Below are 72,089 nucleotides of genomic sequence, written 5' to 3' on the forward strand. Positions count from 1 at the left end.
ATTCTCGTAATGTTACGACTTTATTCTCACAATTTCCAATGTTTTTTGTCGTAGTTTGGCTCTAAAACTCCGTCTCTGGTTTTTCTCAGAGCAGAAAAAACACCGTCCTCACATGGACCTGTCAATGTTTGAATAAATATATATTCATGTGTTTTTGTCCAGGTTTACCGTAACAACGTTTGAATATTAATGTGTTTTTATCCAGGTTTACCTGAACGTTTAAATACCTTTATATCTGTTTTTTTTATCCAGGTTTACCGTAACAATGCTTGAATATTAATGTATTTTTCTGCAGATTTACCGCAGCGCCTTCAGCGTTTTCATGGCAGCGTTCCGGACTTACAAACCTCTGCTTTCTGACATCAAGAAGGAATATGAAACGGCCCTGGGTCAGTGAGTTAGTCTGGAATTAATACGTTTCTCTGGAAACATCTGGAATGAATACGTTTCTCTGGAAACGTCTGGAATTAATACGTTTCTCTGGAAACATCTGGAATTAATACGTTTCTCTGGAAACATCTGGAATTAATACGTTTCTCTGGAAACATCTGGAATTAATACGTTTCTCTGGAAACATCTGGAATTAATACGTTTCTCTGGAAACGTCTGGAATTAATACGTTTCTCTGGAAACGTCTGGAATTAATACGTTTCTCTGGAAACGTCTGGAATTAATACGTTTCTCTGGAATTAATACGTTTCTCTGGAAACATCTGGAATTAATACGTTTCTCTGGAAACATCTGGAATTAATAATAATAATAATAATTCATTTTATTTGGAGGCGCCTTTCACGACACCCAAGGTCACCTTACAGAATAAAAACACAAGAAATACAATTAAAAATACAATAAACATCCATACAAGCAACAAGACAAATAATAAACAGTAGACAAACAACTGATGGGAAGTGGTGCGTGATGTCCGGTTATAGTGAATGGGCAAGTTTGAACAGGTGGGTTTTGAGTTGTGTTTTGAATGTGGTGATGGAGTCTATTTGTTTTATGTGTGGGGGGAGGGAGTTCCAGAGTCTGGGTGCCGAGCAGCTGAAAGCTCGGGCACCCATGGTGCTAAGGTGTGAGGTGGGAGTGTAAAGGAGTCCAGCAGAGGTTGAGCGGAGGGTGCGGGAGGGGGTGTAATCTTGCAGTAGGTCACAGAGGTAAGTGGGGGCTAGGTTGTGAAGGGCTTTGTGGGTGAGGAGGAGGTTTTTGTAAATGATACGGTATTGGACTGGGAGCCAGTGGAGTTGGATGAGGACGGGGGTGATGTGATCAGATGACTTGGTGCGGGTGATGATTCGGGCGGCCGAGTTCTGTATGAGTTGCAGTTTGTCGGTGAGTTTGGTTGGGAGGCCAGTGAGGAGGGCGTTGCAGTAATCAATACGGGATGTGATGAATGAGTGGACCAGGATTTCGGTGCTGGATTGGGACAGTGCTGGACGGAGTCTGGAGATGTTGCGGAGGTGGAAGAAGGCAGTCCGGGTGATGTTATGGATGTGAGGTGCAAATGAAAGTGTGCTGTCCAAAATGACGCCGAGGCTCTTGACGTGGGGGGAAAAGGGTACCGGAAAGCCGTCGATGATGATGGGAAGGGCGGGAGAGGGTTGTGACTTGGTGAGGGTGGATTTGGAGCCGATGAGAAGAGCCTCAGTTTTATTGCCGTTCAGCTTTAAAAAGTTATTGCTCATCCAGGTATTAATGTCGTGTAGGCAGGTGGTGAGGGAAGCGGGAGGAATGGCAGCGGTGGGGTTGGAGGAGATATATATCTGGGTGTCATCGGCGTAAGTATGAAAATGGACCCTATGGTGACGGAGAATTGAACCTAGGGGTAGGAGGTAGATGGTGAAGAGAAGTGGACCCAGTACTGACCCCTGGGGGACACCCATTGTGACACCCGTGCACCCAGATTTATGGTTCCGTAGTTGGACAAACTGTTGACGGTCAGTGAGGTATGATGAAAGCCAGGAGAGGGCAACACCAGTGATCCCAATGCCAGCCAGGCGGTCCAGGAGTATTGGGTGAGAAATGGTGTCGAAAGCTGCGCTGAGGTCCAGGAGGATGAGGATGGTGAGTAGGCCGGAGTCAGCTGCACGGAGGAGGTCGTTGGTGATTTTAACCATGGCTGTTTCAGTGCTGTGATTGGGACGGAAACCGGATTGGAAGGGTTCGTGGAGTTTATTTGAATTGAGGTGGGACTGTAATTGTGCTGCAACCACCCTTTCCAGAGTTTTGGAGATGAAGGGAAGGTTGGAGATGGGCCTGTAGTGATTGAGGTCGGATGGGTCTGCACCGGGTTTTTTTAAGGTGGGTGTGATGGCAGCTAGTTTGAGGATTGGGGGAACAGTTCCAGTGGTGAGGGAAGAGTTAATTATTTCAGTAATCATGGGGGAAATGGATGGCAGACATGCTTTGACAAGCAGGGTGGGGAGGGGATCAAGCTGACAGGTGGTGGTTTTGGCTTTACGAATGAGTTCTGAGATGGTGTGTTCTGATACCGGAGTGAAATTGGTGAGAGAGCTGGAGAGAGGTTGGTTGGTGGTAGTTATCCAGGGTGGGTCATTTGTGGGAGTGCGTGTTGAGGCCAGTTGATGGTGAATGATGTTTATTTTGGAGCTGAAGAAGTCCAGGAAGGCGGTGCACTGGTCAGTGGAGATGTCTGGAGGGAGGGTTTTTGGAGGCTGAAGTAAGTGGTTGACAGTTGAGAAAAGGACTCTATTGTTTCCTGTGGCAGAGTTAATGAGGTTGGAGTAATATGATGATTTGGCAGTATTAAGTGCATTTTTGTAGTGGTGGAGGTGGTCGGAGTACATTTGGTTGTGCACAGTGAGTCTGGTCTTTTTGTAGAGTCGCTCCAGTCGACGGCCTGTGGTTTTGAGCTGGTGGAGGTCGGGGGTGAACCAGGGGGCGGAGTGGGTAAATGAAACTGAGCGGGTTTTCAGTGGAGCCAGGGCAGTGAGAGAGGAGGAGAGACAGTTGTTGTAGTGGTTTACCAGGTCAGCAGGGGAGGAGGATGAGGGGGGATTGGGGAAGGAGCTGATAAGGGTAGAGAGATCTGTGGGGTTGATGTGTTTGATGTTCCTGAAGGAGATGATCCGTTGTTCTTTGATTTTGTGCAGTTGGGTATGGATGTCATAAAGTATGGCTTTGTGGTCCGAGATGGGGAAGTCCATGATAGTGAGGTTGGCGGGAGTTATGTCTGTGCAGCAGATTAAATCGAGAATGTGACCTTTGTTATGTGTTGGTTGGTTGACGTGTTGTGTGATACCAAGGCAGTTCAGGAGTGATGTGAAGTCTTTTGCCAGGGTGCAGGATGGGTCGTCAATATGAATGTTGAAGTCGCCATGGAGGATAACAGTGGGGGACATTGTGCATACAGATGTTAACAGTGATGAAAATTCAGTAAGGAAAACAGCGGAGGGTTTTGGTGGTCTGTAGATGGTGACAATGATGATGGGTTTGGGTCCAGAGAGTTTTACGGCTAGGGATTCAAAGGAGGAGTGTTGGGGGACAGTGAGAGCAGTGACTTTTGTGTTTTTACGGTAGATGAGAGCCAGGCCCCCCCCCCTCCCAGTGGCGCGGGGTTTACAAAAAAAGGAAAAGCCAGGTGGGGTGGTTGCATTTAACTGGGTGAAATCATTCGGCTGTTGCCACGTTTCTGTGAGGCAGAGAATGTCCAGAGTTTTGTCGGTGATGAGATCAGAGATGAGAAGGGCCTTATTGGTTAGTGATCTGATATTGAGAAGACAGAGTTTGAGACAGGTGAGTGGTGTATATGCAGCTGCTTTGGTCAGGGGAGAGAGTACACTATGGGGAGGGGGGCGTGGCTCTTTGAAAGTCACATGGAAACGGAGGGGTCTGACAGTTATAATGGTATCAATTGGGCAACCGACAGCAGGGGGTGTAATGACAGTAGGGGCCTGTAGGAGGAGCGATTCACAGACGGCAAGGGATGTAGTGACAGCAGGGGCCTGTAGGGGGAGTGATTCACCGAGGGAGGGAGGCACTGCTGGCACGGGGGAGTGGGCGTGGCATGTAAGTAGTCATGCATGGGTGTCCTGTATGTAATCAATGGTGTGTACAGTGCGCTGTATGTTTGTTGTAAGCATGCGGCTGCCAAGCTTGCTCGGGTGAAGTCCGTCGTGCCGGTAGAATGAAGGGCGGTTCCAAAATAAATTAAAATTGTCAATGGAATGAAAGCCATGGATACCGCAGACAGCCTGGAGCCAGAAGTGGAGGTGAAGGAGGCGACTGAAGTTCTGTTCGCCGCGGCCGAGGGTGGGCAGAGGGCCGCTGATAAATTAATACGTTTCTCTGGAAACATCTGGAATTAATACGTTTCTCTGGAAACATCTGGAATTAATACGTTTCTCTGGAAACGTCTGGAATTAATACGTTTCTCTGGAAACATCTGGAATTAATACGTTTCTCTGGAAACGTCTGGAATTAATACGTTTCTCTGGAAACATCTGGAATTAATACGTTTCTCTGGAAACATCTGGAATTAATACGTTTCTCTGGAAACGTCTGGAATTAATACGTTTCTCTGGAAACATCTGGAATTAATACGTTTCTCTGGAAACATCTGGAATTAATATGTTTCTCTGGAAACGTCTGGAGTTAATACGTTTCTCTGGAAACATCTGGAATTAATACATTTCTCTGGAAACCTCTGGAATTAATACATTTCTCTGGAAACGTATTAATTAATACATTTCTCTGGAAACCTCTGGAATTAATACTTTTCTCTGGAAACCTCTGGAATTAATACTTTTCTCTGGAAACGTATTAATTAATACATTTCTCTGGAAACGTCTGGAGTTAATACGTTTCTCTGGAAAAATCTGGAATTAATACGTTTCTCTGGAAACATCTGGAATTAATATGTTTCTCTGGAAACCTCTGGAGTTAGTACGTTTCTCTGGAATTAATACGTTTCTCTGGAAACATCTGGAATTAATACGTTTCTCTGGAAACGTCTGGAATTAATACGTTTCTCTGGAATTAATACGTTTCTCTGGAAACATCTGGAATTAATACATTTCTCTGGAAACATCTGGAATTAATACGTTTCTCTGGAAACATCTGGAATTAATACGTTTCTCTGGAAACATCTGGAATTAATAAGTTTCTCTGGAAACAACTGGAATTAATACGTTTCTCTGGAAACATCTGGAATTAATACGTTTCTCTGGAAACATCTGGAATTAATACGTTTCTCTGGAAACGTATTAATTAATACATTTCTCTGGAAACCTCTGGAATTAATACATTTCTCTGGAAACGTATTAATTAATACATTTCTCTGGAAACCTCTGGAATTAATACATTTCTCTGGAAACATCTGGAATTAATACTTTTCTCTGGAAACCTCTGGAATTAATACTTTTCTCTGGAAACGTATTAATTAATACATTTCTCTGGAAACGTCTGGAGTTAATACGTTTCTCTGGAAACATCTGGAATTAATACGTTTCTCTGGAAACATCTGGAATTAATATGTTTCTCTGGAAACCTCTGGAGTTAGTACGTTTCTCTGGAATTAATACGTTTCTCTGGAAACATCTGGAATTAATACGTTTCTCTGGAAACGTCTGGAATTAATACGTTTCTCTGGAATTAATACGTTTCTCTGGAAACATCTGGAATTAATACGTTTCTCTGGAAACATCTGGAATTAATACGTTTCTCTGGAAACATCTGGAATTAATACGTTTCTCTGGAAACGTCTGGAATTAATACGTTTCTCTGGAAACATCTGGAATTAATAAGTTTCTCTGGAAACCTCTGGAATTAATACATTTCTCTGGAAACATCTGGAATTAATACTTTTCTCTGGAAACGTATTAATTAATACATTTCTCTGGAAACGTCTGGAGTTAATACGTTTCTCTGGAAACATCTGGAATTAATACGTTTCTCTGGAAACCTCTGGAATTAATAAGTTTCTCTGGAAACCTCTGGAGTTAGTACGTTTCTCTGGAATTAATACGTTTCTCTGGAAACATCTGGAATTAATACGTTTCTCTGGAAACGTCTGGAATTAATACGTTTCTCTGGAATTAATACGTTTCTCTGGAAACATCTGGAATTAATATGTTTCTCTGGAAACATCTGGAATTAATACGTTTCTCTGGAAACATCTGGAATTAATACGTTTCTCTGGAAACGTCTGGAATTAATACGTTTCTCTGGAAACATCTGGAATTAATACGTTTCTCTGGAAACATCTGGAATTAATAAGTTTCTCTGGAAACATCTGGAATTAATATGTTTCTCTGGAAACATCTGGAATTAATAAGTTTCTCTGGAAACATCTGGAATTAATACATTTCTCTGGAATTAATACGTTTCTCTGGAAACGTCTGGAATTAATACGTTTCTCTGGAAACATCTGGAATTAATACGTTTCTCTGGAAACATCTGAAATTAATATGTTTCTCTGGAAACATCTGGAATTAATAAGTTTCTCTGGAAACATCTGGAATTAATAAGTTTCTCTGGAAACATCTGAAATTAATATGTTTCTCTGGAAACATCTGGAATTAATACGTTTCTCTGGAAACAACTGGAATTAATATGTTTCTCTGGAAACATCTGGAATTAATAAGTTTCTCTGGAAACAACTGGAATTAATACGTTTCTCTGGAAACGTATTAATTAATACGTTTCTCTGGAAACATCTGGAATTAATACGTTTCTCTGGAAACATCTGGAATTAATAAGTTTCTCTGGAAACAACTGGAATTAATAAGTTTCTCTGGAAACATCTGGAATTAATACGTTTCTCTGGAAACATCTGGAATTAACACGTTTCTCTGGAAACGTCTGGAATTAATACGTTTCTCTGGAAACATCTGGAATTAATACGTTTCTCTGGAAACATCTGGAGTTTATGTTTCTCTGGAAACGTCTGGAATTAATACGTTTCTCTGTAGGATTTTTACTGCCAAAATTATAAATTATAATATAATAATTCATTCAAATGGGAATTAAATATATCATTCATTGATTAAATGTGTCATTAATTGATTAAAATTAGAATTAAATATGTCATTAATTAATTAAAATATGATTCATTTTAAGTAAAAAAAAATATTTAATTATTTCAGTATTAAATTAATTATTTCAGCATTTAATTAATTAATTAATGACACATTTAATTAATGACATATTTCATTCCAATTTTAATTAATTGGAGAACTTTTAGTGCCAAAATTAAATAAATAAATACATAATTAATTAATTCAAATGGGAATGAAATATATCATTCATTAATTAAATGTGTCATTAATTGATTAAAATTAGAATTAAATATGTCATTCATTAATTAAAATATGATTCATTTTAAGTAAAACAATATATTTAATTATTTCAGTATTAAATTAATTATTTCAGCATTTAATTAATTAATGACACATTTAATTAATGACATATTTCATTCCGATTGTAATTAATTAATGACACATTTAATTAATTAATGACATATTTCGTTCATATTTTAATTAATTAATGACACATTTAATTAATTAAATAATTAATTATATATTTATTTATTTAATTTTGGCACAAACAATCCTGCATACTGTTTTAGTTTGTTCCTAATCAATAATCTGAAGTCAGATAAATGTTTGTTTCCTGAAATGTGTTTTCATCATTTCATCAACTTCTCCCAGTTTTACTTCCTGATCGATCTAGTTATTGATCTGTTATTGATCTAGTTATTGATCTGTTATTGATCTGTTATTGATCTGTTATTGATCTGTTATTGATCTGTTATTGATCTGTTATTGATCTGTTATTGATCTGTTATTGATCTGTTATTGATCTGTTCGTTATTCAGTCCTGCAGTTTTACAGTTTCATCCTGTAGTTTCATGAAGTTTGGAGGAAGATTTGTGTCTTAATTATTCAATCGAAAAATATATTTTCAATTAAAAGTTTTTTTTTATTGAAGTGATTTTTTTTATTGAATATTTCTTTTCCTTTTTGAAGCAACTTCTTTTTTGATTAAATGATAAAGACACAAATTTCCAACTTTAATCAAAATATTTGCTTCAAACTAAAAAAACGTAAAATCAAAGAAAACTTTTCCTTTTTCTCTTTTTTTTAAATAAAAAATAAAAATAAAAAAAAGAAAACATTTCCAATCAAAGAAAATCAGTGTTTAATGCAGTTTTTTGAGTCTCAAATATTTTTTACACTTTTGATTGAAGGGAATTTTTCTTTAATTGAAAATGTATTTTTTGATTGAATAATTGATTGTTTCTCCAACGGTCCAGAACTGCAGCAGGACCAGATCCAGGACCAGATCCGGGACCTGGAGCCTTTTTGAGAAAAAGTTGAAATTTTGAGAAAAAAGTTTAAATTTTGAGAAAAAAGTCGAGAAAAACGTTGAAATGTTGAGAAAAAAGTTGAAATTTTGAGAAAAAAGTCGTGAAAAAAGTTGATATTTTGATGAAAAAGTTTAAATTTTGAGAAAAAGGTGAAATTTAGAGAAAAAAGTAGAAATTTTGATGAAAAAGTAGAAATTTTGATGAAAAAGTAGAAATTTTGATGAAAAAAGTTGAAATTGATGAAAATTGATGAAAAAGATGAAATTTTGAGAAAAAAGTCGAGAAAAAAGTTGAAATTTTGAGGAAAAAGTTAAATTTAGAGAAAAAAGTTGAGAGAAAAGTTGAAATTTAGAGAAAAAAGTTGAAATTTGGATGAAAAAGTTGAAATGTTGAGAAAAAAGTCGAGAAAAAAGTTGAAATTTTGATGAAAAAAGTTGGAAAAAAAGTTGAAATTTTGAGAAAAGGGTGAAATTTTGAGAAAAAAAGTCAAAATGCACGAAAAAACGCAGGCTCGCACGCAAAAATGTTTCTTTAATTGAAAATGTATTTTTTGATTGAATAATGAATTGTTTCTCCAACGGTCCAGAACTCCAGCAGGACCAGATCCGGGACCAGATCCGGGACCTGGAGCCGCTCCGGTCCCGTCTGAGATTACTGACGGAGGAAAGAGAAGAAGAACAGAATCAGACGGAGGTTTTAAGGAGAGAAAAGCAGCAGCTGCAGAAGGAAGTGAAGGAAGTGAAGGAAAGAGAGGAGAATCTGCAGACTCTGGTAATTTATACACTAATTAAATACATATACTGGTACTTTATACACTAATAAATACACATACTGGTACTTTATACACTAATAAATACAGATAATGGTAATTTATACACTAATAAATACACATACTGCTATTCATTATTCTGATTTTGTGCAACACGACTTCATTAAAACGCTGCATCACTTTGGGTTCTAAGGGTACCAGGGGTCTCCAGGTGGTGCAGATATTCAGTTCAGTGATGGAGGATTATTATTATCTTATTTCTCTCCAGGTGGTGCAGATATTCAGTTTAGTGATGGAGGATTATTATTATCTTATTTCTCTCCAGGTGGTGCAGATATTCAGTTCAGTGATGGAGGATTATTATTATCTTTATTTCTCTCCAGGTGGTGCAGATATTCAGTTCAGTGATGGAGGATTATTATTATCTTATTTCTTCTCCAGGTGGATCATCTGCAGGTGGAGTTAACGAACCAGTACCTGCAGTTCAGGGAGGAGAGAGACGCTCGTAAGCTGTTGATCCAGAAACTCAGTGACCTGGAGGGAAACTCTGGAAACTCTGGAAACTCTGGGAACTCTGGACCTGAAAACACAGGTATTAACGGGTGAGAAACTCCTGCAGATGAAAACACAGGTATTAACGTTAGAGAAACTCCTGCAGATGAAAACACAGGTATTAACGGGGGAGAAACTCCTGCAGATGAAAACACAGGTATTAACGGGGGAGAAACTCCTGCAGATGAAAACACAGGTATTAACGGGTGAGAAACTCCTGCAGATGAAAACACAGGTATTAACGGGGGAGAAACTCCTGCAGATGAAAACACAGGTATTAACGGGGGAGAAACTCCTGCAGATGAAAACACAGGTATTAACGGGGGAGAAACTCCTGCAGATGAAAACACAGGTATTAACGGGGGAGAAACTCCTGCAGATGAAAACACAGGTATTAACGGGGGAGAAACTCCTGCAGATGAAAACACAGGGATTAACGGGGGAGAAACTCCTGCAGATGAAAACACAGGTATTAACGGGGGAGAAACTCCTGCAGATGAAAACACAGGTATTAACGTTAGAGAAACTCCTGCAGATGAAAACACAGGTATTAACGTTAGAGAAACTCCTGCAGATGAAAACACAGGTATTAACGGGGGAGAAACTCCTGCAGATGAAAACACAGGTATTAACGGGTGAGAAACTCCTGCAGATGAAAACACAGGTATTAACGGGGGAGAAACTCCTGCAGATGAAAACACAGGGATTAACGGGGGAGAAACTCCTGCAGATGAAAACACAGGTATTAACGGGTGAGAAACTCCTGCAGATGAAAACACAGGTATTAACGTTAGAGAAACTCCTGCAGATGAAAACACAGGTATTAACGGGGGAGAAACTCCTGCAGATGAAAACACAGGTATTAACGGGGGAGAAACTCCTGCAGATGAAAACACAGGTATTAACGGGTGAGAAACTCCTGCAGATGAAAACACAGGTATTAACGGGGGAGAAACTCCTGCAGATGAAAACACAGGTATTAACGGGGGAGAAACTCCTGCAGATGAAAACACAGGTATTAACGGGGGAGAAACTCCTGCAGATGAAAACACAGGTATTAACGGGGGAGAAACTCCTGCAGATGAAAACACAGGTATTAACGGGGGAGAAACTCCTGCAGATGAAAACACAGGGATTAACGGGGGAGAAACTCCTGCAGATGAAAACACAGGTATTAACGGGGGAGAAACTCCTGCAGATGAAAACACAGGTATTAACGTTAGAGAAACTCCTGCAGATGAAAACACAGGTATTAACGGGGGAGAAACTCCTGCAGATGAAAACACAGGTATTAACGTTAGAGAAACTCCTGCAGATGAAAACACAGGTATTAACGTTAGAGAAACTCCTGCAGATGAAAACACAGGAATTAACGGGTGAGAAACTCCTGCAGATGAAAACACAGGCATTAACGTTAGAGAAACTCCTGCAGATGAAAACACAGGTATTAACGGGGGAGAAACTCCTGCAGATGAAAACACAGGTATTAACGGGGGAGAAACTCCTGCAGATGAAAACACAGGTATTAACGGGTGAGAAACTCCTGCAGATGAAAACACAGGTATTAACGGGGGAGAAACTCCTGCAGATGAAAACACAGGTATTAACGTTAGAGAAACTCCTGCAGATGAAAACACAGGTATTAACGGGGGAGAAACTCCTGCAGATGAAAACACAGGTATTAACGGGTGAGAAACTCCTGCAGATGAAAACACAGGTATTAACGTTAGAGAAACTCCTGCAGATGAAAACACAGGTATTAACGGGGGAGAAACTCCTGCAGATGAAAACACAGGTATTAACGTTAGAGAAACTCCTGCAGATGAAAACACAGGTATTAGCGGGTGAGAAACTCCTGCAGATGAAAACACAGGTATTAACGGGGGAGAAACTCCTGCAGATGAAAACACAGGTATTAACGTTAGAGAAACTCCTGCAGATGAAAACACAGGTATTAACGGGTGAGAAACTCCTGCAGATGAAAACACAGGTATTAACGGGTGAGAAACTCCTGCAGATGAAAACACAGGTATTAACGGGGGAGAAACTCCTGAAAACACAGGTATTAACGGGGGAGAATGTTATGGCTAGTGAGTGTGACCCAAGCGCACAGCAACGAGGAGACGTAAGCTTGGTGAAGCCCGTGGGCTTATTTATTTAAGAGGCCAAAAGCAGTGATGAGGAAGTTGGAGTGGGGTGTGGGCTCCGCAGGTGACCGCAGCTCAGCGTAGAAATCCAGAGAACTGAGGAGAAGAGAAGAACGGGGTCAGTGGTGAAAAAACCACAGCAGGAGAAAAACAAAAGGTTGTAACTGCATGAAGCTAACAGCTTAGCAATAGCTGTGAGGCTAAATAGTTCTGCTACAACTTTAGAGAGCTAAACTGTAGGCTGGCCTGTAGTACTTTACCATACGTGTAGACAGGTGAAGCTCTGGCGAGGAATGAAGTGCAGACTGGGTCTTTATACTGGCAGTGGTTGATTGTAGATTGGCAGGCTGGTGTGAAGATTGGTGAGGGACATCAGGTGTGCTGGGCTGAGCCATGGAGCAATCAGTGAGGGGGGAGGGGTGGATGTGAAGGTGAAGAGGAGCGAGCCGTAACAGGACCCCCCCTCCGAGGGGCGCCACCTGGCGACCGTCCGGGAGCGTCGGGGTTAGCCCGGTAGAAGTCCCGCAGGAGAGAGGGATCCATGATGAGCTTCCTGGAGATCCAGCAGCGTTCTTCTGGGCCGTAACCCACCCAATCCGCCAGGTACTGGAACCCACAACCCCACCGCCGCACCTTCAGCAGCCCTCTAACAGTCCACTGGGGATGACCGTCGACCATCTGAGGAGGCGGAGGGGCAGGGGCGGCGGGCATGAGAGGGCTTGAGGAGACAGGCTTGACCTTGGACACATGAAACACGGGATGCACATGCTTCATGGAGACCGGAAGCTTGAGACGCACAGCCGCTGGACTCAGGACGTGGTCAATCTCGAAGGGACCGACATACCGCGGAGCCAGCTTCCTGGAGGATACCTGGAGCGGTAGATCGGCAGAGGAGAGGTAGACCTGTTGTCCGGCCTGGTACACCGGTGCCGGAGTGCGGCGACGGTTGGCCCCACGGCAGGAGCGCTTATTGGAGCGTACCAAGGCAGCGCGAACCTCCTTCCACACCCGCCGACATCGCCGGAAGTTGGCCTGGACAGAGGGGACAGAGGCCTCAGACTCCTGGAGAGAGAAGAGTGGGGGTTGGTAACCCAGTGATGCCTCAAACGGAGACGTCCCAGTGGCGGAGCAGGTCAGGGTGTTGATTGAGTATTCCACCCAGGGTAGATCCTTGCTCCAGGAGGTGGGATGGAGAGCAGAGACGCAGCGAAGGGCAGACTCCAGACTCTGGTTGGTCCGTTCCGCCTGGCCATTGGTCTGTGGGTGGTACCCTGAGGAGAGGCTTACAGTGGCGCCGATCTCCCTACAGAAGGCTCGCCAGACCTGGGACGTGAATTGGGGCCCCCGGTCAGAAACAATGTCACTGGGAAGTCCATGGAGCCGGAATACATGCTGGGTGAGGAGTTCAGCCGTCTCAGCCGAGGACGGGAGCTTAGGAAGTGCTACCAGGTGAACAGCCTTGGAAAACCGGTCCACTACGGTGAGAATGACGGTGTTTCCATGGGAAGGGGGAAACCCGGACACGAAGTCCAAGGAGATGTGAGACCAAGGACGACTGGGCACAGGAAGAGGACGTAGAAGTCCAGCTGGTGGCTGATGTGACGCCTTGGCTCTGGAGCAGGTGGCACAGGCAGCGACAAACTCCCGGACGTCAGCTCTCATGGACGGCCACCAAAACCGCCGGCTCAGGAAGGAGAGGGTCCGTTGGAATCCGGGATGGCAAGCAAACTTGCTGGTATGGCCCCACAGCAGCACTTGAGACCGCACCGACTGGGGAACGAAGAGGCGGCGAGGAGGACAGTCGTCCGGCCCGGGTTCAGCATGTTGGGCCCGTTTGACCTCTGCCTCGATGTTCATCGTGACCACCCCTATGACACGAGAAGCAGGGATAATGGGCTCAGGCTCGGACGAGGACTTCTCAGGTGCGTGGAGTCGGGACAAAGCATCAGCCTTAGTGTTACTGGAGCCAGGTCTGTAGGTAAGGATATAGTTGAACCTATCCAGGAACTGTGCCCATCTTGCCTGACGAGAGTTAAGGCGCTTGGCAGCCCGGATGAAGGTTAGATTCTTGTGATCAGACCAGACAACTGTGGGCTCCTCCACGCCCTCAAGCCAGTGGCGCCATTCCTCAAAGGCTGCCACCACGGCTAGCAGCTCTCTATTCCCGATATCGTAGTTCTCCTCTGCTGAACTAAACCGACGGGAGAAGAAAGCACAGGGGTGTAGCTTCTGGTCCTCTGCTGACCGTTGGGACAAGACAGCCCCTATGCCTACCTCTGAAGCGTCTACCTCCACTATGAAAGGCCTGGAGGGGTCAGGATGGAGGAGGACTGGGGCTGTGGTGAAGTGCTTCTTGAGGGCAGCAAAGGCGGCGTCGGCAGAAGGTGTCCAGATGTAGGGACGTTGAGTAGAGGTGAGTTGAGTAAGGGGGGCAGCTATGCGGCTGTAGTTCCGAATAAAACGGCGATAGAAGTTTGCAAATCCTAGGAAACCTTGGAGCTGTCTGCGGGTGGTGGGTTGAGGCCAGTCGACGACTGCTTGAACCTTGCGGGGGTCAGGACGAATGCAGCCATCCTCAACAATGAGTCCTAGGAACTCCACAGAAGGTGAGTGAAAGACACACTTCTCAGCCTTAATGAAAAGGCGGTTCTCCAAGAGGCGTTGAATGACCATGCGGACATGCTGGACATGTTCCTGGAGGCCCCGGGAGAACACAAGGATGTCATCCAGGTAGAGGACCACGAATACCTCTAGCATGTCCCTGAGCACGTCATTCATAAGAGCCTGGAAGACTGCGGGTGCGTTGGTGAGTCCAAAGGGCATGACCAAATATTCGTAGTGTCCACTGGGGGTTTTGAAGGCGGTTTTCCACTCATCCCCCTCACGGATACGCACAAGGTGGTACGCATTCCGGAGGTCCAACTTGGTGAAGATGGTAGCACCAACGAGGGGTTCGAAGTTGGAGCTCATGAGGGGGAGAGGGTATTTGTTCTTGATTGTGATGTTGTTGAGCTGCCGGTAGTCTATGCAGGGCCTCAGATCCCCACCCTTCTTCTTGACGAAAAAGAACCCTGCTCCCACCGGAGATGTGGAAGGGCGAATAAGACCCTCAGCCAGACAGTCATTTATGTAACAGTCCATAACCCCTTCTCCGGTAGAGAGAGATTGTAGAGGCGACTCACTGGAAGTTGGGCGTCAGGACGGAGCTCAATGGCACAGTCATAAGGTCGGTGGGGAGGAAGGGTGCAGGCGCGTTCCTTACTGAAGGCCACTGCCAAGTCGTGGTACTCAGCGGGAACCTTGGTGAGATCAGGAGGAACAGGACTGGGCCGCTTAACCGGGGAAGGCGTCTGGGCGGACCGAAGGCAGCGGGCATGGCAGGGAATGCTCCAGCTGAGAATGCGGCCCGAGCTCCAACAGACGTGAGGGGTGTGGAGCTCCAGCCAAGGTCTGCCTAAGATGAATGGCATGTCAGGAGAGTTGATAATGTAGGGGCGGATGTCTTCCACATGGTTACCAGAGACCGTAAGGGTGAGTGAGTCGCACCGGTGGGTGACGGGCCCCATAGGGTGTCCATCCAGAGCGAATGCTGAGAGTGACCTCTCCAGAGGTGCAATGGGGAGACCCACCTCCATGGCGTAGCGATGGTCAATAAAGCTCTCATCAGCCCCAGAGTCGATCAGCGCCGGAGTGGTGAGCGTCCCTCCCTGCCAGGCAAGAGTGACAATGAACCTGGCCTTACTGGAGAGGGACTGGGGGTTAACCAAGCGGCTCACTCGGAACCCCCGAGCGGGTGAGCCCTGTCTTTTGACTGCCGAGCTGAGGAGGCTCTGGAAGACAGGATTGGGCATGAGTCAACAGAGTGCGCGGAGCTAGCACAATACATGCAGAGCCCCTGTAGTCTCCGGTGCTCACGTTCTGCAGGAGTCAAGCGAGCTCGTCCCAACTGCATAGGCTCCTCTTCAGCAGCAGAAGTTGAAGAAGTTGAAGGGGAGACCTGGACAGGCCGATCAAAGCTGACCGGAGGCGGAGCGAGTGGCCTGGGTACATTACGACTGTGGTGAGCCCTCTCTCGCTTGCGCTCCCGGTGACGTTCATCAAGAGAAATGGAGAGGGAGATAAGCTCGTTCAAGGTACTAGGCCTCTCTCTACCGGCTAAGGCGTCCTTCACAGGCTCTGCTAAGCCCCGCCGGAAAGCACTGAATAATGCGGCCTCGTTCCATTTGCAGCGAGCTGCAAGGATGCGAAACTCTGTGGCATACTCTGCCACAGAGACAGAACCCTGCTGGAGGGCGGAAAGAGCTGAATCGGCATCCTGCCCATGGACATCATGATCGAAAACAGTCCTAAATTCCTCAATAAAGGCTGCATAGTCTTGCATATAGGGTGCAGAGCCCTCTCGACTAGCCATAACCCACCGACGAGCCTGCCCCGTGGTCAGATTAGCAATGTACGCTATGCGAGCAATGGCAGTGGAATACATGCTAGGTTGTAGATCAAAAACGTATTCACACTGCATTATGAACTCCCGACAGAGAGCGAATGACCCATCGTAGAGAGCCGGAGCAACAAGATGGGGCTCCCGTGGTGGAGGCGTGTCTGGCTCAGGGACTAAGTTGGGCCTGGGCGCTGGAATCGGAGGAGCTGAGGGCGGAGCGGTCTGTGCTATGAGAGCGGCGACCTGGTCAGTGAGGGCCTGGACTGAGGTGGCGAGACGGCTGACCTGGGTCTGCTGGGAAGAGGCCTGGGCCTGCTGAGCACTTAAAACCGCTTGGAGATCAGTCTTCATGTTTGCAATGACCGTAGAGGCCTCGGATAGCAGACGAGAGTGTTGAGCCAATTTAGCCTCCTGGGCCTGAAGCGGGGTCAAGGGCGGAGTCCTATCCGTCATGCTGGCTGGGTCAGTTTGGCCAGAGCTTACTGTTATGGCTAGTGAGTGTGACCCAAGCGCACAGCAACGAGGAGACGTAAGCTTGGTGAAGCCCGTGGGCTTATTTATTTAAGAGGCCAAAAGCAGTGATGAGGAAGTTGGAGTGGGGTGTGGGCTCCGCAGGTGACCGCAGCTCAGCGTAGAAATCCAGAGAACTGAGGAGAAGAGAAGAACGGGGTCAGTGGTGAAAAAACCACAGCAGGAGAAAAACAAAAGGTTGTAACTGCATGAAGCTAACAGCTTAGCAATAGCTGTGAGGCTAAATAGTTCTGCTACAACTTTAGAGAGCTAAACTGTAGGCTGGCCTGTAGTACTTTACCATACGTGTAGACAGGTGAAGCTCTGGCGAGGAATGAAGTGCAGACTGGGTCTTTATACTGGCAGTGGTTGATTGTAGATTGGCAGGCTGGTGTGAAGATTGGTGAGGGACATCAGGTGTGCTGGGCTGAGCCATGGAGCAATCAGTGAGGGGGGAGGGGTGGATGTGAAGGTGAAGAGGAGCGAGCCGTAACAGAGAAACTCCTGCAGATGAAAACACAGGTATTAACGGGGGAGAAACTCCTGCAGATGAAAACACAGGTATTAACGGGTGAGAAACTCCTGCAGATGAAAACACAGGTATTAACGGGGGAGAAACTCCTGAAAACACAGGTATTAACGGGGGAGAAACTCCTGCAGATGAAAACACAGGTATTAACGGGTGAGAAACTCCTGCAGATGAAAACACAGGTATTAACGGGGGAGAAACTCCTGCAGATGAAAACACAGGTATTAACGTTAGAGAAACTCCTGCAGATGAAAACACAGGTATTAACGTTAGAGAAACTCCTGCAGATGAAAACACAGGTATTAGCGGGTGAGAAACTCCTGCAGATGAAAACACAGGTATTAACGGGGGAGAAACTCCTGCAGATGAAAACACAGGTATTAACGTTAGAGAAACTCCTGCAGATGAAAACACAGGTATTAACGGGTGAGAAACTCCTGCAGATGAAAACACAGGTATTAACGGGTGAGAAACTCCTGCAGATGAAAACACAGGTATTAACGGGGGAGAAACTCCTGAAAACACAGGTATTAACGGGGGAGAATGTTATGGCTAGTGAGTGTGACCCAAGCGCACAGCAACGAGGAGACGTAAGCTTGGTGAAGCCCGTGGGCTTATTTATTTAAGAGGCCAAAAGCAGTGATGAGGAAGTTGGAGTGGGGTGTGGGCTCCGCAGGTGACCGCAGCTCAGCGTAGAAATCCAGAGAACTGAGGAGAAGAGAAGAACGGGGTCAGTGGTGAAAAAACCACAGCAGGAGAAAAACAAAAGGTTGTAACTGCATGAAGCTAACAGCTTAGCAATAGCTGTGAGGCTAAATAGTTCTGCTACAACTTTAGAGAGCTAAACTGTAGGCTGGCCTGTAGTACTTTACCATACGTGTAGACAGGTGAAGCTCTGGCGAGGAATGAAGTGCAGACTGGGTCTTTATACTGGCAGTGGTTGATTGTAGATTGGCAGGCTGGTGTGAAGATTGGTGAGGGACATCAGGTGTGCTGGGCTGAGCCATGGAGCAATCAGTGAGGGGGGAGGGGTGGATGTGAAGGTGAAGAGGAGCGAGCCGTAACAGAGAAACTCCTGCAGATGAAAACACAGGTATTAACGGGGGAGAAACTCCTGCAGATGAAAACACAGGTATTAACGGGTGAGAAACTCCTGCAGATGAAAACACAGGTATTAACGGGGGAGAAACTCCTGAAAACACAGGTATTAACGGGGGAGAAACTCCTGCAGATGAAAACACAGGTATTAACGGGTGAGAAACTCCTGCAGATGAAAACACAGGTATTAACGGGGGAGAAACTCCTGCAGATGAAAACACAGGTATTAACGGGGGAGAAACTCCTGCAGATGAAAACACAGGTATTAACGGGTGAGAAACTCCTGCAGATGAAAACACAGGTATTAACGGGGGAGAAACTCCTGCAGATGAAAACACAGGTATTAACGGGTGAGAAACTCCTGCAGATGAAAACACAGGTATTAACGGGGGAGAAACTCCTGCAGATGAAAACACAGGTATTAACGTTAGAGAAACTCCTGCAGATGAAAACACAGGTATTAACGGGGGAGAAACTCCTGCAGATGAAAACACAGGTATTAACGGGGGAGAAACTCCTGCAGATGAAAACACAGGTATTAACGGGTGAGAAACTCCTGCAGATGAAAACACAGGTATTAACGGGTGAGAAACTCCTGCAGATGAAAACACAGGTATTAACGGGGGAGAAACTCCTGCAGATGAAAACACAGGTATTAACGTTAGAGAAACTCCTGCAGATGAAAACACAGGTATTAACGTTAGAGAAACTCCTGCAGATGAAAACACAGGTATTAACGGGGGAGAAACTCCTGCAGATGAAAACACAGGTATTAACGTTAGAGAAACTCCTGCAGGTGAAAACACAGGTATTAACGGGTGAGAAACTCCTGCAGATGAAAACACAGGTATTAACGGGGGAGAAACTCCTGCAGATGAAAACACAGGTATTAACGGGGGAGAAACTCCTGCAGATGAAAACACAGGTATTAACGGGGGAGAAACTCCTGCAGATGAAAACACAGGTATTAACGGGTGAGAAACTCCTGCAGATGAAAACACAGGTATTAACGGGGGAGAAACTCCTGCAGATGAAAACACAGGTATTAACGTTAGAGAAACTCCTGCAGATGAAAACACAGGTATTAACGGGTGAGAAACTCCTGCAGATGAAAACACAGGTATTAACGGGGGAGAAACTCCTGCAGATGAAAACACAGGTATTAACGGGGGAGAAACTCCTGCAGATGAAAACACAGGTATTAACGGGTGAGAAACTCCTGCAGATGAAAACACAGGTATTAACGTTAGAGAAACTCCTGCAGATGAAAACACAGGTATTAACGGGTGAGAAACTCCTGCAGATGAAAACACAGGAATTAACGGGTGAGAAACTCCTGCAGATGAAAACACAGGTATTAACGGGGGAGAAACTCCTGCAGATGAAAACACAGGTATTAACGGGGGAGAAACTCCTGCAGATGAAAACACAGGTATTAACGGGGGAGAAACTCCTGCAGATGAAAACACAGGTATTAACGGGTGAGAAACTCCTGCAGATGAAAACACAGGTATTAACGGGTGAGAAACTCCTGCAGATGAAAACACAGGAATTAACGGGTGAGAAACTCCTGCAGATGAAAACACAGGTATTAACGGGGGAGAAACTCCTGCAGATGAAAACACAGGTATTAACGGGGGAGAAACTCCTGCAGATGAAAACACAGGTATTAACGGGGGAGAAACTCCTGCAGATGAAAACACAGGTATTAACGGGGGAGAAACTCCTGCAGATGAAAACACAGGTATTAACGGGGGAGAAACTCCTGCAGATGAAAACACAGGTATTAACGGGGGAGAAACTCCTGCAGATGAAAACACAGGTATTAACGGGGGAGAAACTCCTGCAGATGAAAACACAGGTATTAACGGGGGAGAAACTCCTGCAGATGAAAACACAGGTATTAACGTTAGAGAAACTCCTGCAGATGAAAACACAGGTATTAACGGGTGAGAAACTCCTGCAGATGAAAACACAGGTATTAACGGGGGAGAAACTCCTGCAGATGAAAACACAGGTATTAACGGGTGAGAAACTCCTGCAGATGAAAACACAGGTATTAACGGGTGAGAAACTCCTGCAGATGAAAACACAGGAATTAACGTTAGAGAAACTCCTGCAGATGAAAACACAGGTATTAACGGGTGAGAAACTCCTGCAGATGAAAACACAGGTATTAACGGGTGAGAAACTCCTGCAGATGAAAACACAGGTATTAACGGGGGAGAAACTCCTGCAGATGAAAACACAGGTATTAACGGGGGAGAAACTCCTGCAGATGAAAACACAGGTATTAACGGGGGAGAAACTCCTGCAGATGAAAACACAGGTATTAACGGGTGAGAAACTCCTGCAGATGAAAACACAGGTATTAACGGGGGAGAAACTCCTGCAGATGAAAACACAGGTATTAACGTTAGAGAAACTCCTGCAGATGAAAACACAGGTATTAACGGGGGAGAAACTCCTGCAGATGAAAACACAGGTATTAACGGGGGAGAAACTCCTGCAGATGAAAACACAGGTATTAACGGGTGAGAAACTCCTGCAGATGAAAACACAGGTATTAACGGGTGAGAAACTCCTGCAGATGAAAACACAGGTATTAACGGGTGAGAAACTCCTGCAGATGAAAACACAGGTATTAACGGGTGAGAAACTCCTGCAGATGAAAACACAGGTATTAACGTTAGAGAAACTCCTGCAGATGAAAACACAGGTATTAACGGGGGAGAAACTCCTGCAGATGAAAACACAGGTATTAACAGGGGAGAAACTCCTGCAGATGAAAACACAGGTATTAACGGGGGAGAAACTCCTGCAGATGAAAACACAGGTATTAACGTTAGAGAAACTCCTGCAGATGAAAACACAGGTATTAACGGGGGAGAAACTCCTGCAGATGAAAACACAGGTATTAACGGTGAGAAACTCCTGCAGATGAAAACACAGGTATTAACGGGGGAGAAACTCCTGCAGATGAAAACACAGGTATTAACGGGTGAGAAACTCCTGCAGATGAAAACACAGGTATTAACGTTAGAGAAACTCCTGCAGATGAAAACACAGGTATTAACGTTAGAGAAACTCCTGCAGATGAAAACACAGGTATTAACGTTAGAGAAACTCCTGCAGATGAAAACACAGGTATTAACGGGGGAGAAACTCCTGCAGATGAAAACACAGGTATTAACGGGGGAGAAACTCCTGCAGATGAAAACACAGGTATTAACGTTAGAGAAACTCCTGCAGATGAAAACACAGGTATTAACGGGGGAGAAACTCTGAAACTCCTGCAGATGAAAACACAGGTATTAACGGGTGAGAAACTCCTGCAGATGAAAACACAGGTATTAACGGGGGAGAAACTCCTGCAGATGAAAACACAGGTATTAACGGGGGAGAAACTCCTGCAGATGAAAACACAGGTATTAACGTTAGAGAAACTCCTGCAGATGAAAACACAGGTATTAACGGGGGAGAAACTCCTGCAGATGAAAACACAGGTATTAACGTTAGAGAAACTCCTGCAGATGAAAACACAGGTATTAACGGGGGAGAAACTCCTGCAGATGAAAACACAGGTATTAACGTTAGAGAAACTCCTGCAGATGAAAACACAGGTATTAACGGGTGAGATTTCAACATTTCTATTAACAAAGATTTGTACGGAAGAGAATCCGGGCCAGGCAGGACAAAAAATATTTGAGAGGGGAAGATTTATTTTTCATTATTTCATTAATGCACTTCCAGAAAAAAGTCAAAATGTCGAGATTAATGTTGAAATACGATTTCAAGAATAAAGTCGAAACTTTGCCTTTTTTCTCTCGACATTTTTACTTTTTTCTCGACATTTCACAACTGATTTATTTCTGATTCCTGATCTAAAGTGATTTATTTCTGATTCCTGATCTAAAGTGATTTATTTCTGATTCCTGATCTAAACTGATTTATCTCTGATTCCTGATCTAAAGTGATTTATTTCTGATTCCTGATCTAAACTGATTTATTTCTGATTCTGGATCAATAACTCCTTCTAATGATGCTGTTGTTTCTAAAGTAATAGTTAATGACGTGTACAGCAACATTTTAATATTTTGGTGAATTTGCTAAATTACGAAGAGTTAAATATAAAAATTGTAGGTTGAAGTTTCATATTTGACCTTGTACCAAAAATATCATTTAATTCCAGAACCGGGTTCAGTTTAACCAGAATAGTTTAAACTTTACCAGAACAGGCAGGAAAGCTGGAATAAAACAAATTAATACCTAGGGTTTTTTTTATTAAACTTTTCTTTATTCCTTTAATTAAATGTGTTTTGTTGTTTTTTTCAGACAGAAGAAGAAACGTCTGAAGAGAAGCAGAAAACTGAAAACCTGGAAGATCCGATGAAATCTGGTGAATTCTGATGAATTCTGATGAATTCTGATGAAATCTGATGAAATCTGATGAAATCTGATGAATTCTGATGAATTCTGATGAAATCTGATAAAATCTGATTAAATCTGATGAATTCTGATGAAATCTGATGAAATCTGATGAATTCTGATTAAATCTGATTAAATCTGATAAAATCTGATGAAATCTGATGAATTCTGATGAATTCTGATGAAATCTGATGAAATCTGATGAAATCTGATGAATTCTGATGAATTCTGATGAAATCTGATGAAATCTGATGAATTCTGATGAATTCTGATGAATTCTGATGAAATCTGATGAAATCTGATGAATTCTGATGAATTCTGATGAATTCTGATGAAATCTGATGAATTCTGATAAAATCTGATAAAATCTGATGAAATCTGATGAATTCTGATGAATTCTGATGAATTCTGATGAATTCTGATGAAATCTGATTAAATCTGATTAAATCCGATGAATTATGATGAATTCTGATGAATTCTGATGAATCCTGATGAAATCTGATGAAATCTGATGAATTCCTGATGAAATCTGATAAAATCTGATGAAATCTGATGAAATCTGATGAATTCTGATGAATTCTGATGAAATCTGTTGAATTCTGATGAATTCTGATGAAATCTGATGAAATCTGATGAAATCTGATGAATTCTGATGAATTCTGATGAATTCTGATGAAATCTGATGAATTGTGATGAAATCTGATGAAATCTGATGAAATCTGATGGATTCTCCTGAAAGACTCTCTGTTGAAAAGTTCATGTGTTTTTAAAAATAAAACACATAAAACACCTTAAAATGTTTATGGCACTTTCTTTTTTCTCCTCAGTGACGACCAGTTTACAGAGTTAAACCCAGAACTCTCACTAATAACGATGTTGGCCAGCATGCTGCAGGCCCTGCAGAGGGACGGGCCTGCCGACCCTCTACATGCTGCAGGCCCTGCAGAGGGACGGGCCTGCCGACCCTCTGCAGGGCCTGACGGGCCTGCAGAGGGACTGGCCTAACCCTAACCAACCCTCTGCATGCTGCAGGCCCTGCAGAGGGACGGGCCTGCAGAGGGACTGGCCTAACCCTAACCAACCCTCTGCATGCTGCAGGCCCTGCAGAGGGACGGGCCGGCCAGTCCCTCTGCAGAGGGACGGGCCTGCCGACCCTCTGCAGAGGGACGGGCCTGCCGACCCTCTGCAGAGGGACTGGCCTGCCGACCCTCTGCAGAGGGACGGGCCTGCCGACCCTCTGCAGAGGGACTGGCCTGCCAACCCTCTGCATGCTGCAGGGCCTGCAGAGGGACTGGCCCTGCAGAGGGACGGGCCTGCCGACCCTCTGCAGAGGGACTGGCCTGCCGACCCTCTGCAGAGGGACTGGCCTGCCAACCCTCTGCATGCTGCAGGGCCTGCAGAGGGACGGGCCGGCCGACCCTCTGCAGGGCCTGCAGAGGGACGGGCCTGCCGACCCCCAGCATGCTGCAGGCCCTGCAGAGGGACGGGCCTGCAGAGGGACGGGCCTGCCGACCCTCTGCATCCATTCCCACCTCAAGGGGCTCACAATGAGCCGACACTCCTCCACCAGAGCCTGGTATTTAGCCGTCTTCCTCTCATTGGCCTCCTCCATGCGGTCTCCCCACGGGGCCGCTGGCTCCAGGAGCACGACCTGCTTGGAGGTCGCTGAGGTCAGAACCACATCTTCTTCTGTGGGCGGAGGCGCTTGCAGTGGGCGATTCTGCTGCAGATGGTGCTAGCTTTAGCCTTCAAGACCTGGTCATGACGCCAGCGTAGCGCCCCCTACCCTTACCCCTTACCTCGCTCAGGCCTCTCGGACAGCAGCTCCAGATGTGCTCCAGGTCCCTCTCTTCTGGCACAGAGCTGGAGCTGGAGCTGGAGCTGGAGCTGGAGCTGGAGCTGGAGACGGAGCTGGAACTGGAGCTGGAGCTGGAGCTGCAGCTGGAGCTGGAGCTGGAGCTGGAGCTGGAGCTGGAGCTGGAGCTGGAGCTGGAGCTGGAGCTGGACCTGGAGCTGGAGCTGCAGCTGGAGCTGGAGACGGAGCTGGAGCTGGAACTGGAGCTGGAGCTGGAGCTGGAGATGGAGCTGGAGCTGGAGCTGGAGCTGGAGATGGAGCTGGAGCTGGAGCTGGAGCTGGAGGTGGAACTGGAGCTGGAGCTGGAGCTGGAGCTGGAGCTGGAGATGGAGCTGGAGCTGGAGATGGAGCTGGAGATGGAGCTGGAGCTGGAGCTGGAGCTGGAGGTGGAGCTGCAACTGGAGCTGGAGCTGGAGCTGGAGACGGAGCTGGAGCTGGAGCTGGAGCTGGAGCTGGAGACGGAGCTGGAGCTGGAGCTGGAACTGGAGCTGGAGCTGCAGCTGGAGCTGGAGACGGAGCTGGAGCTGGAGCTGGAGCTGGAGACTCCACCTTCCCCCCACAGAACAGGCATAGACAGCCTGGATCAGGAATTTTAGGCGCTGGGGCTCGGCTCTCCACAGCTCAGTCCAACTGACTTTGCGCTATATATATATATATATATATATATATATATATATATATATATATATATATATATATATATATAGGAATCCTCTGAATGAAATCTTATAATGTTTTTAATTATTTGTGTGTTTTGTTGTTTAATTTATTCTGTTGTTGTCCTTTTATTTTCAAAAAAATGCAAATAAAAAAAAAAAACAAAAAAAAAGGGTCAATTTCGACTTTTTTCTTTTTTTTTTTTTTTTTTTCCTTTTTTCGTCTTTTCTTCTTATTTTTCTTCTTTCTTTCCTTTTTCCTCTTTTTTTCTTCTTTTTTTTCCTTTTTTTTTTCCTTTGATATTTTATAGATAGTTTATATTTTTGAAGGAAGATGGAAAAGATGGGTGAGTTAACAACAAACAACAGCCTAATGAACATAACATGATTATTGTGTGTGTTTTGTCTCCGAATACTTCTGTCCATGTAGTGAATATAAGGAATATATAATATATAAGAACCCTCTGAATGAAATCTGATGTGTTGACAAATGTTTTTAATTTTGTTTGACTTTTTTAAAATGTTTTATGTGTGTGTGTTTTGTTGTTTATTCTATTCTGTTGTTGTCCTTTTATTTAAAAAAAATGCAAATAAAAAAAAACAAAAAAACGCTCAATTTCGTCTCTTTTCGTTTCTTTTTTTCTCTTTTTTCTCCTTTTTTTCTCCTTGAATTCTTGAATCTTGAATGTTTTTTGGCGACTGTCTCTTTAAATCTCCACATGGGCGGGGCTCCTCTCCGGCCCCCTGATTGGTGGAGAGGGGTTTCTACGTCACGGCAGCAGCAGTGATTCCAGCTGGAGGAAGAGACTTCACTTCCGTGATCAAACTCATGTTTCTCCCCGGGATTAGGCTCTAAAACCCGGGGTTCTGGTTCTAATCCCCGGTCCGGGACCCGGAGCTCATGCTGATCCGGGAACCCTGAAATCTCGCGAGAGGAGCCAGCTGAACAGGTGAGAACCAGGCTAAAGCTACAGCTAAAGCTGGACCGCACTTCCGGGTCACCCCGGTGACGTCACTCACCTGTCACTCCGGTGATTGACAGGTGAGTGACAGGTGAGCAGAGCTGGTAGAGGAGCCAAAAACTGTACTCAAGTAAAAGTACTGTTACTTCAGAATAATATGACTCAAGTAGAAGTAAAAAATATCATCCAAATAATTACTGGAGTAAAAGTAAAAAAGTACTTGGTGAAAAAACCAGTGGCGTCAATTCAGTCTTACTAAGGTTTGGCAAAGTTAGGAGTCACAGAATTAACTAGAGTATCAATAACACGTCCAGCTAATACTCATCACAGAAGTTTATGTATCTGATCTGTGGTCAAGAAAACTGGAACTTTTTACAATGCAGTCTCACTCACTGTAAAAACTCTACATCTTACCAGGAATATTTCTCTTATTTCTAGTTAAAATGTCTCATTTTTAGTCATTTTTAGTCTCATTACACTTAAAACAAGAATCATCACCAGAAAAATAACTTGCTATTTGACCATTTTTACCTGTTTCAAGTAAATTTTCACTAATAAGTAGAAAAATCTGCCAGTGGAACAAGATTTATCTTCTCATTACAAGCAAAAAAATCTTGTTCCACTGGCAGATTTTTCTACTTATTTTAAGTGAAAATCTACTTGAAACAGGTGAAAATGGTTGTTTTTGAGTCTTGTCTTAAATGTAATGATATTTTTTTTACTAAAATGAGACATTTTAACTAGAAATAAGACAAATATTCTTGTTAAGATTGTGAGTTTTTGCAGTGTAAAATAACTAGTGAAATCCATCATGTTGTTCTGATTTGCATTTGTAGTTATTCTATATATTAAGTAATAGAATAATCAATACAAATAGACAGAGTAATTCCATAAATGTATTTAAAAAACAAACATGTACATTTCCCCTGAAGCCGCGGCTGCAGGACCTTCAGACCCGACTGACGGCCCTGGAAAAAACTACTCGAGTACTGAGTAACTGTTGAGTAACGGCTGATTTATTTTTTTAACACAACCATTCAAACAGACAAAAGTACAAAATAATCATCTTCAGGCAAATTAAATCAATAAAATAAATTAAAATTAATAAAAAAAATAGCTTAAATTAAAATAATCTCAAAATTAATTCAAGTACTTTAATAAATAATAAAATAATAACAGAATAAAAAAATAAATTAAGCACAAGTAGCACAGAATGGTCAGCCTTTGTACTTTTCTTTTTTAACCAGAACTAGAACAAACATGAACTCATAGAAACTCTGTGTGTGTTTGAGTCTGTGTAAATGTGACAAAACATGCAAAAACTAACATTTAGTCTGTGTAAATGTGACAAAACATGCAAAAACTAACGTTTAGTCTGTGTAAATGTGATAAAACATGCAAAAACTAACATTTAGTCTGTGTAAATGTGACAAAACATGCAAAAACTAACATTTAGTCTGTGTAAATGTGATAAAACATGCAAAAACTAACGTTTAGTCTGTGTAAATGTGATAAAACATGCAAAAAAAAACATTTAGTCTGTGTAAATGTGACAAAACATGCAAAAACTAACATTTAGTCTGTGTAAATGTGACAAAACATGCAAAAACTAACATTTAATCTGTGTAAATGTGACAAAACATGCAAAAACAAACGTTTAGTCTGTGTAAATGTGATAAAACATGCAAAAACTAACATTTAGTCTGTGTAAATGTGATAAAACATGCAAAAACTAACATTTAGTCTGTGTAAATGTGACAAAACGTGCAAAAACTAACATTTAGTCTGTGTAAATGTGATAAAACATGCAAAAACTAACATTTAATCTGTGTAAATGTGACAAAACGTGCAAAAACAAACATTTAGTCTGTGTAAATGTGACAAAACATGCAAAAACTAACATTTAGTCTGTGTAAATGCGACAAAACGGTCAAAAACTAACGTTTAGTCTGTGTAAATGTGATAAAACATGCAAAAACTAAAGTTTAGTCTGTGTAAATGTGACAAAACATGCAAAAACTAACATTTAATCTGTGTAAATGTGACAAAACGTGCAAAAACAAACATTTAGTCTGTGTAAATGTGACAAAACATGCAAAAACTAACATTTAGTCTGTGTAAATGCGACAAAACGGTCAAAAACTAACGTTTAGTCTGTGTAAATGTGATAAAACATGCAAAAACTAACATTTAATCTGTGTAAATGTGACAAAACGTGCAAAAACAAACATTTAGTCTGTGTAAATGTGACAAAACATGCAAAAACTAACATTTAGTCTGTGTAAATGCGACAAAACGGTCAAAAACTAACGTTTAGTCTGTGTAAATGTGATAAAACATGCAAAAACTAAAGTTTAGTCTGTGTAAATGTGACAAAACATGCAAAAACTAACATTTAGTCTGTGTAAATGTGTTAAAACATGCAAAAAAAAACATTTAGTCTGTGTAAATGTGACAAAACATGCAAAAACTAACATTTAGTCTGTGTAAATGTGATAAAACATGCAGAAACAAACATTTAGTCTGTGTAAATGTGACAAAACATGCAAAAAAAAACATTTAGTCTGTGTAAATGTGACAAAACATGCAAAAACTAACATTTAGTCTGTGTAAATGTGACAAAACATGCAAAAACTAACATTTAGTCTGTGTAAATGTGACAAAACATGCAAAAACTAACATTTAGTCTGTGTAAATGTGATAAAACATGCAAAAACTAACATTTAGTCTGTGTAAATGTGACAAAATATGCAAAAACAAACATTTAGTCTGTGTAAATGTGATAAAACATGTAAAAACTAACATTTAGTCTGTGTAAATGTGATAAAACATGCAAAAACTAACGTTTAGTCTGTGTAAATGTGATAAAACATGCAAAAACTAACATTTAGTCTGTGTAAATGTGATAAAACATGCAAAAACTAACATTTAGTCTGTGTAAATGTGACAAAACGTGCAAAAACTAACATTTAGTCTGTGTAAATGTGATAAAACATGCAAAAACTAACATTTAATCTGTGTAAATGTGACAAAACGTGCAAAAACAAACATTTAGTCTGTGTAAATGTGACAAAACATGCAAAAACTAACATTTAGTCTGTGTAAATGCGACAAAACGGTCAAAAACTAACGTTTAGTCTGTGTAAATGTGATAAAACATGCAAAAACTAAAGTTTAGTCTGTGTAAATGTGACAAAACATGCAAAAACTAACATTTAGTCTGTGTAAATGTGATAAAACATGCAAAAAAAAACATTTAGTCTGTGTAAATGTGTTAAAACATGCAAAAAAAAACATTTAGTCTGTGTAAATGTGATAAAACATGCAGAAACAAACATTTAGTCTGTGTAAATGTGACAAAACATGCAAAAAAAAACATTTAGTCTGTGTAAATGTGATAAAACGTGCAAAAACTAACATTTAGTCTGTGTAAATGTGACAAAACATGCAAAAACTAACATTTAGTCTGTGTAAATGTGATAAAACATGCAAAAACTAAAGTTTAGTCTGTGTAAATGTGACAAAACATGCAAAAACTAACATTTAGTCTGTGTAAATGTGACAAAACATGCAAAAACTAACATTTAGTCTGTGTAAATGTGACAAAACATGCAAAAACTAACATTTAGTCTGTGTAAATGTGACAAAACATGCAAAAACTAACATTTAGTCTGTGTAAATGTGATAAAACATGCAAAAACTAACATTTAGTCTGTGTAAATGTGACAAAACATGCAAAAACTAACGTTTAGTCTGTGTAAATGTGACAAAACATGCAAAAACTAACATTTAGTCTGTGTAAATGTGACAAAACATGCAAAAACTAACATTTAGTCTGTGTAAATGTGACAAAACATGCAAAAACTAACATTTAGTCTGTGTAAATGTGATAAAACATGCAAAAACTAACATTTAGTCTGTGTAAATGTGATAAAACATGCAAAAACTAACATTTAGTCTGTGTAAATGTGATAAAACATGCAAAAACTAACATTTTTACCAAAGAATCACCAGTGATTCATGAGATTGACGCGTACGTGGATAAAAGGGATAAAAGAAAAGTAACAGCTCAACGTTCCTAATGTAGCGGAGGAAGAGGAACAGTTTCTTCTTCACAAATCTACTCAAGTAAAAGTAAAAAGTATAGTGATTCAAAACTACTCCTAAAAGTACAACATTTACCAAAACTTACTCAAGTAAATGGAACGGAGTAAACTGGTTACTACCAACTCTGCAGGTGAGTGAGTGGGGAAGTTGGTCCCAGGTTCACACACACACACACACACGCACGCACGCACACGCACACACACACATATACACACACATACACACACACACACTTTGTACTTTTCTTTTTTAACCAGAACTAGAACAAACATGAACTCATAGAAACTCTGTGTGTGTTTGAGTCTGTGTAAATGTGACAAAACATGTAAAAACTAACATTTAGTCTGTGTAAATGTGACAAAACATGCAAAAACTAACATTTAGTCTGTGTAAATGTGACAAAACATGCAAAAACTAACATTTAGTCTGTGTAAATGTGACAAAACATGCAAAAACTAACATTTAGTCTGTGTAAATGTGACAAAACATGCAAAAACTAACATTTAGTCTGTGTAAATGTGATAAAACATGCAAAAACTAACATTTAGTCTGTGTAAATGTGACAAAACATGCAAAAACTAACATTTAGTCTGTGTAAATGTGATAAAACATGCAAAAACTAACATTTAGTCTGTGTAAATGTGACAAAACATGCAAAAACTAACATTTAGTCTGTGTAAATGTGATAAAACATGCAAAAACTAACATTTAGTCTGTGTAAATGTGATAAAACATGCAAAAACTAACATTTAGTCTGTGTAAATGTGATAAAACATGCAAAAACTAACATTTAGTCTGTGTAAATGTGACAAAACATGCAGAAACTAACATTTAGTCTGTGTAAATGTGACAAAACATGCAAAAACTAACATTTAGTCTGTGTAAATGTGACAAAACATGCAAAAACTAACATTTAGTCTGTGTAAATGTGACAAAACATGCAAAAACTAACATTTAGTCTGTGTAAATGTGATAAAACATGCAAAAACTAAAGTTTAGTCTGTGTAAATGTGACAAAACATGCAAAAACTAACATTTAGTCTGTGTAAATGTGACAAAACATGCAAAAACTAACATTTAGTCTGTGTAAATGTGACAAAACATGCAAAAACTAACATTTAGTCTGTGTAAATGTGACAAAACATGCAAAAACTAACATTTAGTCTGTGTAAATGTGATAAAACATGCAAAAACTAACATTTAGTCTGTGTAAATGTGACAAAACATGCAAAAACTAACATTTAGTCTGTGTAAATGTGATAAAACATGCAAAAACTAACATTTAGTCTGTGTAAATGTGATAAAACATGCAAAAACTAACATTTAGTCTGTGTAAATGTGATAAAACATGCAAAAACTAACATTTAGTCTGTGTAAATGTGACAAAACATGCAGAAACTAACATTTAGTCTGTGTAAATGTGACAAAACATGCAAAAACTAACATTTAGTCTGTGTAAATGTGACAAAACATGCAAAAACTAACATTTAGTCTGTGTAAATGTGACAAAACATGCAAAAACTAACATTTAGTCTGTGTAAATGTGATAAAACATGCAAAAACTAAAGTTTAGTCTGTGTAAATGTGACAAAACATGCAAAAACTAACATTTAGTCTGTGTAAATGTGATAAAACATGCAAAAACTAACATTTAGTCTGTGTAAATGTGACAAAACATGCAAAAACTAACGTTTAGTCTGTGTAAATGTGACAAAACATGCAAAAACTAACATTTAGTCTGTGTAAATGTGATAAAACATGCAAAAACTAACATTTAGTCTGTGTAAATGTGATAAAACATGCAAAAACTAACATTTAGTCTGTGTAAATGTGACAAAACATGCAAAAACTAACATTTAGTCTGTGTAAATGTGACAAAACATTTAGTCTGTGTAAATGTGACAAAACATGCAAAAACTAACATTTAGTCTGTGTAAATGTGACAAAACATGCAGAAACTAACATTTAGTCTGTGTAAATGTGATAAAACATTTAATCTGTGTAAATGTGATAAAACATGCAAAAACTAACATTTAGTCTGTGTAAATGTGACAAAACATGCAAAAACTAACGTTTAGTCTGTGTAAATGTGATAAAACATGCAAAAACTAACATTTAGTCTGTGTAAATGTGACAAAACATTTAGTCTGTGTAAATGTGACAAAACATGCAAAAACGAACGTTTAGTCCGTGTAAATGTGACAAAACATGCAAAAACTAACATTTAGTCTGTGTAAATGTGACAAAACATGCAAAAACTAACGTTTAGTCTGTGTAAATGTGACAAAACGTGCAAAAACTAACATTTAGTCTGTGTAAATGTGACAAAACATGCAGAAACAAACATTTAGTCTGTGTAAATGTGACAAAACATGCAAAAACTAACATTTAGTCTGTGTAAATGTGACAAAACATGCAAAAACTAACATTTAGTCTGTGTAAATGTGATAAAACATGCAAAAACTAACGTTTAGTCTGTGTAAATGTGACAAAACATGCAAAAACTAACATTTAATCTGTGTAAATGTGATAAAACATGCAAAAACTAACATTTAGTCTGTGTAAATGTGACAAAACATGCAAAAACTAACATTTAGTCTGTGTAAATGTGATAAAACATGCAAAAACTAACATTTTTACCAAAGAATCACCAGTGATTCATGAGATTGACGCGTACGTGGATAAAAGGGATAAAAGAAAAGTAACAGCTCAACGTTCCTAATGTAGCGGAGGAAGAGGAACAGTTTCTTCTTCACAAATCTACTCAAGTAAAAGTAAAAAGTATAGTGATTCAAAACTACTCCTAAAAGTACAACATTTACCAAAACTTACTCAAGTAAATGGAACGGAGTAAACTGGTTACTACCAACTCTGCAGGTGAGTGAGTGGGGAAGTTGGTCCCAGGTTCACACACACACACACACACGCACGCACACGCACACACACACATATACACACACATACACACACACACACTTTGTACTTTTCTTTTTTAACCAGAACTAGAACAAACATGAACTCATAGAAACTCTGTGTGTGTTTGAGTCTGTGTAAATGTGACAAAACATGTAAAAACTAACATTTAGTCTGTGTAAATGTGACAAAACATGCAAAAACTAACATTTAGTCTGTGTAAATGTGACAAAACATGCAAAAACTAACATTTAATCTGTGTAAATGTGACAAAACATGCAAAAACTAACATTTAGTCTGTGTAAATGTGACAAAACATGTAAAAACTAACATTTAGTCTGTGTAAATGTGACAAAACATGCAAAAACTAACATTTAGTCTGTGTAAATGTGACAAAACATGCAGAAACTAACATTTAGTCTGTGTAAATGTGACAAAACATGCAAAAACTAAAGTTTAGTCTGTGTAAATGTGATAAAACATGCAAAAACTAACATTTAGTCTGTGTAAATGTGATAAAACATGCAAAAACTTTTATCCCAAAGAAACACCAGTGATTCATGAGATTGACGCGTACGTGGATAAAAGGGATAAAAGAAAAGTAACAGCTCAACGTTCCTAATGTAGCGGAGGAAGAGGAACAGTTTCTTCTTCACAAATCTACTCAAGTAAAAGTAAAAAGTATAGTGATTCAAAACTACTCCTAAAAGTACAACATTTACCAAAACTTACTCAAGTAAATGGAACGGAGTAAACTGGTTACTACCAACTCTGCAGGTGAGTGAGTGGGGAAGTTGGTCCCAGGTTCACACACACACACACACACGCACGCACGCACACGCACACACACACATATACACACACATACACACACACACACTTTGTACTTTTCTTTTTTAACCAGAACTAGAACAAACATGAACTCATAGAAACTCTGTGTGTGTTTGAGTCTGTGTAAATGTGACAAAACATGTAAAAACTAACATTTAGTCTGTGTAAATGTGACAAAACATGCAAAAACTAACATTTAGTCTGTGTAAATGTGACAAAACATGCAAAAACTAAAGTTTAGTCTGTGTAAATGTGATAAAACATGCAAAAACTAACATTTAGTCTGTGTAAATGTGATACAACATGCAAAAACTAACATTTAGTCTGTGTAAATGTGATAAAACATGCAAAAACTAACATTTAGTCTGTGTAAATGTGATAAAACATGCAAAAACTAACATTTAATCTGTGTAAATGTGACAAAACATGCAAAAACTAACATTTAGTCTGTGTAAATGTGACAAAACATGCAAAAACTAACATTTAGTCTGTGTAAATGTGACAAAACATGCAAAAACTAACATTTAGTCTGTGTAAATGTGATAAAACATGCAAAAACTAACATTTAGTCTGTGTAAATGTGACAAAACATGCAAAAACTAAAGTTTAGTCTGTGTAAATGTGATAAAACATGCAAAAACTAACATTTAGTCTGTGTAAATGTGACAAAACATGCAAAAACTAACATTTAGTCTGTGTAAATGTGACAAAACATGCAAAAACTAACATTTAGTCTGTGTAAATGTGACAAAACATGCAAAAACTAACATTTAGTCTGTGTAAATGTGACAAAACATGCAAAAACTAACATTTAGTCTGTGTAAATGTGACAAAACATGCAAAAACTAACATTTAGTCTGTGTAAATGTGATAAAACATGCAAAAACTAACATTTAGTCTGTGTAAATGTGATAAACATGCAAAAACTAACATTTAGTCTGTGTAAATGTGACAAAACATGCAAAAACTAACATTTAGTCTGTGTAAATGTGACAAAACATGCAAAAACTAACATTTAGTCTGTGTAAATGTGACAAAACATGCAAAAACTAACATTTAGTCTGTGTAAATGTGACAAAACATGCAAAAACTAACATTTAGTCTGTGTAAATGTGATAAAACATGCAAAAACTAACATTTAGTCTGTGTAAATGTGACAAAACATGCAAAAACAAACATTTAGTCTGTGTAAATGTGATAAAACATGCAAAAACTAACATTTAGTCTGTGTAAATGTGACAAAACATGCAAAAACTAACATTTAGTCTGTGTAAATGTGACAAAACATGCAAAAACTAACATTTAGTCTGTGTAAATGTGACAAAACATGCAAAAACGAACGTTTAGTCCGTGTAAATGTGACAAAACATGCAAAAACTAACATTTAGTCTGTGTAAATGTGACAAAACATGCAAAAACTAACGTTTAGTCTGTGTAAATGTGACAAAACGTGCAAAAACTAACATTTAGTCTGTGTAAATGTGACAAAACATGCAGAAACAAACATTTAGTCTGTGTAAATGTGACAAAACATGCAAAAACTAACATTTAGTCTGTGTAAATGTGACAAAACATGCAAAAACTAACATTTAGTCTGTGTAAATGTGATAAAACATGCAAAAACTAACGTTTAGTCTGTGTAAATGTGACAAAACATGCAAAAACTAACATTTAATCTGTGTAAATGTGATAAAACATGCAAAAACTAACATTTAGTCTGTGTAAATGTGACAAAACATGCAAAAACTAACATTTAGTCTGTGTAAATGTGATAAAACATGCAAAAACTAACATTTTTACCAAAGAATCACCAGTGATTCATGAGATTGACGCGTACGTGGATAAAAGGGATAAAAGAAAAGTAACAGCTCAACGTTCCTAATGTAGCGGAGGAAGAGGAACAGTTTCTTCTTCACAAATCTACTCAAGTAAAAGTAAAAAGTATAGTGATTCAAAACTACTCCTAAAAGTACAACATTTACCAAAACTTACTCAAGTAAATGGAACGGAGTAAACTGGTTACTACCAACTCTGCAGGTGAGTGAGTGGGGAAGTTGGTCCCAGGTTCACACACACACACACACACACGCACGCACACGCACACACACACATATACACACACACACACACACACACACACACGCTCAACAATCTTTACAAAATATACACAACAGTACAAAAAAGGTATAAAAAAGTATATCTTAAAAAAACCAAAACAATAAATAGCTAAGTAATTAAAAAAGGCAATGTAAAAAAGAAGTACTAAACCTGAAAAAGGAATAATATATAAATGTGCAAAGAGACAAAAATACCAGTGATGTTTTTAGAGAGAGAAGGTTATTACACTTTTAAACTGAACTTGTGGAGAGACGTGAGACATTACTGGAAGAAAAAGCAACATAATATATATATATATATATACATATATATGTATATATATATATATATATATATATATATATATATATATATATATATATATACATATATATGTATATATATATATATATATATATATATATATATATATATATATACATATGTATGTATATATATATATATATATATATATATACTAGCCAACTCTGTCCAACCTCAGACCAACTTCACATTCAGGTGACCCTGCTGGCTGGAGGAGGCGGGGTCAGGGCTCACCTGTCCCCCCCTGTCCCCCCATCCCCCCAGGTGCAGGTGTGTCTCACCTGTCCCCCCAGGTCTCACCTGTCCCCCCTCTATCCCCCCCCCTGACCTGGTACCTCCCCCCCAGGTGCAGGTGTGTCTCACCTGTCCCCCCCTGTCCCCCCCGTGTCCCCCAGGACTGATGCCGGGCGTCTCCATGATGACGGAGCTGGACCACCAGAGACGTTTCCAGGCCGCCGTGGACGTGATCCAGAACCTTCCCAAGGACGGTGAGTGGAACCAGAACCAACGGTGAAGTAGGATAATGCTACATGCTAAAGCTACATGCTAAAGCTACATGCTAAAGCTCCGTGGACGGCTGCACCTTCCACCTTCATCAGCTAAACTCATCCAAATATCTGGTTTTCTCTGGAAACCTTTTATAATCTAAATACACGGTTCCTGAAGTGTTTTGTAGGTAGATGTAAAGCTAGTTAGATAAAGTTAGCCTAGCCCTACCTGATCCTGATGTCATGTTAGCCTTGCTAGCCTCTAACATAATCTCCTCTGCAGGCTCGTACCGGCCCGGCTACGACGTGATGCTACGTTTCTACAGCCTGTACAAGCAGGCCGTCTGCGGGCCCTGCTCCGTCCCCCGACCCGGGTTCTGGGACCCGGTGGGGAGATACAAGTGGTGAGTAAGTCCAGCAGAACCAGTAGTAGCAGTAGTACCAGTTATAGTACCAGTAGTACCAGTAGTAGCAGTAGTACCAGTAGAACTAGACCCGGGTTCAGACCCGGGTTCTGGGACCCGGTGGGGAGATACAAGTGGTGAGTAAGTCCAGCAGTAACGGTGGATGAAGAAAACTTGGTCCTAGACCTGGTCCAGGATCAGGTCTAGGACAAATAAAAACAAAAAACGCACGCACGAAAAAAAGTCGAGAAAAAAGTCGAAATGTCAAGAAAAACGTTGAAATTTTGAGAAAAAAGTAGAGAAAAAAGTTGAAATTTTGAGAAAAAAGTTGAAATTTTGAGAAAAAAGTTGAAATTTTGAGAAAAAAGTTGAAATTTTGAGAAAAAAGTTGAGAAAAAAGTTGAGAAAAAAGTTGAAATGTCGAGAAAAAAGTTGAGAAAAAAGTTTAATTTTTGAGAAAAAAGTCGAGAAAAAAGTTAAATTTTTGAGAAAAAAGTCGAGAAAAAAGTTGAAATTTTGAGAAAAAAGTCGAGAAAAAACTTGAAATTTTGAGAAAAGGTTGAGAAAAAAGTGTATTAAGTACTTGAAAAAAGTAACTAAGTAAAAGTAGAAATACCACAACTGAAAAAGACTTTGGTAAAAGTTAAAGTCACCCGTAAGAAAATTACTGGAGTAAAAGTCTTAAAAAGTAGCTCACATTAAATGTACTTAAGTATCAAAAGTATCTTGTGAAAAAATATACTCAAGTATCAAAAGTAAAAGTACAAGTATTTTATAGTAAACATGAAAAGAAGCAGCACAACAAGAAAAATTATCCTTCCCTTGTTTTTATTTTACTTTCAGGTGAATGAAATGTGGTTTAGAATAAAACACCAAAATATAATTATTTTACTTTGTAACGAGTAACGAGGTGGAAAATGTCAAAGTAACAAAGTAAAAGTATATTTTTTAACTTGTAAATGTAGTGAAGTAAAAGTAAAAGTCCTGATTAAAACCTCTGTCCAGCAGTATCAGAGTCATGCTAGTTCCTAATGCTAGCTCGTTAGGAGCTAGCATGACTGTACCAGAGTCATGCTAGTTCCTAACGCTAGCTCGTTAGGAGCTAGCATGACTGTACCAGAGTCATGCTAGTTCCTAATGCTAGCTCGTTAGGAGCTAGCATGACTGTACCAGAGTCATGCTAGTTCCTAATGCTAGCTCGTTAGGAGCTAGCATGACTGTACCAGAGTCATGCTAGTTCCTAACGCTAGCTCGTTAGGAGCTAGCATGACTGTACCAGAGTCATGCTAGTTCCTAACGCTAGCTCGTTAGGAGCTAGCATGACTGTACCAGAGTCATGCTAGTTCCTAATGCTAGCTCGTTAGGAGCTAGCATGATTGTACCAGAGTCATGCTAGTTCCTAACACTAGCTCGTTAGGAGCTAGCATGATTGTACCAGAGTACAGTATGTGTGTGTGTGTGTGTGTGTGTGTGTGTGTGTGTGTGTGTGTGTGTGTGTGTGTGTGTGTGTGTGTGTGTGTGTGTGTGTGTGTGTGTGTGTGTGTGTGTGTGTGTGTGTGTGTGTGTGTGTGTGTGTGTGTTACAGGGATGCGTGGAGTCGTCTGGGCTCCATGACCCGAGAAACGGCCATGGCGGCATACGTGGAGGAGATGAAGAACGTAGCTCGGGAGGTACGTTCATTCATTCATTCATTCATTCATTCATTCATTCATTCATTCATTCATTCATTCATTCAGACTAAATCCATCCATTAAACCTGTGTCATGAGTGTTATCTGCATATAAGTTGACATTTGTATTTGTCTTTATTGTAAAGACTAGTACTACTTTATTTATCTGTATCAATATCGATACAGATATATCCTAGGTCTCTTAGGTCTAAGATGAGGTCTTGGGTCTGACCTGGTCCTAGACAAAAAAAAAACATAAAAAACACACAAAAAAATGCACGCACGCACGGAAAAAAGGAAAAAAGTCACAAAAGTCAAGAAAAAAGTCGATATGTCGAGAAAAAAGTCAAAATTTTGAGAAAAAAGTCGAGAAAAAAAGTGGAAATGTTGAGAAAATAATTGAAATGTTGAGAAATGAAGGCGAAATGTCAAACGCACGCATGCACGAAAAAACGCACAAAAAAACGCACGAAAAACGTACGAAAAAACGCGCGCACACACGAAAAAACACACGCACTCACGAAAAAACATACGGAGAAACGCACACACACACGAAAAAACGCACGCATGCACGAAAAAACGTACGGAAAAACACACGAAAAAAAGGACGAAAAAACGCACGAACACGCGAAAAAACACACGCACTCACGAAAAAACATACGGAAAAACGCACACACACACCAAAAAACGCAGGCACGCACGAAAAAATGTACGAAAAAACGCCCGAAAAAAGGCATGCACTCACGAAAAAACGCCTGAAAAAACGCACGCACACACGGAAAAACGTACAAAAAAACGCAAGCATGCACGAAAAAACGCACAAAAAAACGCATGCACACACGAAAAAACGCACGCATGCACAAAAAAACGTACGGAAAAACGTACGAAAAAACGCACGCACACACGAAAAAACGCACCAGAAACGCAACGAACCAGACCTCCGCCTCTCTCTTACGGGTTACGTCTAGGACCTGGTCCTGGTCCTAGACGTGGTCCTAGACCTGGTCCTAGACCTGGTCCAAGACCTGGTCCTAGACCTGGTTCTAGACCTGGTTCTAGACCAGGTCTAGGACCAGGTCTAAGGTCTAAGCTGGCCCCTGTTTCAGGTCCTGGACTCCCTCCCGGTGAACCAGACCACCGCCTCTCTCTTCCACCACTTTGAACCTCTTTACCTGGTGATTGACGACATGCCCCGCCCCCCGGACTCACTGCTCGCGCTCAGAGGAGGTTGGTGGCCCCGCCCACTTACACACACACACACACACATCTACACACACACACACACACACACAGAGGAGGTTGGTGGCCCCGCCCACTTACACACACAAATACATACACACACACACACACACACACACACACACACACACACACATACATCTACACACACACACACACAGAGGAGGTTGGTGGCCCCGCCCACTTACACACACAAATACATACATACACACACTCACACACACACACACACACACACACACACACACACACACACACACACACACACACACACACACACACACATCTACACACACATATATCAGAATCAGGTTTATTATTTCAGCTTGAAATAATAGAAAACTGTTTTTGACTTCGGATACACCGGCGGTGACACAATGGTTTTGTGCGCCTGTTTTTCCAAGGGTAACACTGGGATGGGCGGGGGGGGGGGGGGGGGGGGGGAGAAAAAACATCTTCACACTGAGTATAATACACAGTGCACCCGGCACGGTGCATCCAAGTGATCGCCGCGGCTTCGTGACGCTCGAAACCCAGAGACTGTTGGGGGGGGCTGATAAGAGGGGGGGGCGAGGAAGGTGTTGAGTTGAGGGAGGTGGTTATCAGCAAGTGTGTGTAGCGGTAAGTCCGTGAACTTCGCCCAGAGCTGCTCCTCAGCCAAATGTCCTTGATGTTATCAGACGGCTCGGTCAGTTCTGAAACAGGTCCACAGGTGTTCCTGAGAGGGGAGGGTTAGTGGGGGCAGAGTCACTAGTTTACATTCCACCAGGGAGATTGTGACTGGAGCGATCGGCCAAAAACCGCCCTGTCAAGGTCAGATTATAGAATCAACAATTATATTGCAAAACACACATACACACACACACAATATAAATTAAATGTTAATATTTAAGCAAGTCATCCCGACAGGCCGTGGTATAAGATCATTATAGCACAGTTAACAACCAATCAGATCATTATACCACAGTTAACAACCAATCAGATCATTATACCACAGTTAACAACCAATCAGATCATTATAGCACAGTTAACAACCAATCAGATCATTATACCACAGTTAACAACCAATCAGATCATTATACCACAGTTAACAACCAATCAGATCATTATACCACAGTTAACAACCAATCAGATCATTATACCACAGTTAACAACCAATCAGATCATTATACCACAGTTAACAACCAATCAGATTGCAGGATTCCACCTTTCTGTTTTATAATGGTATTTTTATGTCTCAGAGGGCCCTGCAGAGACCCGGTCCCCCGGCGGTCCTGCAGAGACCCGGTCCACCGAGGGTCCTGCAGAGACCCGGTCCCCCGGTGGTCCTGCAGAGACTCTGCAGGTCCAGGAACCCGCCCAAGACCAGGACCCGCCTGAACCTGCAGGCCCCGGCAGCAACGGTAGGTCTCTGGTTCCCCGTCCAACCCCGATCAGGTTCTACCCTGATGGTCCTGACCCGGTTTGTGCTCCCCAGAACCGGACCGGCAGACCAGGACAGACCCGGACTCTGTGGTCCCAGAGGGCCCGGTGGTCCCAGAGGCCCCGGCGGTCTCGGACGGCCCGGTGGTCCCGGACGCCCCGGCGGTCACCAGCGACTCGGAGACTGAGGTCTTCTGTGACTCGGTGGACTCGGTGGAGCAGCTGAGCTACGTCCGGGTAAGAACCGCTCCCTGGTCCTGCTGGGTCCACGTTGGTCCAGCCCGGTCCAGCTGGACCCAGCAGGACCACCTCGGTCCACCTCGGACCAGGTCGGCCCAGCCTGGTCCAGGTGAATGAATGAATGAATGAATGAATGAATGAATGAATGAATGAATGAATGAATGAATGAATGAATGAATGAATGAATGAATGAATGAATGAATGAATGAATGAATGAATGAATGAATGAATAGCCTTTATTGTCGCCGGTCTGGCGTCCCGGCACAGTGAGATGAACCAGTACAACCATCAGGACAAAACAAATAACATACGACATGATTGACTGGTGAGAACAGATCAGAGAAAGGACGACACTGGGGAGGGAGGAGGGAAAAAAGGCACTTTTACACTGTGTGTAAATACACAGTGTGAAAGTAAAAAACACCTCTGCACAGAAAGCAACATGACAAATTTAACATCACAAGACTTGCACTTGTGTATGTGTGTGTGTGTGTGTGTGTGTGTGTGTGTGGGGGGGGGGGGGGTTCAGGGGCGGGGGGATCCCGGCACAGTACTCCAAGTGTTATCAGACGGTTTGGTCAGTTCTGAAACAGGTCCACAGATGTTCCTGAGAGGGGAGGGCTAGTGGGGGCAGAGTCACCTTGTTTACATTCCACCAGGGAGATTGTGACCAGAGCGATCGGCCAAAACCGCCCTGTCAAGGTCAGATTATAGAATTAACAATTATATTGAAAACAGACTCAGTAATGTTCCGTCTGACTTCAGTCTCTGGTTCATCAATGGCGACTCCAATCAGATGAATTTGTGATCAATTCCCGCCAAGCCGAGCTTCCAACTTCTCCAAGGTTTATCCATCTTACCAATGAGCTCAAAGACGCCGCCAGCCTGAGATTCTGTTCAAGAATCACATCCAGCTTACGGCTTTGCTCCCCCAACGTTAAAGTCTGAGTGTTGATCACCTTGCTTGATCCTTCAGCCACGTCCGGCAGCTCTGAAAGAGCCAGAACAGCTGTCGACGACTTACGCGTTTGTCGGTAGACCAGGAATCCCCCTCCTCCGATCAAGAGAAATCCTGCTATCATTAATCCAATTATGAAGCATCTTCAACGTCCTCGACAGACAGGATCACCAAACACAACGGTCTCCAGTGTTTCCAGGAATCCATTGTGTATCCGGCAAAAAATACCCTCTGACTTCTGGTTGTGCTGAGAGACCAGTTAATCAATTCCATGATTGTAGAGTTTGGGAGGAGTGAAAAGGAGAGACTCTGAAGACGAGACAGGACAGAAGCAGCAGCAGGACAGATAGATAAGGGAGAGGAGCAGAGAAGAGTCTGCCTTCGTCGAGAGCCGGACGAAGAATATGGTCTAAGAGAACCCTCTTTTCTGGCCCTGCAGGTCTCGGCCAGGAAGTCCAACGGTTTCCAGAACGGTCTGGTGGCCCTGCAGACCGTGCAGACCCCCCCGGACTCCCCGGACCAGCTAGAACCCGGTCTGGGACCAGGACTGGGGGGCCGGCAGGTGGGAGCCGGAGCAGGGGGGGAAGGGGGGGACCAGAAGGGCCAGGGACCCCCCAGGAGGAACCAGGACCGGGACCGGGACGGATCCTACCACGGATGGAGAGAACGTAAGTGAAATAACCCAGACATGGACCAGGTCCAGATCTGGACCACCAGGGTCTGGTTCTACCCTAAAGCCTGGATTCTGGTTCTGCGTTAAATCCACGCAGAGCGTGCGCTGCAATGAGCTCCCCACGCCGTAGGTTAGCGGCTACGCGGCTAAACTAGGCTCTCCATAGCTACGCCGTAGCCTGCTAGCACATCCCAAAAAATTTACCTACGACCCAACGCAGACCGAGGGCTGTGATTGGTTCGCTTGGTAGCAACACATTTCCTGTTCCGGTTCGTGAAGCAGTCGTGAACTTCCAGCCTCTTTTCTTTGTGTGCGTGTGATTATTTTTTTTTTTATGGTTGTTTTAGTGTTTTACACAATAGTTGTCCTTAACTCTTTGATTCACTGTGACCGGAAAAAAGCCTGAAGCTAAACAAAGTATCGGTAACGGCTTCATTGCAACGGCGTTGCAATAAAGGCGTCACTGCAACGGCGTCGCAATAACAGCGTCGCAATAACGGAATCGCAGCAACGGCGTCGCAATAACGGCGTCGCAATAACGGCGTCGCGGCAACAGCGTCACAATAACGGCGTCGCGGCAACGGAATCGCGGCAACGGCGTCGCAATAACGGCGCAGCAATAACGGCGTTGCGGCAACGACGTCGCGGCAACAGCGTCGCAATAACGGCGTCGCGGCAACGGCGTCGCAATAACGGCATCGCGGCAACGGCGTCGTGGCAACAGCGTTGCAATAACGGCGTTGCAATAACGGCGTCGCAATAACGGCGTCACTGCAAACGGCGTCGCAATAACGGCTTTGCGGCAACAGCGTCGCAATAACGGCGTCGCGGCAACGGAATCGCGGCAACGGCGTCGCGGCAACCGCGTCGCAATAACGGCGTCGCAATAACGGCGTCGCAATAACGGCGTCGCAATAACAGCGTCACTGCAACGGCGCCGCAATAACGGTGTTGCGGCAACGGCGTCGCAATAACAGCGTCGCGGCAACAGCGACGCAATAACGACGTCGCGGCAACGGCGTCGCAATAACGGCGTCGCGGCAACGGCGTCGGGGCAACGGCGTCACGGCAACGGAGTCGCATTAACAGCGTCGCAGCAACGGCGTCGCGGCAACGGAATCGCGGCAACGGAATCGCGGCAACGGCGTCGCAATAACGGCGCCGCAATAACGGCGTCGCGGCAACGGCGTCGCGGCAACGGCGTCACTGCAACGGCGTCACTGCAACGGCGTCACTGCAACGGCGTCGCAATAACGGCGTCGCAATAACAGCGTCGCGGCAACGGCGTCGCAATAACAGCGTTCCGGCAACAGCGACGTAATAACGGCGTCGCGGCAACGGCGTCGCGGCAACGGCGTCGCAATAACGGCGTCGCAATAACGGCGTCGCAATAACGGCGCCGCAAAAACGGCGTCGCGGCAACGCATCGCAATAACGGCGTCACAATAACAGCGTCGCGGCAACGGCGCAGCAATAACGGCGTTGCGGCAACGGCGTCGCAATAACTGCGTCGCAATAACAGCGTCGCGGCAACTGCGCCGCAATAACGGCGTTGCGGCAACGGCGTCGCAATAACGGCGTCGCAATAACAGCGTCGCGGCAACAGCGACGCAATAACGACGTCGCGGCAACGGTGCCGCAATAACGGCGTCGCGGCAACGGCGTCGCAATAACGGCGTCGCAATAACGGCGTCGCAATAACGGGGTCGCAATAACGACGTCGCGGCAACGGCGTCGCGGCAACGGCGTGGCGGCAACAGCGTAGTCTCTGCGTTGCTTTAACACAGAACCCTAATCCAGGCTTAACTCTGGTCCTGGTTCCACCTTCACCTGTGCAGGTGGCGTCCCCCAGGGCAGCCCGAGGCGCTGGGCCCCCGGGGGTGGGGCCGGAGGAGGGGGCGGGGCCCCCGGGGCCGGAGGGGGCGGGGCCGGCCCAGGGGGCGTGGCCTCGGCCCAGCTGCAGCAGCAGATCATGGCGGCTCTGCGGCAGCTGAGGGACGACATGAGGAGCGTCATGGAGAGACTGGAGGCCGTGGAGCGGCTAGCGGCGGCGCAGGTGGGGCTAGTATAAAAACATTAATCTCCACATTCCCACTTCATTCACTAAAATGTAACTTTTTTCTCGACATTTCATCTTTTTTTCCTCGACATTTCAACTTTTTTCTTTTTTTTTTCTCAAAATTTCAACTTTTTTCTCAACATTTCAACTTTTTTCACAAAAATTTGACTTTTTTCTCGACATTTCGACCCGGTTCTAACCCAGTTCTGACCCTGGATCTGGTCCTGGTTCTGACCCGGTCCTGTTGTGTTGCAGGGCCCGGAGTGGAGGACGTGTCTCCAGTGTTCAGCTCCTCCTCCACAGGTGAGACCCGTCACATGACTTCCTGTCCGTTCTGATGGGGTTCTGGTTCTGGTTCTGGTTCTGGTTCTGGTTCCCGGACCTGGTCCTGGTTCCTAACCCTGGACCTGGACCTGGACCAGGATCATAAGGGGTGACCCTCCTTATGATAATAATAACTACGAGTAAACCTGCACTCTGAGAGCGGAGAGCTCTGCCAGGAACATAAGGCTCTATCAGGTCTTGTAAATACTGCAGAGCTAAGCCGTTTTGGGCTTTATACGCAAGTAATAACATTTTAAATTGTATTCTGAATTTTACGGGTAACCAATGGAGCGATGTCAGGGTCACCCTAACCCTGGTTCTGGTTGTGGTTCTGGTTCTGGTTTCTAACCCTGGTTCTGGTTCTGGTTCTAGGAGTCCCCCTGGTGGTCCCTGGACCTGCCCCCCCCCGCCCTCCTGCTGCTGCTGCTCTGGCCGTTTGCTGCTCAGGGACTGGTCCATTACCTGGTCCGGAGGAGGAGCCGGTCCTGAGACCCGGACCAGGACCGGTTCTGGTCCACCTGCTGGTCCTGCTGAGACCTGGACTCGGTTCTGGTGGAGGATCCGGAGACCTGGACTCTGGACTGAGAGGATCCGGTTCTGGTGGAGGACAGAGGGTCCAGCAGAACCTCTGGTCCTGGTTCTGGTCCAGGTCTGGACCGGATTCATGGACCTGGTTCTGGTTCTGGTCTGGACCGGATTCATGGACCGGATCCACTTTAATGTTTCTGTTAATAATAAATGTTGGTGAAGAACCAGGTCCTGGTCCAGGTCCTGGTTCTGGTTCTGGTCCTGGTTCTGGTTCTGGTCCTGGTTCCGGGGACACCCCCCTGTTTCCTGCCTCTGTTTCCCATGATGCATCACTGCTCCCATGATGCATTGCTGTTACGGTTCTGGGTTATTTCTGTAAAACTATAAACTGGAACGAGAAACAAACGTCACTTTGAAGGAAAAACGTGGTATTTTAATGTGAAAAACCGGGAAAGTAAGTTATAATATTTAAATTCACAGTTTTACACCTGAACAAATGTGTTTCCTTCTGTTAAAGAAAATATACATATTCTAATAATAAATAACCTGAACAGTGAAACGGAATGAAAATCAGTTTTTAAATGGTTTCAATTAAAATCATCATCATAATAATTAATAATAATTAATAATAATGAGTTTTCTTGTGGGTGTTTATGTTTATGTCATAATTGATCGGGGTTTCACTTCTGTTGTAAAAGACGATTTATAAATAAAGTTAAACTGAACTGAAAAAGTGGTGGATGTTTGTTAAACGAGTTCCTGCTGAGGATCGATCAATCAATCAATCGATCAATCGATCAATCAATCGATCGATCGATCAATCGATCAATCGATCGGTCCTTTGATCTGATCTGAACATCATTCAAGCAAGAAGCAAAAGTTATTCAGTTATATTATTATATGCTATTATAGTATTAGATATATTACTTTATATTATATCACATGTAGAGGAACCTCCCTTTTATCAGAAAAAGATTAACAGTTTTATATAATCATTGTCATTTTTAATAGCCCAGCTGTTTATCTGTAAAATGTGTAGGAATTGTTCAGTTTGTGATAAAACCATGAGTTTGGTAGAAACAGCCAAAGTTTCCCCAAAAGATCTGGACGTGGAGCCGTCGTGAATTTTCAACATGACGCCATGGCAGCCATGTTGAAAAATGGCCGCCAGAAATAGGTGTTTTCTAATGAGTCTACACTCTTCTTTTTTTGTCTTTTTTCCTCTTTTTTCGTCTTCTCTTTTTTCATCTTTTTCTCCTCTTTTTTTCTCTTTTTCCATATTTTTTTCCTCTTTTTCTCCTCTTTTTTCATCTTTTTTTCCTCTTTTTTCCATATTTTTTTCCTCTTTTTTTACATATTTTTTCACATTTTTTCCTATTTTTCTCTTTTTTTACATATTTTTCTCCTCTTTTTTCATCTTTTTTCCTATTTTTTCCAATTGTTTTACTGTTTTTTTTCCTCTTTTTCTCCTATTTTTTTCGTCTTTTTCTCCTCTTTTTTCCATATTTTTTCCCTATTTTTCTTCTTTTTTTTCTCTCTTTTTTCCATATTTTTCAAAATGGCCACCATGGGCGCCATGTCGAGAATTCACAACGGCTCCATGGCCAATTATCTTTGGAATGACTTTGGATATTTATGTGTTTACTTACTTTCATGCTCGTATCACAAATTGAACCATTGTTTTGGTTCTCTCCTGCACTAAGGGGGGGGTTAGACCTGGACCAGGACCAGGACCAGGACCAGGTCTGGGGGGTCTGGTAGTCCAGCTGTTTATCTATAAAATGTGTAGGAATCGTTCAGTTTGTGATAAAACCATGAGTTTGGTACAAACAGCTAAAGGTTTCCCCTAAAGATCTGGGGCCTCATCTATAAAGCTTGCTTGCGCAGAAAAAGCGCCTGAAAGTTGCGGAAGCCGCCTTCTACGCCAAGCCTCGGATCTAAAAAGAAAAAACTAACCGAAAAATCTGCTTATCTTTACGGCAACCAGGACCCTCCCGTAAGAATTTACTTAAGAATTTACTTACTTTAAGACACGGGGAACTGGCGAGGCAGGCTGTGAGGTGGTGAAATGAAGCCAGATTCATGTCATACTCTTAATAATGTCATCACATATCACAACATATAATAATAAAATAGTGCTGATAATGGAGCAGGCGGCGGGGGGGTGGGGGACTGGGAGGGGGGGGCTGCCGCTCCGAACCCACTACTCCACGCCGAAGAGGAAAAAAGAAAGTGTTCTGATTAAAATAAGGAAAGTTGGACTATATAACAATTGCGTTCATAAGGATAAAGTTTTAAAAAAAATAAAAATTAAAGAAATAGTCTCTTCTCCCCGTGTGTGTCTGCCTGTCATGCACGGGTACGTGCGCTCATGTTGTTTACTTTTAAGCCTGAATTATGGTTCTGCGTTACACCAACGCAGAGCCTACGCCGTAGGGTCCGGCGTAGGTTGCGCGTCGCCGCGTAGCCTACGCCGCAGGCTCTGCGTTGGTGTAACGCGGAACCATAAATCAGCTTAGAGCAGCTCTGAGGGGAGACGGGAGGGAGGAGGGGGAGCGGGGGCTGCCGGGCCGCCGTCCCGAGTGTCTTGATGGTTTGCTGAGCCTACCGTTAGTTTTTAAACTGTAAAAAGTGGGGGGGACAAATACATCATTTTGAAAAGTGGGGGGGACATGTCCCCCCCGCCCCCAGTGGAAATTGCGTCGTGCGATCGTGGCACTAACGGGCAGCAACGACATGCTGCCACTCACTCGCTTTATTTTATACTATTTATATACTTTTTCTACTTTTACTGTGACCACCAAATAATCTCGTTTCACTGTCCTCTCTCCACATCAGATCTCAGATCTCAGCGAAATTCAGTGGCACGGTGGCTCGACACGTTCATTCATTCTGACGCATTCATCCGGATTCATCCCTAACAGGCTGCAGGAAGCCACTGCGCATGCTCAGTAGGCTCATCCATATGGATTTATGGGCGTGTTGAGGGCGGGATATGGGGCGGAGTCAGCTGCGCAGCTTTCCAGGTGGACTGTGATTCATAAAGGGAACATTGCGTGGAAGTCTGCGTGCACGCGGTTTTATAGATCCGGATTTTTTTTTGCGCCCGCCATTTTCGGCTTTTGGGCGTACGTGCACTTTTAGTATGAATTCTACGCACTCCATTTTAAATGAGGCCCCTGGGGTCCGTTTCACAAAGCAGGTTTAGTGAAAACTCGGAGTCTGTTAACCCTGAAATGAGGGAAACTCTGAGTTTTCCGTTTCACAAAGGGAGGTAACTCAAACCAGAGAAAGACAGGTAACTCTAGCCTGTTTCACAAAGAGAGGTAACTTAAGCTCTCGGTCAGTTACCGTAGTAACAGACGCTCTGAAACTAACCTGGTCAGTTACCGTAGTAACAGACGCTCTGAAACTAACCTGGTCAGTTACCGTAGTAACAGACTCTCTGAACCTGGTCAGTTACCGTAGTAACAGACTCTCTGAACCTAACCTGGTCAGTTACAATACATTAGTTAATACATAAGTAAAACGTTAATAATGTCCCTAGTAATCATTTACTAATGGTGTTTATTTGGAGTGAATATGCATTAAGTAACAGCTACCTAATACATCTAGTAATCATTCACTAATGGTGTACATGTTTACTGGATGGGCATTATTAAACAACTATTTAGAGTCTTAAGTAATCATTTCCTAATGGTGCTGTGTATGTTATCAGGTAGCTTACCTGACCTTATGAACGGTAACCTGACATACACCTTAATAAATGTATAGGAGTGGCTCATAACCATTACTTAACCATTAGTAAAGGCTTGCTGGACCCTTATTGTAAAGTGTAACACATTTATCCCTTAGGTAACACATTATTAATGCTTAACTGCCTCATAAGCATTACTTAACCATAATTAACCATTAGTAAATACTATTCTGGACCCTTATTGTAAAGTGTAACACATTTATCCCGTAGGTAACACATTATTAATGCTTAACTGCCTCATAAGCATTACTTGGCCATAGTTAACCATTAGTAAATTAAGCAATCACATATAAAGAAGTTGGTAACACTTTACAATAAGGGTCCCTTAATTAACGTTAGTTAATGCATTATTAAGCATTAATTAACTGTTTAATAATAGTTAAATAACCATTATTATGTATTACTTAACATGATTTAGCATATTAGTTAATGCATTAATAAACAGTTAGTTAATGCATTATTAAGCATTAATTAACAGTGTAATAATAGTTAAATAACCATTATTATGTATTACTTAACATGAATTAGCATATTAGTTAATGCATTAAAAAACAGTTAATTAATGCCTACTGCTCAGAGTTAATTAATACATTAGTAAGCATTAATAAACGTTACATGATGTAGTTATTTATCCTTATGTATGCATTACTTAGTATTAAGTAATACATTAGTTAATACATAAGTAAAACGTTAATAATGTCCCTAGTAATCATTTACTAATGGTGTTTATTTGGAGTGAATATGCATTAAGTAACAGTTACCTAATACATCTACTAATCATTCACTAATGGTGTACATGTTTACTGAATGGGCATTATTAAACAACTATTTAGAGTCTTAAGTAATCATTTCCTAATGGTGCTGTGTATGTTATCAGGTAGCTTACCTGACCTTATGAACGGTAACCTGACATAAACCTTAATAAATGTATAGGAGTGGCTCATAACCATTACTTAACCATTAGTAAAGGCTTGCTGGACCCTTATTGTAAAGTGTAACACATTTATCCCTTAGGTAACACATTATTAATGCTTAACTGCCTCATAAGCATTACTTAACCATAATTAACCATTAGTAAAGGCTTGCTGGACCCTTATTGTAAAGTGTAACACATTTATCCCTTAGGTAACACATTATTAATGCTTAACTGCCTCATAAGCATTACTTAACCATAATTAACCATTAGTAAATACTATTCTGGACCCTTATTGTAAAGTGTAACACATTTATCCCTTAGGTAACACATTATTAATGCTTACTGCCTCATAAGCATTACTTAACCATAATTAACCATTAGTAAATAATTTTCTGGACCCTTATTGTAAAGTGTAACACATTTATCCCTTAGGTAACACATTATTAATGCTTAACTGCCTCATAAGCATTACTTAACCATAATTAACCATTAGTAAATACTATTCTGGACCCTTATTGTAAAGTGTAACACATTTATCCCTTAGGTAACACATTATTAATGCTTAACTGCCTCATAAGCATTACTTAACCATAATTAACCATTAGTAAAGGCTTGCTGGACCCTTATTGTAAAGTGTAACACATTTATCCCTTAGGTAACACATTATTAATGCTTAACTGCCTCATAAGCATTACTTAACCATAATTAACCATAATTAACCATTAGTAAATACTTTTCTGGACCCTTATTGTAAAGTGTAACACATGTATCCCTTAGGTAACACATTATTAATGCTTAACTGCCTCATAAGCATTACTTGGCCATAGTTAACCATTAGTAAATTAAGCAATCACATATAAAGAAGTTGGTAACACTTTACAATAAGGGTCCCTTAATTAACGTTAGTTAATGCATTATTAAGCATTAATTAACTGTTTAATAATAGTTAAATAACCATTATTATGTATTACTTAACATTAATTAGCATATTAGTTAATGCATTAATAAACAGTTAGTTAATGCATTATTAAGCATTAATTAACAGTGTAATAATAGTTAAATAACCATTATTATGTATTACTTAACATTAATTAGCATATTAGTTAATGCATTAATAAACAGTTAGTTAATGCCTACTGCTCAGAGTTAATTAATACATTAGTAAGCATTAATAAACGTTACATGATGTAATTATTTATCCTTATGTATGCATTACTTAGTATTAAGTAATACATTAGTTAATACATAAGTAAAACGTTAATAATGTCCCTAGTAATCATTTACTAATGGTGTTTATTTGGAGTGAATATGCATTAAGTAACAGCTACCTAATACATCTACTAATCATTCACTAATGGTGTACATGTTTACTGGATGGGCATTATTAAACAACTATTTAGAGTCTTAAGTAATCATTTCCTAATGGTGCTGTGTATGTTATCAGGTAGCTTACCTGACCTTATGAACGGTAACCTGACATAAACCTTAATAAATGTATAGGAGTGGCTCATAACCATTACTTAACCATTAGTAAAGGCTTGCTGGACCCTTATTGTAAAGTGTAACACATTTATCCCTTAGGTAACACATTATTAATGCTTAACTGCCTCATAAGCATTACTTAACCATAATTAACCATTAGTAAAGGCTTGCTGGACCCTTATTGTAAAGTGTAACACATTTATCCCTTAGGTAACACATTATTAATGCTTAACTGCCTCATAAGCATTACTTAACCATAATTAACCATTAGTAAAGGCTTGCTGGACCCTTATTGTAAAGTGTAACACATTTATCCCTTAGGTAACACATTATTAATGCTTAACTGCCTCATAAGCATTACTTAACCATAATTAACCATTAGTAAATACTATTCTGGACCCTTATTGTAAAGTGTAACACATTTATCCCTTAGGTAACACATTATTAATGCTTAACTGCCTCATAAGCATTACTTAACCATAATTAACCATTAGTAAATACTATTCTGGACCCTTATTGTAAAGTGTAACACATGTATCCCTTAGATAACACATTATTAATGCTTAACTGCCTCATAAGCATACCTTGGCCATAGTTAACCATTAGTAAATTAAGCAATCACATATAAAGAAGTTGGTAACACTTTACAATAAGGGTCCCTTAATTAACGTTAGTTAATGCATTATTAAGCATTAATTAACTGTTTAATAATCGTTAAATAACCATTATTATGTATTACTTAACATTAATTAGCATATTAGTTAATGCATTAATAAACAGTTAGTTAATGCATTATTAAGCATTAATTAACAGTGTAATAATAGTTAAATAACCATTATTATGTATTACTTAACATTAATTAGCATATTAGTTAATGCATTAATAAACAGTTAATTAATGCCTACTGCTCAGAGTTAATTAATACATTAGTAAGCATTAATAAACGTTACATGATGTAATTATTTATCCTTATGTATGCATTACTTAGTATTAAGTAATACATTAGTTAATACATAAGTAAAACGTTAATAATGTCCCCAGTAATCATTTACTAATGGTGTTTATTTGGAGTGAATATGCATTAAGAAACAGCTACCTAATACATCTAGTAATCATTCGCTAATGGTGTACATGTTTACTGGATGGGCATTATTAAACAACTATTTAGAGTCTTTTTTTTTTTTTTTTTTTTTTACCTTGTCTGCACACATATTATTGATCGATACCATGACGGTAGAAACCAAAAGTGTATATATGTGCATTATTACTATATGTAATATATATACATATATATACGCACACATATGCGTACACATACATAAATATACACATACAAACCCAGTGTTTTTTTTTTTTTTGGGGGGGGGGGGTGACGACATCCACTGCCAATCCAGGAAGCAGGAACACAGGGAGACACACGTCAAGCACTGGAAATCTGCAACAAAAAACCACAAACAAAGCACGAAACCGGCACGGAGCCAACCAAAACAATAACAGCAATCGACCTAAATCTTGAGATCTGATCGCAGTCTGAGCTAAGCTATTGCTACCGCTACCTAAACCCAAAAACTAGAGAGCCAGCATGCAGGTGAACAAGCCAGTGTGTATGTCTATGTGTGTGTGTGTATGGGGGCCGGAGGCCCCAGACGGAGGGGGAAACGGTCCAACATCCTCCCATTCATACTGACAACATAAGACATAGATACCTGGGAATGGTGCCACCCCGCCGTCGCGCCCGCCCGTGCACCCCCCGGTCAGGGGAGGCCCGCTGCACTGTGCACAGATATTAGAGGTGACAAAGCCCATCTGGAACATCCTTTGTCCAGTATAATGTATTCTATGAAGAACTTTGTACTGTATAAGTTGTAGGTTTGGGTTTTTAGTCATAGTAAACGTATTTAAGCATATTTGTGACCAAGAAAACTGGTCGGTATTAAGAGAGAGATCCGCCTCCCACTTAGAGATCGGGAGAGAGACTGAATCGTCCAGTTTAGATACTAACCTGTAGAGTTTTGATAACAACTTTAAAGTGCTTAGATTCAATAAATCTATTATCTTAGCGGGAAGTTGTAAATCTAATTGGCTAATTTTGTATGTTTTATTTATTATTGCCTTAAGTTGTTGATACTCTAAAAATTTATTCCTGCTAACTCCGTATTGAACAATAAGTGTATTGAAAGGTACAAACTGTCCTCCTACAATTACGTGCTGTAAGTACCGTATTCCTTGATCTCTCCATTGAACGAAGTTAACCATCTTTTTATCATTTTTCACGATGTCTGGGTTGTTCCATATGGGTGTACGGTCACATGGAAAAAGTGAAATTTTAGCTATTTTAAGAAATTCCCACCAAGCTGATAAAGTTGTGCTAATATTAATGCTTTTGAAACATTGATGACGTTTGATACTTTGACTAATAAATGGTAACTCTGAGATTTCTAGTTCATTACAAAACACTTGCTCTGAGTCCAGCCATTGACTATCTAAAGGATGATCTTTTGACCATTTTACAATATACTGTAACTTACTGGCTATGAAGTAATACTGAAAATTAGGTAATTCTAAACCTCCATATTCTTTGGATTTTTGCAATGTCTTTAAACTAATGCGTGGAGTTTTATTTTTCCACAGAAATTTTGATACATATGAGTCCAACGATTTAAACCAGGAAAGAGGGGGTTTGCATGGTATCATTGAGAAAAAATAATTTACTTTTGGTAAAACCATAATTTTAATGGTGGCTATTCTACCCATGAGCGAAATGGGGAGAGAGCTCCATCTGGAAAGATCATCTTCTATTTTCTTTATAAGCTGAACATGATTTAATTTTATTAACTCTGACAGCCTAGGGGAGATGTTTATGCCTACATATCTAATGTTCCCTGATTGTAATTGAGTATTTGTTATATTCCTAAAATTGCAGTTAACACACAAAACAGTGGATTTAGACCAATTAATAGAATAATCAGACAGAGATGAAAATCCCTCTATAAGTGCAATTGTCTGTGATAGTGAAGATCGTGAGTTCTGGAGGAAGAGGAGTACGTCATCCGCATAAAGACTTATTTTGTGCTCTAATATTTTACATTGTATACCTTTAATATTTTGATTTTGTCTAATAGCTGCTGCTAAAGGTTCAATAAATATTGCAAATAATGAGGGAGAGAGAGGGCAACCCTGTCTAGTGCCTCTTTGCAAGGTAAAACTTGTAGAGATTTGATAATTTGTCCTTACACGTGCCTTGGGAGAGCTGTATAATATTTTTATCCAGTCAATGAAAGATTCGCCAAATCCAAATTTATGCAAAGTTGCCAATAGAAACTTCCAATTTACCTTATCAAATGCTTTTTCCGCGTCTAAGGATATAATAGTAGTCTCCTGTTTATTGATACTCGAATAGTCTATAATATTTAATAATCTGCGAATATTAGTAGAGGAATGTCTACCTTTAATGAAGCCTGTTTGATCCGGATGTATAATAGAAGGGGTGACTCTTTTCAGACGTTCAGTAAGGGCCTTGCTAATTATTTTAAGGTCTACATTTATCAATGAAATTGGGCGGTAGCTCGATGGGAGCAAGGGATCTTTGTCCGGTTTTAATAAAAGACTAATATTAGCAGAGTTCATATTTAAGGGTAAGCTTTTATTCTCCCTAGCATTTAGAATCATTTTATAAAATGTTGGTGCTAATATGCTCCAGAATTCCTTGTAAAATTCAGCTGGGAAACCATCTGGGCCCGGAGCTTTATTATTGGGCATATGTTGAAGAGCTTCATGGAGTTCTCCTATTGAGAGCGTGAGTCTAAATTCGTAACCTGTTCCTGATGTAACTTCGGCAGATTAATGTCTCCAAGAAACTCATTAATGGATTGATCAGATGGTTCAATTTGTGACGAGTATAATTTATAGTAAAAGTCTCTAAAGACTGAATTTATTAAACAGGGGTCATGTGTAACTCCCCCTGACTGGTCCTTAATGGATGTTATGGTTGTTTTTTCTTTGTTTATTTTTAATTGATTGGCTAAGTATTTTCCCGATCTGTTAGCATGTGCAAAGTTTTCCAGGCGAAGCCTTTGTACTAGAAACTGTGTTTTTGCGTCAATTATTTTATTTAATTCTATTTTAGTTTTCCTTATTCTGTTAAGGATACGTTCGTCTGCAGAGGTCTGGAAGGCCTCCTCTAGCGTCTTTATTTCACATTCTAATTCTTTTGTTTTTAAGTTGTCTTTTTTTTTCTTATTTGAAGAAAAGGAAATTATTTTGCCTCGCATTACTGCTTTTCCTGCTTCCCATAGAACGCTCGCTGATATTTCCGGCTGGTCGTTATTTTGTAAAAATATATCCCATTCTTTCTTAAAAAAATTAATAAAGTCGGGGTCTTTGAGCAATGATGTATTAAATCTCCAAACTTTGGAGGATGATACGCTCCCCCTCTTCCCCAGAGTGAAAGAAACAGGTGCGTGATCGCTAATAATGATTGGGTGAATTTGTGATTCTGAGATATCTCTCATCAGATAGCTACTGACTAAAAAATAATCTAACCTAGAGTATGAGTGATGAACGGCTGAGAAAAAAGTGTAGTTCCTAAGGGTTGGGTGTAAAGAGCGCCATGTATCGCAAAGACCCAGATCATTCATGTATTGCTTAACAATACTTGCTGACTGCCAACTCCTGTGTCCGCCTGCATTACTGAGCCTGTCCACTCCAGGGTCCAGAACCATGTTGAGGTGTCCTCCGATGATGACTGTGTTGTCTAGGTGAGCAGAAAGTGAGGTGAAAAAAGAGTGAAAAAACGAAGAGTCATCAACATTTGGACCATATACATTAGAAATACATAAATTCAAGCTTTGAATTTGCAAGACTAAAATTAAATATCTACCCTCTGAGTCAATGTGTGTGTCCTTTACGGTGAAATTTACTCTTTTATTAATGAGAATTGCTACCCCTCTTTGTCTGGAGTTGTAACAGGCGGAGAAAACGTGCGGAAATTGTGCCGTGGCCAATGCATCTACTGAAGCTTGAACTAAATGAGTTTCTTGCAGTAGGACATTGTCTGCCTGCAGAGTTTGTATCTGGTTAAGAAGTTTTAATCTCTTTGCCGTGTTCCCGGCTCCGTTTACGTTCCAGGTGACAAACTTTATTTTATCCATAATCCAATCATTGAAAGTAACATTATATGTAAGTGGTAATGTTGCATGAGAAGCTGTTGTATGTGTGTGTGCCATGTTATTCTAAATGTGTGAAATGTGTGTTTGTACCAATTTACCAAACCGAGAAAGAAAGTGCAGCAGAGTGGGACATAGAGGGAAAAAAGAAAAAAAAGGGGAAAGGGAGTGAGGTGGGGGGAGGGAGATAATTCTAAACATGATAGAAAAAAAAATAGAGAAAATTAATAAAAGAGAGAGAAAGGCAATCACCAGTGTGAGCCTATAACTTACCGAGACTAGCAGAGCAAGAATTATTAATACATTAATATATACCGAGAATGTTTCATGAAACTATATCTAATCTAATCACCAAGTGTTTATGTAACTATATCTAACCTAATCACCAGTTAATGAGAAAGAAAGAGAGGAAAAGAAAGTAAATTTTGTACTCATCCTTTTTAGAAGAGCCAGGGCGTGATGTCCGGGTCGCGGTACAATTGTCCGTTCACGAACAGCTTGTCCACGGTGATGACAGCACGAGATCCCTCCGTCATGAACCTCCTCCGGACCGGGAAGAGGACTCGGCGACGGTCCAGGATCTCCCGAGGGAACTGGTCGTTCACGGAGAACGGCAGTCCGCGCAGCTGTGGCCCCCGTCTTCTCACCAGCTCTTTGTCTTTATAGTGTTCGAATTTAGCAACAATGGGCCTGGGTCTCTGGGCTTCGGGTCTTCTTCCTCCTAGGCGATGGACGCGGTGAAACGTGATGGAGTTCGCCAGGTCTTCTGGAAGCTTCAGGTGGTTCCGGATGAAATCCTGGACGGATTGTTCAGGATCTTCATCAGGTTTCTCCGGGATCCCTGAGAACACCAGGTTGTCCCTCATGGAACGAGCTTGAAGGTCTAAAACGGCCTCCTTTAAAGATTTATTCTCATTCTGGAGCCGGCTAAAACCCTCTGACATAGATTTCATCGATTTCTTCAGACTGGTGTTTTCAGCCATCAATTTTTCCACCTGCTGGTTACCGTATTCCACCGCTTCTCTTAATGACTGGAATTCCTTGTGCAGGACTTCCACCAGGGATAAACGGGAGTCATGGGAGGCCAAGCGGGTGTCAATGGACCTCAGAATGTCCTCGGTGGTATTTCCTGGAGGAGAGATTGCTCCAGGGGAATCCTCAGCTCGGGAACGCTTCGGCGTGGAGGACGCGCCGGAGGACGCGCCCCCAGACTTCTTCACCATGACAAATCTCTCAAAATACTCGTCTATGGATGCGTCTAAAGATTCGCTTTGCTCCAGGTTGGGTTCGTAACTATATAATCTAACTATAAACTACCCTTTTGTTATTTTAATCTGAGTATATAATCGTTTTTAAAGCATTTATTGAAAACGAAAGTATTACCTCGCCATGTTGGATTCTGCTGCCTCGTTCTCGCGATACTACCACATCTCGTGGTGCGTTCGCTGCTGCTCGGAATCCCCTGATGCTCCCATATTTTGATCTTAATAGACATTTTAAATTATCGATTTGCTTTATTACATTTATTAATCATCAGTTTTCACAAGACGGAACGTCATCACGTACGGTCAAAAGCCAATCACAAGACGACACGTCATCACGTACGGGGAGCCGGGAAAAAAAAGCAGGTGGGAAAAAAAAGCACCGACACCGTCATGAATTTTCAACATGGCGCCCATGGCAGCCATTTTTCAAAATGGCCGCCAGAAACAGGTGTTTTGAGGTAGAACCTTCTGGCAAATTCCAATGTTTCAAATGTGATTTCTGCGTCATAAATAATGACTGATTAGAAACCAAGATCATCCATATCAGATTTCTGCATCATAAATAATGACAATAATAATAATAATAATAATAATAATAATAATAATAATAATAATAATAATAATAATAATAATGATAATAATAATAATGATAATAATAATAATAATGATAATAATAATAATAATAATAATAATAATAATAATAATAATAATAATAATAATAATAATAATATAATAATGATTAGACACCAACATCATCCATATCAGATTTCTGCATCATAAATAATGACTATAATAATAATAATTAAAACTGCAAGCAGCAATGAACGGGCCCTCGCACTCACGGCCACCGCCCCCCATAAGCATATCAGAAATGACACCACCCACGACTCTCTATGTCAAACCATTCAAAAGTTATAGCAGAAAAAAGGGACAACCAATCAGAAGAAGGGGCAGGGCTAATTTTCACCAATTATGGTCAAGGACTCAATACTGAGTCCCATGACACCACCCACGACTCTCTATGTCAAACCATTCAAAAGTTATGGCAGAGAAAAAAGTATTCTAGGGGGCGCTGTTGAGCCGTGCTTTTTGGCGTCTAGCATCGCCACGGTAACACTTTTTAAAGAGAAAAGTAATGCGCGTAGTCGCAGGATGGAGACGCACATTCTGAGGTATAACACACCTGGGTGAACGTTACGGTTCGGGCCGTATTAATTGCCGAAGGAATGGCATAAATTGCGCCCAAAATACACAATTAATTCAAAATGGCTGACTTCCTGTTCGGTTTCGCCCATTGCGCCAAGAGACTTTTCTTTAAGTTGCGACATGATACAGGTGTGTACCGATTTTCGTGCATGTATGTCAAACCGTATTGTGGGGCTTGAGGCACAAAGTTTTCCGGGGGGCGCTGTTGTCGGGCCACACCCATTAATGCAAACCATTAATTATCAAATTTATCGCCAGGCCTGCCTTGCATGCAAAATTTGGTGACTTTTGGGGAACTATCAAATATGGACCAATCAGATGAAGGGGACGCGCGCTTTTTCGCGTCTAGCGTCGCCACGTTAACACTTTTGAAAGAGAAAAGTAATGCGCGTAGTCGCAGGATGGAGACGCACATTTTGATGTATAACACACCTGGGTTCACGATACAGTTCGGGCCGTATTAATTCTCGAAGGAATGGCTCATATTGCTCCAAAATTACGCGATTAATTCAGAATGTTCCAAATGGCCGACTTCCTGTTCGGTTTCGGCCATGGCCGCAAGAGACTTTTCTTTAAGTAGCGACATGATACAGGTGTGTACCGATTTTCGTTCATGTACGTCACACCGTATTCTGGGGCTTGAGGCACAAAGTTTTTTCGGTCTGAACCAACCAGATGAAGGGTGGGCGCGCTTTTTTGCAATGAATCTGAAGAATCACTTGATCACATGTTTTTATTGTGTCCTGTCTCAAAATTTTTTTGGCAAGAAATTAGAAATTGGCTATCTTTAAAAATGAATGACATTCCAAATTTAGAAATCGTTAACATTATTTTTTATATAGATACTATTGACAAATCACTGTCCTTCTTAGTTAATGTAATTCTCTTACTGGCTAAATACCACATACACTGTTGTAAGTGGAGAAAAATTAAGCTTCTTTCCATTTTTTTATAAATGATTTCAGTTTTTTTCTTTCTTTAAAAAATATTAAGTCAGACTTCCGGTGTAGCGACTAATGGAGTAGGACGTGTTTTTTTGAGCTCCTGCAACAACCTTTAAAAATATCTATTTTTGGTACAGCTTTTTCATCTTCCTTCGGTTTATTTTTCCCGACCTTCATTATTTTACTTTGGCCCCGTATTTTTGCCGACCAAAATGCCTCCAAAACTCAAACCATCCGCACCACCGCCGCGGCCCTCTCCGCACGCCGCATCCCCGCCTCGTGGTGAACCCCGTCCAGCCTGGCCGAGGCCGCCGGGGCCGCTCCTTCACACGACTTTAAGGCCGAGCTGCTCGCATCACTCCGCGTTGAGATGGCGGCTGTTTTCAGAGCGGAGCTTCAGGCTGCTTTAAATGAGAACCTGTCGAGCATCAAGACTGAGCTGCAAGCAGTGAAGTCGGAATTATCAAGCAGCATTACAAACATCCAGTCTGATGTGCGCGCTCTGAAGAACACCGTGGGTGAAATGGAGACGTCTCTTTCATCCTGCACCGATGACATCACAACCTTACAGGCTAAAGTGGTGCATCTGTCAGCTGAACTGATGAGGCTGGATGGTAAATGCGAGGATCTGGAGGCGAGATCCCGGCGCAATAACATACGGATCGTGGGAATTCCTGAAGATTTTTCCACCTCTTCTGCTGTTACGGATATTCCCTCTCTGCTCAAGAAGGCTTTCAGCCTGGAGAAGGAGCCTCTCCTGGACCGGGCGCACCACACCCTCCAGCCGAAACCGAAAACCGGAGAGCGCCCTCGTCCCATCATTGCCCGTCTGCACTATCATACAGACTGTGTGGATATATTGCGCCGAGCCAGGGCTCAGCAACGGATTACGTGTGGAGAGTTGACTTTTTCTGTCTTTCCCGACCACACCCAGAAGACGGCCCGTGCCCGAGCCGCCTTTAATGACGTCCGCCGCCGGCTCCGCGAGATCCCGGGGATCCGCTACGGTCTGCTGTACCCCGCCCGCCTCCGCATCACTCACAACGGCGCAGAAAGGGAGTTCAGGTCGGCAGAGGAGGCCAGCACAGGAGCTCAACACGAAGCTTGTTAGTTTTTATCTTGTTAGTTATGCTTAAAGCCGTAAGTGTTCTTTTCAGGGATCTGACTCCTTCTGGAGTTTGCACTGGGTTCTCCATCGTTTGGGGATGGGGTCGTTGTAAGTGCAATTGGGGGGTGGGGGGTGGGGGGTTCAGTAGGTTAAGTTTGTTGTTGTTTTCAATTTTCCCCCTTTTTTATTTATTTATTTTTTTCTCCCCTCCTTTTTTTTTTTTTCCTTCTTTCCTCTTTCTTTCTTTCTTTCTTTCTTTCTTTCTTTCTTTCTTTCTTTCTTTCTTTCTTTCTTTCTTTCTTTCTTTCTTTCTTTCTTTCCTCCCTCCATCCCTTTCTCTCCTTTCCTTCCTTGGGGATCCGCATTCGGTACATCTCTATCTTTAGGAATTTAACATATGGCCACTAATACTGGTACTTCTGTGAGATTGTTGAGCTGGAATATTAAAGGCATGGGGAGTCCAATTAAGAGATCGAGAATATTTGCTCACCTGAGACATCTTAAAGCTGACTTAGTGTTCCTTCAGGAAACCCACATGCGCACCAAAGACCAGGTCAGACTTAAATGTCCCTGGGTTTCTGAGGTGTTTCACTCTGATTTCAACTCTAAGGCCAGGGGGGTTGCTATATTAATTGGTAAGTCAATGCAGTTTTCAGCTTCTAAGGTGATTTCAGACAAAAACGGCAGATACTTAATTGTGGCGGGTACGCTATTTCATATTCCCATATTATTAGTTAATATATATGCCCCCAATTTTGACAACCCACACTTTATGAACAAGCTTTTTGAATGTCTCCCCTCATTGAACGACAGTCTTCTTATAATTGGCGGGGATATGAACTGCGTAATTGACCCCAAACTAGACCGCTCCAGCCCACAAAATCTGACTCCTTCTTCAATGTCGAGGTCTCTTTCAGATTTTGTGTCCAAGAACGGTTGCACCGATCCTTGGAGATTTTATAACCCTCGTACCAAAAAATATTCCTTCTTTTCTCAGATGCATCAATCTTTCTCTCGGATTGATTATTTTTTTATTGATGCTAAACTAATTCCCAAAGTACTGTCTGTTGATTATCATCCTATTGTAATTTCCGACCACGCTCCTTTTTCTTTGGATATTCAGTTCTCTTCACAGCCACGCTACTCAACATCTTGGAGGTTCAATACATTACTTCTCTCAGATGATAAGTTCACCAATTTTATTACAACTAAAATTGATGATTACATCTCTATAAATCAAAATGATATGGAACCAATTTCATCTTCACTGCTGTGGGAATCATTAAAAGCATATTTGCGGGGACAAATTATCTCCTTCTCTGCTCACTTGAATAAGTCCCGGAAAGCCAAATTACAAGAACTCTCTATTAAGATCACAAAATTGGACCAACAACTTGCTACTTGCCCCTCTCCCAGTTTTCTTAAGCAACGTGTCGATTTACAGACTGAATTTGATCTCCTTACCACTAATGACGCAGAGCGACTTCTCTTACGATCACGCTCCGTATATTATGAACATGGAGACAAGGCAAGTCGGCTCATGGCTCATCAGCTACGTCGCCAGGCAGCCTCACGTATGATCCTTCAGATAAAAGATTCATCAGGCTCATTGCATCAGGATCCCACCGCCATTAATTCTGTCTTTCACTCATTTTATTCCTCTTTATATACGTCTGAATCTCCATCTGGCTCCACTGAATTGAATTCATTCTTAGATAGCCTCAACTTTCCTGTTATAGGCGCCGATGCTGCTAAAAATCTTGACTCGCCATTAACGGTAGAAGAAATTAATCTCGCTGTGAGAAGTATGCAAAATAACAAAGCTCCTGGCCCTGATGGATTTCCAGTGGAATTTTTTAAGAAATTTCAGGATAAATTGTCCCCTTTATTGCATGCTGTTTATAAGGAATCACTGGAACATGGCACTCTCCCTCCCACTTTAAGGCAAGCCTCCATAAGTCTCCTCTTAAAAAAAGATAGGATCCAACTCTCTGCGGCTCATACAGACCTCTTTCGTTAATAAATGTAGATGCTAAGATCCTTGCTAAAGCCTTGGCTTATCGCTTGGAGAACATTGTGCCAACTATTGTCTCAAATGAACAGACAGGATTTGTTAAGGGGCGACAGTTATTCTTTAATGTGCGGACACTTTTAAATATTATTCACTCTAAAACTGTCACCACAACACCTGAAGTCGTAATCTTGGTCGATGCTGAAAAGGCATTTGATAGGATTGAATGGGACTATTTATTTACTGTACTGAAGAAGTTTGGGCTGGGGAATGGGTTCATTTCTTTGATACATCTCCTTTACACGTCTCCACAAGCAAGCGTTTCCACTAATGGCATTCAATCCAATTTTTTTACTCTAGCCCGTGGCACCAGACAGGGGTGTCCCCTCTCTCCCCTATTATTCGCACTAGCTATAGAGCCCCTGTCAATCTTTCTGAGGTCCTCCCCCACTTTTACTGGGATCTCCCGATTGGGAACAGAATATAAGCTGTCACTTTACGCTGATGACTTATTGTTATATGTCTCGGATCCTGTCCTCTCCATTCCTTCAATTTTATCTGCTTTCCAGAGATTCGGGTCTTTCTCAGGCTATAAAGTGAACGTATCTAAAAGTGAATGCTATCCCATTAATGACTCAGCAACACAGCTCGTACAGTCAGATATCCCTTTTAAGATTAGTCCTTCCGGCTTTAGGTATCTTGGGATCAACGTAACCAGAACGTTAAGCTCTCTTTTTTCTGCTAATCTCTCACCTTTAATGTCTACAATTAAATCTGACCTCCATAGATGGAAAAGCTTACCTCTTTCGTTAATTGGAAGAATTAACGCAGTTAAAATGAACATTTTGCCCAAATTTCTATTTCTGTTCCATTGTCTTCCACTTTTCTTACCAAAACACTTTTTTTAAATAATTGATCAAACTATTTCTGACTTCTTATGGTGTGGGAAGGCTCCTAGAATCCGCAAATCCACACTTCAGAGATGTAAATTCAATGGCGGACTGGCACTTCCCAATTTTCAACTGTATTATTGGGCAGCACATATTAAAAAAATTTCATTTTGGTTCAAATCGGTGAATATGCCATGGTGTAAATTGGAGGCACAGTCATGCATTTCATCCTCTTTACAAATAATCAAGTGGTTCACTCCACACTTAAAATTTGGTATCAATTTAGGAAACACTTCCAATTTAAGTCAGCATCTACTTTAGCTCCATTACTGAACAATCATTTATTTCGACCTCCGCTTACAGATTCAACCTTTCTCATATGGCATAATAAGGGCCTGAAAAGTTTTGGAGATCTTTACAAGGATGGTATCTTTCGCAGCTTTGCAGATCTCTCAGGTGAATTTAATCTCCCGCCTTCTCATCTCTTTCGATACTTTCAGATTAGACACTGCGCTAAAGCTTTGTTTCCAGTTTTTCCATCCTCTCCGCCGACTCTACAGTGGGAGGTGCTTTTAAACCATGATCCACTTCAAAAATCACTGATCTCTAAGGTTTACGATGACCTTCTGTCTTTCGATCTCTCTCCAGTTATTAAAGTTAGGGCTGTCTGGGAAGATGAACTGGATCTAAATTTGGATGATGACTGGTGGGACGCTGCTCTTAAAAAAATGTACACAAGTTCATCCTGCGCTCGTCTTACACTTATACAGTTTAAAGTACTGTTTAGAGTCCACTTTTCTAAAGCTCGACTCTCACAGATCTATCCCAGTGTCACTGACGAATGCGACAAATGTCATGCCTCGTCCTGCAATTTAACCCATATGTTTTACTCTTGCCCACTACTTTCTCGCTTTTGGTGGAATTATTTTGACACCATGTCAAAAATACTCTCGGTGAATATAAAAGTCTCCCCCCATGTTGCCATATTCGGGCTCCCAGAGGACCATGGCCGGTTTACCTCAAATCAAAAAGACATTCTGGCTTTTACTTCCTTACTGGCAAGACGCCACCTTCTTCTCCACTGGAAGTCGACTAAGGCTCCTTCTAGTACCCAGTGGCTCAACGACACCATGTTTTTTCTGAAGCTGGAAAAGATTAAATATTCACTGAAGGGTAGTTGCAACAAATTTTATAATAAGTGGCTTCCCTTTCTTACATTCTTCCACTCTCTCCAGTCCCTGCCTCCTGATTGACGGACCCCCCCCTCCCTCTCTTCTCTTATTCCTCTCTTTCTTCCTCCTTTTTATTTACTTTTCTTTTGTTTTTGGGTTGTCTTTTTTTGCTTTGGGGTTTTTTTTTTGTTTTTTTTTTTTTTTTTCTCTCCCCCTTTTTATTCATCTATTTTTTAATTCATACTGTTTAGCTTTAATACTTAAATATTACTTATATATAAGAATATAATCATTTTCGTGTATTTGTCATTGTTTTGTGTGGATTTTTTGTTCTGTTCTTAATCCAAAAAAAAAAAAAAAAGGAGGTAGACTGTATATCTTTTTTTTGTTTATTCCTGTTCAACTGTGCCTTACCCCCTAATAAAAATATCTAAACAATGTGTTTTAATGATAATAGTGAACAAGAGAGTAAAAAGTTCCTTGAGATGGTCGGTGCTGCTCCTGGTACTGAGACTAATCACAGACAAACACTTATTAACCACAGTAAACTGAACAAGAGAAAAGATCCAAGTTTTACTGAAGAATTTTGACTTTCGAAGACTTTTGAAGTGTTAAAAATCATCGTAATATCCAGAAAACATTTATGATATGTACTGGAACAAACTCTGAGGAACATTAATTGATCAAGTCAAGTTCATTTGTGTTTCGTCTTTCATGAACAAACAATGTTATTTCCACAGATCTCTTCAGTCTTTCTCTTCATCAGTGACGCAGAGAGAAACTTTAAAAACCTGACGAAGCTGAAAACACAACAACAACAACTAAAGGAAAACTTGAAATGGAAACATGTCCTCCCGATCTTGCTGACCTTTTTAACCCCGTGAGAGCCGTGCACACACACAACCCTAGAGGCAGCCTGGTACATTTCCTTCCTTTGAGCTTTAAAAATCATTTCGGTAAAAATACTTTTTCATATACGGCAACATGTCTCTGGAGAGAGCTGCCAACCCTAACCCTAACACCCTAATCCTAACCCTAACACCCTAACCCTAATCCTAACCCTAACCCTAACACCCTAACACCCTAACCCCCTAATGTAATGTAATGTAATGACTTGGATTTATATAGCGCCCTTCTAGGCACCCAGAGCGCTTTACAGAAATCATTATTCATTCATACACATTCTCTCCGGTGGTGGTAAGCTACATTGTAGCCACAGCTGCCCTGGGGCAGACTGACGGAAGCGTGGCTGCCATATCGCGCCTAACGGCCCTTCCGACCACCACCAACATTCATACACATTCAAACACATTCACACGGGGCAAGGTGGGTAAGGTGTCTTGCCCAAGGACACTACGACAGCAAACAGGGACAGAGCGGGATTCGAACCGCCGACCTTCCGATCATTGGACGACCCGCTCTACCACCTGAGCTACTGCCGCCCAAACTCTAACCCTAACCCTAACTCCCTAACCCTAACACCCTAACCCTAACCCACCCTAACCCCCTAACCCTAACCCTAACACCCTAACCCTAACATCCTAACCCTAACCCCCTAACCCTAACCCTAACCCTAACACCCTAACCCTAACCCACCCTAACCCCCTAACCCTAACACCCTAACCCACCCTAACCCCCTAACCCTAACAACCTATCACCCTAACCCTAACACCCTAACCCTAACCCACCCTAACCCCCTAACCCTAACACCCTAACCCTAACCCACCCTAACCCCCTAACCCTAACCCTAACCCTAACACCCTAACACCCTAACCCTAACACCCTAACCCTAACACCCTAACACCCTAACACCCTAACCCCCTAACCCTAACACCCTAACCCACTTCCCTAAAACTGATCTCAAATGAGAGGAGCTTTAACTTTCACCTGAAATTACACCTGTCCACTGCACATTTGTGTTTTATATTTCTGTGGTTTAATCTGTGTTAAATGTTTCTGTGTTTTTAGTTGTTTTGTCTTGTCTTGTTTTCTTATGAGAAGCCAATAGGAAACATCAAACCTGTCGACAACTGCATTTTTCGTAAGCTTTTATAAACATCCCGGACCGACATGTAAATAATAATAATAATTAAAGCTGCAAGCAGCGATGAACGGGCCCTCGCACTCACGGCCACCGCGCCCCATAAGCATATCAGAAATGACAGCACCCACGACTTCCTATGTCAAACCATTCAAAAGTTATAGCAGAAAAAAGGGACAACCAATCAGAAGAAGGGGCGGGGCTAGTTCAGGCCAATGAAGGTCAAGGACTCCATACAGAATCTTATGACACCACCCACGACTCTCTATGTCAAACCATTCCAAAGTTATAGCAGAAAACCGGGACAACCAATCAGAAGAAGGGGTGGGGCTAATTAAGGCCAACGAAGCTTAAGGACTCATTACAGAGTCCCATGACACCACCCACAACTCTCTATGTCAAACCATTCAAAAGTTATGGCAGAGAAAAGTATTCTAGGGGGCGCTGTTGAACCGTTAGCCACGGCCATTAATGCAAACCATGAAATATCAAATTTATCGCCAGGCCTGGCTTGCATGCAAAATTTGGTGACTTTTGGAGAACTATCAAATATGGACCAATCACATGAAGGGGGGGCGCGCCTTTTGGCGTCTAGCGTCGCCACGGTAATGCTTTTGAAAGAGAAAAGTAATGCGTGGTGTCGCAGGATGTAGACGCACATTTTGATGTATAACACACCTGGGTGCACGTTACGGTTCGGGCTGAATTAACTGCCGAAGGAATGGCATAAATTTTGCCAAAATGACACAATTTATTCAAAATGGCCGACATCCTGTTCGGTTTCGGCCATGGCTCCAAGAGACTTTTCTTTAAGTTGTGCCATGATACAGGTGTGTAGCGATTTTCGTGCATGTACGTCAAACAGTATTGTGGGGCTTGAGGCACAAAGTTTTCCGGGGGGCGCTGTTGAGCCATTTTGCCACGCCCATTAATGCAAACCATGAAATATCAAATTTATCGCCAGGCCTGGCTTGCATGCCAAATTTGGTGCCTTTTGGGGAACTATCAAATATGGACAAATCAGATGAAGGGGGGGTGCGCTTGTTGGCGTCTAGCGTCGCCACGGTAACACTTTTGAAAGAGAAAAGTAATGCGTGTAGTCGCAGGATGGAGACGCACATTTTGATGTATAACACATCTGGGTTCATGATACGGTTCGGGCTGAATTAACTCTCGAAGGAATGGCATATATTGCTCCAAAATTACGCAATTAATTCAGAATGTTCAAAATGGCCGACTTCCTGTTCGGTTTCGGCCATGGCGCCAAGAGACTTTTCTTTTAGTTGCGACATGATACAGGTGTGTACCGATTTTCGTGCATGTACGTCAAACCGTATTACGGGGCTTGAGGCACAAAGTTTTTTCTGTTGAACCAATCAGATGAAGGGTGGGCGCGCTTTTTGGCGTCTAGCGCCGCCACGGTAACGCTTTTGAAAGAGAAAAGTAATGCGTGTTGTCGCAGGATGGAGACGCACATTTTGATGTATAACACACTTGGGGGCACGTTACGGTTCGGGCTGAATTAACTTTCGAAGGAATGGCATAAATTTCGCCAAAATGACACGACTAATTCAAAATGGCAGACTTCCTGTTCGGTTTCGGGCATGACGCCAAGAGACTTTTCTTTCAGTTGCGCCATGATACAGGTGTGTACCGATTTTCGTGCATGTACGTCAAACCGTATCGTGGGGCTTGAGGCACAAAGTTTTCAAGGGGGCGCTGTTGAGCCATTTTGCCACGCCCATTAATGCAAACCATTAAATATCAAATTTTTCGCCAGGCCTGACTTGGGTGCAAAATTTTGTGACTTTTTGGGCATGTTAAGGGGGGCAAAAAGGCCATCACTTTGTCAGAAGAAAAAAAAAAATAATAATAATTAAAGCTGCAAGCAGCAATGAACGGGCCCTCGCACTCACGTCAACCGCCCCCCATAAGCATATCAGAAATGACACCACCCACGACTTCCTATGTCAAACCCTTCAAAAGTTATAGCAGAAAAAAGGGACGACCAGTCAGAAGAAGGGGCGGGGCTAATTCAGGGCAAAGAAGATCAAGGACTCATTACAGAGTCCCATGACACCACCCACGACTCTCTATGTCAAAACATTCAAAAGTTATAGCAGAAAATAGGGACAACCAATCAGAAAAAGGGACTGGGCTAATTGTCACCAATTATGGTCAAGGACTCAATGCCGAGTCCCATGACACCACCCACGACTCTCTATGTCAAACCTTTCAAAAGTTATGGCAGAAAAAAGTATTCTAGGGGGCGCTGTTGAGCCGTGAGGACACGCCCATTAATGCAAACCATGAAAAAAAAAATCTGATCACTCAAATGAACGACGATCATACAGTACAGCTGTATCTCATGGTCCAGAATGTATGATATTATATTAATCTATTATACCATATTATATTACATGTTGTTATTTCATATTAGCGTACCCAGTAATATAGCATATTGTATTATTGCATTGTATGTTGCTTCATTTCATATATTTTTGACTGTATTATATTGTAAAATTATATATCATAGCGATTGCATTATTATATAATTTCAATTTATAACACTAATATACAATTCCTCACACACACACTCCTTCCAAATGTTTCTTTTTTTTCTCCATTATGACAATTGTATGCTGTCATCCGTTATGTTTTTTGTTTTTAAGCTTGTTATGTCTGTTATTCAAATATATTAATACATTCATTAATATGCTATACTGTATTTTGTATATTGTATGTATGTGTGTGTGTGTGTGTGTGTGTGTGTGTGTGTGTGTGTGTGTGTGTGTATATATATATATATATATGTGTGTGTGTGTGTGTGTGTGTATACCTGAAGTGTGACTACCTGCAGAACGTATTTTAGCATGAAAGCTTGCATATTTAACGTACATCAAGCATCCTGTATCATAGCTACATGTCTGCCGTTTGTAACAAAGCGAACCGCGTGAAAATCGGTTGAAAATCAAGTGAGTTATAGTTATTTTACTTATGCAGACACCTCCTTCCACAATAGAAGTGAACGCTCTAGAGTTAAAGCGATACCGATCCAAGATGGCGGCCACGCCCGACGTTCTCAGGCAGTCAATGCGGCGCCTCGACCAAGATGGCGGCCGCGCTGAACATCAGCCCCTCCCCCCGCGGGAGCTGCGCGCGCAAACTCCACTCAAATTCAAAAGTTATGGCAGAAAATCGGGACAACCAATCAGAAGAAGGGGAAAGAGAAAAGAAATGTGTGTCGTCACAGGACAGAGACGAACATTTTGATGTAAAAAAAACACAAAAATTGCTGACAAAAATTTTGGCATATCAAGCCAGGCTTGAACTCTCGACCTCTGGCAGCAAAGACCGCAATAATCTGGCTGAGCTAAGTCTCAGCTATTCCTTTTATTTGACCTACTGGCTTAGGACAGACCAACATAGCGATAAAATGTCTGGAACTTTTTTTTTCCTAATTTTTTAAATATTTGTAAGTTATAAATATTAGTAAAACCCTACTATTTAAATTATTACTTTTTCTGTAACCATTCTGCCAAGGTTGTAACCGGGCTGAGCCGGGAATATTTCTGAAGTCACC

General features: G+C 41.6%; 1 protein-coding gene across 1 annotated transcript; it reads left to right on the forward strand.

Moving 5' to 3' along the window:
• The first annotated feature begins 26,097 nt into the window (after positions 1-26,097).
• On the forward strand, positions 26,098-46,783 carry LOC133419721 (acyl-CoA-binding domain-containing protein 4-like). The gene is made up of 11 exons (XM_061709123.1): positions 26,098-26,261; positions 36,941-37,033; positions 37,317-37,437; positions 39,023-39,107; positions 40,213-40,333; positions 41,587-41,748; positions 41,823-42,004; positions 43,405-43,633; positions 45,477-45,694; positions 45,953-46,000; positions 46,394-46,783. Exons 2-11 carry the CDS (start codon positions 36,946-36,948, stop codon positions 46,508-46,510), a joined length of 1,371 nt encoding a protein of 456 aa, XP_061565107.1. The 5' UTR covers positions 26,098-26,261; positions 36,941-36,945; the 3' UTR covers positions 46,511-46,783.
• Positions 46,784-72,089: the final 25,306 nt, after the last annotated feature.

The sequence above is a fragment of the Cololabis saira genome, chromosome 19, assembly GCF_033807715.1.
Source record: "Cololabis saira isolate AMF1-May2022 chromosome 19, fColSai1.1, whole genome shotgun sequence".
Lineage (NCBI taxonomy): Eukaryota > Metazoa > Chordata > Actinopteri > Beloniformes > Belonidae > Cololabis > Cololabis saira.

What these genes read in the sequence shown, in the direction of transcription:
- LOC133419721 (XM_061709123.1), top strand. Translation starts at nt 36,946, where the DNA reads ATGCCGGGCGTCTCCATGATGACGGAGCTGGACCACCAGAGACGTTTC. An exon ending in TGAAGAACGTAGCTCGGGAG is followed by an intron (nt 39,108 to 40,212) that starts GTACGTTCATTC and finishes CCCCTGTTTCAG; the next exon opens with GTCCTGGACTCCCTCCCGGT. An exon ending in CTACCACGGATGGAGAGAAC is followed by an intron (nt 43,634 to 45,476) that starts GTAAGTGAAATA and finishes TCACCTGTGCAG; the next exon opens with GTGGCGTCCCCCAGGGCAGC.